Source organism: Protopterus annectens, chromosome 15.part0 (genome assembly GCF_019279795.1).
Source record: "Protopterus annectens isolate FY-2018-M chromosome 15.part0, PAN1.0, whole genome shotgun sequence".
Lineage (NCBI taxonomy): Eukaryota > Metazoa > Chordata > Ceratodontiformes > Protopteridae > Protopterus > Protopterus annectens.
The window spans coordinates 810,591,643-810,663,731 of NC_056749.1; positions in this window are offsets into that span (position 1 = coordinate 810,591,643).

Sequence of the window (72,089 nt, forward strand, 5' to 3'; positions counted from 1 at the left end):
GCTTTATTGCGATAACAACTCCACAAACGGAGCTAAAACTTTCCACACAATTAGAAGTGTACACGGTTGAGCGCTTTCATCTGCTTAACAGCAAATTTCATCAGAACCAAAAAGCACTGAATACATGCCCTTATATACCTATATGGGCGCCAAAATTAATTGATTAATTGATTGTTCTTGTAATCAAAACATTATCCTTGCATCAAGCACTTCAAAATGCATTTCTAGTGGTGACTAAAAATTCTCTATTACACTATTTTACACTATAGCCGTAATATAACAGTTTTAAGAAATGTAAAACATTTAAAACATTTAAAAAGTTTACATAAGTGCATATAAATGTTGTTGACCTGTTAAAAATTATACAAAATATTGCAAGTTATACAAATAAAAAATTTTGCTAATTTTGATTTGTTTTACTTATAAATAAAGAATGTGCTATAAATTTTTTCCACTAGTGGATCCAAAATGTACATACTAAAACCTTAATACAACTTTAAAATACAAAAATATTTTGCAAAAATATTTTTTCAATGATGAACCATAATATGAAAAATCATGCTCACCATATTTGCTAAGTACATCAATAACTAGAAACAGCTAATGTTAACTGTCCAAAATAAGAAAAGGTTTAATGCTAATATGGTCATTAAGTCCAGGTTTTGTAGTTGCATCACATAACATTTGCCATTTGCTTTCGAGGAGAGATAAATAGCATTTCCAGTTGCCCCCTGTGGCTGATTGATCTATGAGGTCGATGATGCTGAACAGAAAGGAATGCTCACTACCATGATCCAAAACATGTCTGCTGAGTGCATTATTGGGATCTAATTTCCTAATTCTATATGTGTGTTCATAGATCCTAGTCTTTAATCTCCTTTCTGTTTTGCCTATGTAATATGCATCACACCTCACACACGTAGCCACATAAACTATTCTTGAGGTATTGCAATTGCCTCCCTTACTGTGCAAGCTGTTGCAAGTAATATTTTTCAATTTCACAACTCTAGCATCATTGATAAATCTACACTGCTTGCAAGTCCCACATTTCCTAGTGTGTCTGTTCCGAACCTCTTCTCCGTGGTTCGGCTTGGTCTTTTCCAACCTCCTTTTGATGTTGAATGAAGTTTTGTAAACAAAGTTGGGTGCTTTGCCTACTGCTGTACCAACATCTTCAGAAATGTTAAACAGTTGCCAATGCTTCAAAAATATCTCCTTGAGCGTATTGACGTATGGACTATAAGTGAGAACACAGATACATCCTGCTATTGCTCTCTTCTTCCTTTGTAATGTAAAGGGCTTACCTAATAAAGCTGGATATTTGTTGCCCCATTCATTCTTGACAAAAGTCTGTATGGGTTTAATCAAACTATCAGGATAACCTCGATGAATGAACATCTCATAAATGTTGTTCAATTCTCTTTCCATGGTCTCCCTCGTCGAGGACATCCGAGCTGCCCGTATGCACTGGCCTTTAAAAATATTCTTGAATATATAGGAAGGATGACAACTGTTGTAATGTAGATAGTCATTCGAAAATGTTTCTTTCCTGTATATTTTTGATTGAAATCCGGTGTCGGTGGTGTTAATGTACGTGTCCAAGTATGCTATACCCTGAGTTTCCACTTTGTAGGTAAATTTCAAGAATTCAGTTGTATTATTTAAATATTCGATGAATTCTGGAATCGCTTCAACCGGCCCATTCCATAGGACAAATAAATCGTCCAAAAATCGAGTGTAGTACGATATGTATTTATAAAAGGAACTGGTAAATACATACAAAGATTCCCACTCGAGCATGACCATGTTGGCGAAAACTGGGGCACAAGAGGCCCCCATGGCAACTCCTCTACTTTGTCTGAATAGTTCCCCTTGAAATTGCAAATAATTGTGGTCAAGAACTAACCTCATCATATCTACTAGCAAGTTGATCTTCTCGAAACTCAACCCAGAGTATCTTTTTAAGCTGTCAAAAAAATAATCCAACCCCTTATCCCTAGGGATACAGGAAAAAAGGTCGATAACATCAATAGTCAAGAAGGTTAGTCCTTTTTGCCAAATCATAGGGGTTAAGTTACTCAAAAAATTCCAAGAGTCTTTGGTGAGATGTTCAACATTGTTATATACATGCTTCGTCCACGAGTCAATGGTGACCCCTATGTTATATGTTTTGGACTTGGAACCGGAAATAATAGGTCTAAAAGGGGGTTTGTTTACATTTTTGTGTATTTTTGGTATCCCAATGATGGTGGCCATCTTGGGAAATTCCGTCCGTATAAATTCATAGGTTTCGTTTGAGATCCTGTTGTCAAGTAAAAATTCTTCAATCACAAGATCAATACGTTTGTACCCAATGTGAACCTGGTTTAAAGATACTTCTTCATAATTGCCAGATTCATGCAGTATGTTCAAAATTTCTTGATTGTAATCTGAAGTGTTAAATAACATGATCCCACCCCCTTTATCCGGTTTCATGATCCTTAGGTCCCTATTACTGATAACAGTGTTCAAACACTCCCTTTCTGTCACTGATAAATTGTCTTGCCAAGAAATGGGGGTGTCCAGGCCATTTTTCTTGGTTTGATGGAATAACCAGTATATGTCTTTAGCAACCAGTTTCTCAAATTGTGCTACAATGGGGTTATATCCAGGGACATAAGTACTTTTCTTTTTTAGTATGGGACTGGTATCTTGACTGACCTCTTCACATGCCTCGTGATCATCTGCATTGGTGTCACTAAATTGAATGGCCAAGTTCATCCTTCTACAAAATAATTTAGTCTCCTTGATAGTATCGAAAATATTGAACTTAGTAGTGGGAATGAATTTCATGCCTTTGCAAAATAAGGTGCAGAATTCTTCAGAAATGGGTGTGTCAGTATAGTTGTACACCTGCAGTCCCTTGTACGAATATATAATACCTGAATTGTTAGCAAGTATATTGGTAGTACATGGACATTTATCTGTGACGTTGGTCAGGGGGCTGTGTGGTTCAAGCCTTCCTGCACCTGACTGGGAACTGAGTCCTATTGTCTCCTTCTGTATGTTTTGGGTGCAGGGTGGAACCGCCCCCCCTGAAAATTTTGTTCTTCCTCTAGTCTCCATGTATCATTCCTTTCCTTTCTATAATTCTCATGCCCCTTTGCATATCTATTCCCATTATTCCTATATTGGGGCCATACATAAGCTCTTCTCTGTTGGTACACCAGTGTGTCTCTATCTATTTTCCCTTTCTTTCTTTGAACAATTGTATTCACCTTGTTTTCCACTACACTAAACTGTTTGTGATATAAATCACACCAATGGTCGAACTGTTCATCCTGTAATATTTCTTCATTTAGTGTTTCTATCACTTTCATGGTATGTACTAGTTTTTCCTCATTGCATTTGATCAATTTCTCAATGTATAAAATACCAAACTGGTCAAACATTTTGTTAAATTCGTGTTTTACATTTTCAGTGTATTCCAGACCCAATGGTAATTTGAAAAACCGCAACCCCTTTGGTATAATACCTAAGTCTATACATTGTGTTAGGTATACTATGTCAATTTTAATACTTTTGGCCTGTAAAAGTTTCTTACCTAAAGTATATATCTTTTGCTTTATGTTGCCTTCCTCAACCCCAATCGGGGTTTTGTTAAAATCACAACAGTTCTCATTCTGAAAAAATACATCCCTATTAATAAAATTGTTAACATCAAACTGTTTAAAACATTTGTTGTTAGAAGCATTATAACATTTTTTCTTATTGTGTACATTTTGTGAGACTTTGGGACTAGATCTAGTTTTTGTATATTTAACAGTACCTTTTTGTGACTCTGGCCGCTGAGCCACAGAAGAATAGGTTTTCACCGCTTCTTTTTGTTTGGGTCTAGCCCCCAATCTATGCGATTCATCCATTAAATGGAATAAACTGAAATCAAAAGTACACTCCGCATCTACGGAGATATTCAAATGGTAGTCCTCATCGCCCATTTCATTTAAATTCAGTCTTTGCGACTGCTTGTGCGCCTCCCCTTCAGCATACAAACCGTTGGTCTGGTGGGGTTGAGCATTAGGTATGTCCGATAAACTAGTACTTTGAGAATTTAAAGTAATTCTCCTCTTACGCATTTGCCGGTCGTTCACCTCAGCAAAATCCTCCAATCCGTTGCTGGCTGCAGATATGTCCGGTACTTTGCGAACACTTGTTGCTTGTTCTTTACTAGCTTTTGTAAGCAAAGAGAGCTTGCTTACCAAGTCCAACAGCTTCCCGACGTCTGCTTTTAATGACGTAACCTCCGCCCTTAAGGAAACAAGCTCCTCTCGGTCAGTAGGAGCAGGCGAACCCTCTTGCACTTCAGCCATCACGGAAACAACTGAGAACAAACAAGAATCAAACTGTACTGTGAAAACCACGAAATGGCTGGGTACCAGAAGAATAGCACAACTCCAAATGAACTCCAACAGCTTTATTGCGATAACAACTCCACAAACGGAGCTAAAACTTTCCACACAATTAGAAGTGTACACGGTTGAGCGCTTTCATCTGCTTAACAGCAAATTTCATCAGAACCAAAAAGCACTGAATACATGCCCTTATATACATATTTATGTTCAAGATTCCATGTCAGTCCACCCATATATTTTTCAAACTTACTTCTAGCCTGCTTTCAAATAAATTTCACATCTTATATTTCCAAAAACGTCTAGTTTTGATTACCATTTCAGCGGTGTTAATCTTCTAACTTTGTTTGCTATGCTCTTAACAATTACAGTTGGCATCCACAGATTATTCTTTGACATTTATTTTAACCTTGAAGTGTTTGAATTTTGTTTTTCATAAGCTACTCATATGACCAATAACAATTTATGTTCATGTTTATCCATTTTTCTGAACTGATATATCAACAAAAACATTGACTACATTTCTTGTTTCTGTCCTAGGTTCGTGGTCACTCTTGCTTATACAAACCATTGTCATTTGTACTTCCACTTGTACAGTTTTGTCGCATTTCCTGCTGTTCAGTACTATTCCCACATGGTGCATTCTGTGCACGTACAGTTTTATCACTTCCTCTAGCTTGTATATTCTCTTCTTTTTTCCTACAATTGAACCAAAAATGACACGTGTGTAGATTAACCTTAACAGCTTTGCTAGTATGACCAGTTTTGATACATTGGATACATCTTTTTCTACATAGGTTCATAGGTAGGTACTAGGCTATTTGCCCATCCCATTGATTAATTAACTGAGCCTCTGTCAAGAAGAGCCAATGAAGTGATCCCAGGGGTGTATTTTCTGTTAACCTTTCACTCGTCAAGGTTTCTCTTGAAGAGTGTTAGTGAGGGGCTCTGCCTAATGTAGTTAGGAATTTTGTTCCAAAGCATGGGGAGTCTCTGTGACAGGAATCTATCCCTCTAGCATGTTCTATTTATTGTTGTGGCGAGGTTTAGCTCACTAGAGCGAGTGGCTCACAGTGACCTAGATTTCTTTAGATGGAGCATGCCCATCAGTTCTGAGTTGGACATGGCTTTGTAAGTCAGGCAGAGATCACCTCTGAGTAAGTGATATGCCACTAAGTACAGCCAGAGCATAGGACATATGTTTGAGGCCAGTAATCCTCTTGGTGAGGTACTTTTGTGGACTTTCCAGCTGTTGTAATGTCTTGTAAGGTACATCCCAAATGGGGCATTGTACTCTATGATGGGTCTGATGAGTGATGAGTAGAGAGGCACAATAACCTCTTTATTTCTAGATGCGAACCCTTTATTAATTAGATGGGCTACATAGAAGGATTTCCTAACTACTTTGGCAATATGATTGTCAAAGGAGAGATTACTATCTACCTGAGTCCCCAGATCTCTTATTACCTCTTCTGTATTAAGGAGGCTGCCACCTATGTGGTAATTCATGGGTGTTTTGTTTTTCCCAAATGGGATGACTGCATTTTTTGGCATTTAGCTTGAGACCATGACTTTGACACCAGGTGTCCGTCTCAGTAAGGCCCTTTTGGAGAATGTCCGTGTCAGCCGGAGAGTCAATTATGGCTCCCAGTTAGCAGTCATCGGTGAACTTGGTTAGCCATAGTCCTCCTGTGTTTGCCTGTACATCTGAGAAGTATATGCTGAACAGTAGGGGTCCCAGGACCGAGCCTTGTGGGACACCACTTGTGACTAGTTTAGAGTTGGACCTGGAGCCTGCTATTCTTACCATGTGAGTTCTGTCTGTAAGCCAGTTGGCAATCCATCTCATGACGTAGGGGTTTATGTTCAGGCTGGTGAGTTTTTCTATAATTTCCAAGTGGGGAATGGTATCAAAAGCCTTAGCAAGGTCAAAGTAGGCTGTGTGAACCACCTTCCCCTCATCTATGGCCTTGGTGACTGTCTTGAAGAAGTCAACCAGGTTTAGTAGGCATGATCTGCCCTTAACAAAGCCAAACTGGGTCAGGTCAAGTGTTTGGAGGTTCCCAATGACTTTGTGAATGAGTTTCATGATGATGTGCTCCATAGCCTTGCAGACCAGGCTAGTCAGGCTTATGGGGTGATACTTACCAGGGTCAGTTGTGGCCCCTGTTTTGTGGAGCGGAATAATCGTTGCTGTGCGCCATTCTATTGCACATAGCCTGTGGAGAGGCTGAGGTCGAACAATGTGTTTAGGTGGGGGTTAGTTTGTTCTGTAGTTCGCGCAAGACGCAGTCTGGGACACCATCTGGCTCCATTGACGCTGTGCTTTTGGCTTTTGAAAGGGCTGTTTTCACCTGTGCTTCTGTGATTTCTGGGACACTACACTTTTCTGGTATTGTTGTGGGCCCTTTTGGGAGTGAGAGGGGGGTGAAATTTGCCCTGAATCTATCTGCCAGGATGTTGGCAATATCAGTAGGTTTAGTATATTTTGTGCTATTTTGCACTAGCTCAGAGCATATCTGCGAGTTGCCACTTAGATTCTTGACATAGCTAAAGAAGGCTTTGTTGTTATCTTCTGAATCCTTGGCTATTTTTCTTTCGAAGTTAGCCTTGGATGATTTTATGAGGGACCTTAGTTTCTTACTGATACTAATCAGGGATGTCTTTCCTTCTTGGGATTTGCTTTTTTTTCTGAACTAGTTTCCTCCTTCTGTTGTAAAGCCTGTTTATGGCAGGGGTCCATCATGCACTGATTAAATGTGTAGTTTCCCCAGGGGGAAAAATAAATTGGGTTGACCTTCATATTTTAAGGACCACATTAAACCAGTTACAAACACAAAGTTGGTAGACGTATTACTTTGTTGTTCTGAACTTCCAGCACAATGTCCTCTTCCCATCCCCATTCAATAGCCCTCTGTTATGTTATACTTTTGTTATAATCCCTACCACTTTCACAATCTTTTAACAAACATATTTTAATGTCAAATTCACCTGTGTCAGTTGACTGGATCTGTGAAAATATTTTCTTTTTTAATACAATTATATCTTGTTATAGCATCTTCATTCCATGAATATGTCTTTTTTGGATATGGAGTCAGAATTTTTTTTTTTTAAATGTCTATTTCAAAAGTTATTTATTTATTTTTATTTATTTATTGACATTTGTTAACCGGGTTAGTCCAACTGGGATTTTGTCCCATTTTCAGTGGAGTCCCAAGGAGAAAAGCTCCAGAAAATACAATATATAATTACAGTACAAGAAAAACAAGTATTACAAGCAATAATAGTAAACAATAGAAATAAACAGCTACATGTGAAGAATATAATTAAAAAAGAGAAAATAAATTTAAAAATTATTTTTTTTTAACAAAATTAAATTCTTTGTTGCTGAACAATGGGGGAGAGTCAAGGGTGTCAGTAGGTTCTACTGAGAGTGATGTGAATCTGAGGGGAGGAGAGAGCTAAGTAGGGTCATAGCAGGGACAGGTTCTGTATATCCATGGGGAAGTTTATTCCAAGCTTGGGCCACAGAGTGTTTGTAGAGTTGCTTACCTACAGACCTATTAGGGTGGTAGATATCGAACAATTGCTGATTTGATGTGCGTAGAGATCGAGAAGGGTTGTAGATAGAAACAAGGAGAGATAGAGATGGACAGAAGGAGGGTTTAAAGAGCATAGAGTGCAGTATGTGAAATTGGTAGAGATGTAGTAGTTGTGGGAGCTCCAGCCATTGTAGAGACTTTAAGGCAATACAGTGGTGCGTGTTGTTTGGGAAGTTAGTAATGAATCCGGCTATTTTGTGGTAGGTTTTTTGAAGTTTGTTCAGGGTAGTTGTTTGAATATTTGTGAGAACTGGGGTGGCATAGAGGAGAGAGGGGGGGGGAGGAGAAGTGCTTGTCCAAGGGTGAGTCTAGCCTCAGGAGTGAGGTATTTTCTGTTCTGATATAGGAGACCTAGTTTCTGATGGGTTTTCTTTATGTATTGCTGTATATGTTGATTGAATTTTAGTTCATCGTCAATGATGACCCCTAAGAGTTTAGTGTGGGTTTCAGGTTGGATGGCTGTATTATTACAAGACTTAATGACAAAGGATGATCTATGTTGAGCAAGAGAATGGGTGAGGAAGAGCAAGAGTTTGTTTTTTTGGGATTGAGGATTAGTAAGATTTTTGAAAGCCATTGTTCGGTGGAAAGTAGAGCTTTTTAGTTTAGAGTGTGTAGGTCAGAGATGTTGTCGGCTGTAGAAATAATAGTGGAGTCATCAGCATATTGTATGAGAGATGACTGATTGCAAGAGGTGAAGAGGTCATTGGTGAAGATGTTGAATAAAAGGGGGCCTAAGATAGAACCTTGTGGAACACCAGTAGAGATAGGCAGGAAAGGAAAATAGGAGGAGAGCCATTTGACTGATTGTTGGTGTCCAGATAGATAGCTAGCAAACCAGCTGAGGGTGGAGGAGGAAAAGTGAAAGTTTGCAAGTTTAGATAGAAGTAAAGGATGGGATACTGTATCAAAAGCTTTGGAGAGGTCTAGAAGGAGACAGGAGGTAGGTTTATTATTGTCCAGGGATTCTGCAATGGTGTGAGTGAAGGAGAGTAGAGCAGTAGTTGTGCTATGATAGGGGTGAAAACAATGTTGAGTAGGGGTGAGTAAGTTGTGATTGAGAAGGTGGTTTAGAAGCCGAGTATGGATACATTTTTCTAGTATCCTAGATAGGGGGATAGAATGGCAATAGATTGATAGTTGGTATGGTCATTGGAGATGCCTCCTTTATGGTGAGGGGTAGTGTAGAAAGATTTCCAAAGAGTAGGAACAGTAGATTCTAGCATAGATCTATTAATTAATATAGTCACTGGGTAGGCAATAGAGTCAGTTGCAAATCTGAGGAAGGAGCGATGTAATTTATCAGTAGAGAGAGAGCAGGGTTTAAGTTTGAGCAGTAGAGATTTGATGTAAGAAGTGGGAAGTGGCTGGAAGGAGAAATAAGTGTTATTGGGGGTGGGTGTTTGGTCTGGTAAGGAGTAGGAGTTAGTTTGAGAGGGTAGGAGGTTTTGGATGGAGGAAATGAAGTGGGAATTAAGTAGGGTAGCTGTTTCCTCCGGAGTCGAGTTTGGGTAGGGGGATGGATTAGGGGGGGAAGCCTGGGTAAAGGATGCTATTAAGTGTTGACCAGAATTTACTGGGGTTAGATCTACGTTTATGCTGGCCTGAGCTATAAAATGATTCTTTGTCTATAATTGTCTGTTTTTTGGCAAGATTACATAGTTGTCTCTATTTGAGAAGATGAGGAGGTTGTTTACTTTTGATCCAGGCTGTCCAGACACTGTCTCTTTGTTTCATGAAAGTCTTAGTTTCTTTTGAAAGCCAGGGGCATGATTAGATTTCACTCTGATCATCCTAGAGGGAGCTAGGGAGTCCAGAGTATTCAGGTAAATGCTATTAGAAGTGTCAACGGCATCATTCAGGGGAAGTTGTCTAAGGATGGACCAGTCAATGCTTTGTAGAAGTGAGTTCAACTGTGAAGAGTTAAATGAGGATAGTTTCCGACAATCTCTAAAGAGGTGGGGTTTAGGAGTGTGCTGGTCATATCATGGGATAGAGGTAGGGAGATGGTCACTAAGGGAGTCTGGTAGGGTTTTGGGCTAGTGGTAATGTTGAGGGGAGTTAGTAAGAATCCAATCTATTGTGGAGCTGGAGGTAGAGATTTTGTGGAAATGAGTGGGAGTAGAAATGAGTTGTTGGAAACCATGAAGGTGAATACTGAGTAAGGGAGAGTCAGTAGAAAGTATTGACCAGTCTATACTGACATCACCAAGGATGAGTGTTTCATAAGGTATGTTGAGTTAGAACCAGGATAGTATGTTTTCGAGAATGGGTACATTGTTGCCAGAAGGAATATAGATGGAAACAATAGCAAGCTTTTTGTGAGGATTCATATGAAGATTGAGAATGAGGAGTTCAGCAGGGTGGAAGTTAGGAATAGGTGTGGGGTAAGGTGAAAGGTTAAGGCTGTTAGAGTAGAGGATGGCTACACCACCTCCTTTCTTTGATGTCCTATCAGAGCGGTAGAGGTTGTAACCAGGGGGGAGTATTTCACTGTTTGAGATATGAGGCTTGAGCCATGTTTCTGATAGCGATAGGATGTGAGGGGTGTTGTATGCTATCCAAGAGTGTAGTTCAGTAATTGTATTTGCTAGGCTTTGAATGTTTAGTGAATAAACGGTTAGGTGTTTGCAAGGTATTGGGTAATGGGACTGAGGTTGTATATCTGGTTGGTTGTTGGAAGAGGGTTGTGAGGAGGAAGTAGTTAAGGTACATAAAGGGGGGAGAGGGAGGGGCAAGGTGAAGAGGGGCCAGGGTTGGGGTGGATGTTCCCTGAGGAGAGTAATTGTTTATAGAGAAAAGCACCCAATGTGAAAAGTAGATAGTATTTGGGAGGTCTAGATTTAGTCCTATTAGCTGGTTTGAGAATTTGAAATATGTGTCTTTTGTACAGAGTTGTGGTAGTAGAGTTAAATAGGTCTGGAGAGATGGAAAAAGAAGATGAAGTAGGAAAGCTGTAGTGTGAGTGCGAGGTAGGGGAACAAAAGAATGGATTTGAGAGATAGAAGTGATAGGAGGTAGTAACAGAGAGCATAGTGAGAAATGTTGCAGATATAAGTAGATGCAGCATGATGAGTAATTTGCTTAAGGAGGGAAGAGGGGAAATGTAAGAAATAATATAAAATAGGTGAATATAAGTGTGATTTGATGTTGGATTGTGAGAGAGGTAATAGACAGGAAGTGGAATTGTAGTGGATGGCTGGGCAGGAAGGGGAAGGATGGTTAAGTATAAAGGAAACTGTACAGGGGGTGGGTGGGAATGAGGGTAGGGTAGTGGAGCGAAGTGAGCCTGAGTGTAGCGAGAGCGAACGGAGCGGGGTTAAACCCAAAAGGAAAGTCTGAGAAAAAAAACAATCAATGAAATAGAAAGAAAGGGAGAATAAAGTGTGTAGGGTTCTAGCTAAAAGCAGAGGTAGTGGGCCTGAGATTAGGACAACAGGAGGTAGGAAGCAAGGCACAAGTCTAGAAATGTAAGGAAGAGCAGGGTAGGACAAGGTATAGGGAGTTATTAGAATATCTTACTGTGGTAGACAGGAAAACAAGCAGATTAAAGGAGGAATGGGTAAAGAGAAAAGAGTAGCTCAGAAAGGAGGTATGATTAACAGTGGAGAGGGAGCAGGCAGATTAGAGGAGAAATGGGTATGGAGAAAAAAATAGTACAGAAAGGAGGTAAGGTTAACAATGGAGAGGAGTAGGGCAGAGAGGGGGGAAGGAAGACTGAGGGATGTTCATGTAAGAGTTGGAGGAAGAGGTAGATGAGAGGGAATGGTCAGCAGGTGGGCTGCAGCCAACACAGGGGTAGGCCAGAAATTATAGGCAGCAAATATAATCTTCAGGTGAGCAGTACATACTTAGATAAATTCCTCTAAGGAAGGAAACAGACTGCAGATGTTTGGCAGAAGGTGGTTTTTCCAGAGAGTTTGGGCCTGAAGTAGAGTCAGGGAAACACAGGTAGCAATTAGGTAAACTTAGATAAATTCCTCTAAGGAAGGAAACAGACTGCAGATGTTTGGCAGAAGGCAGTTTTCCAGAGAGTTTGGGCCTGAAGTAGAGTCAGGGAAACACAGGTAGCAATTAGGTAAACTTAGATAAATTCCTCTAAGGAAGGAAACAGACTGCAGATGTTTGGCAGAAGGTGGTTTTCCAGAGAGTTTGGGCCTGAAGTAGAGTCAGGGAAACACAGGTAGCAATTAGGTAAACTTAGATAAATTCCTCTAAGGAAGGAAACAGACTGTATATGTTTGGCAGAAGGTGGTTCTCCAGAGAGTTTTGGACTGAAGTAGAGTCAGGGAAACACAGGTAGCAATTAGGTAAACTTAGATAAATTCCTCTAAGGAAGGAAACAGACTGCAGATATTTGGGAGAAGGTGGTTTTCCTGAGAGTTTGGGCCTGAAGTAGAGTCAGGGAAACACAGGTAGCAATTAGGTAAACTTAGATAAATTCCTCTAAGGAAGGAAACAGACTGCAGATGTTTGGCAGAAGGTGGTTTTCCAGAGAGTTTGGGCCTGAAGTAGAGTCAGGGAAACACAGGTAGCAATTAGGTAAACTTAGATAAATTCCTCTAAGGAAGGAAACAGACTGTATATGTTTGGCAGAAGGTGGTTCTCCAGAGAGTTTTGGACTGAAGTAGAGTCAGGGAAACACAGGTAGCAATTAGGTAAACTTAGATAAATTCCTCTAAGGAAGGAAACAGACTGCAGATATTTGGGAGAAGGTGGTTTTCCTGAGAGTTTGGGCCTGAAGTAGAGTCAGGGAAACACAGGTAGCAATTAGGTAAACTTAGATAAATTTCTCTAAGGAAGGAAACAGACTCTAGATGTTTGGCAGAAGGGGGTTTTCCAGAGAGTTTGGGCCTGAAGTAGAGTCAGAGAAACACAGATAGCAATTAGGTAAACCTGTGGAAGGCTTGGCGACACCTTATGATCGCTCATTGGAGGGGGAGAGAGAGAGTAAAAGATGATTGTCATCAGATGTCTTAAAAATATTTCTTTGTAAGATGCATACACGAGCATATATCCATAACCCCAACCCCCAAAGTCACAAGTGTATTGTCTCATAAAAAGTACATGTCCAGAATGTTCCCACATTTCCTTCTTCGTTTTACCATGGGATGTCTTCTTCTACCAAATCCAGTGACCTGCTCATAACTATCAGCATTTTTCTTGCCCAAAACAGAAGCATAAGTGCCTTTGTTTTGATGTACTGACTTTTCTACATCCAAAGGTTTATCTTCCTCTTCAAAAACTCTGTCAGCTAAGTCATCTGATGACAATGCTGCTCTACTTTCAAGTGCTTCTTGTTGCAGTAACTCCAACAATGACTATTTAGCATTCCTCCTAGTGATGGCTCAGTAGTGTAAACATTCTAATGCACATGTTCCCATGAAGCAGCTAAATGCTCCTCATTTGTAAGGTTCAAACAACCATCCAAATGAATGAGGTCAGAGGTCACATTCCCAATGCTGTTCTTGCTTCTCTGGCACATTTTCTCCGTTTTTATCTTTATTTTCAGCAACTGCAGTTAAAGCCTTCTTTCTACTCCGCATGTGTCTTCATAGCTTCTTCTTCCCCGCATCCATCCCTCTAGGAAAGTGCATTACTTTTACCTTACTCTAAAAGAGTCGGGGAAGTTCAAAAACACCATAGCCAAATTTCTTCTAATACTATAAATTCCACCTGGGGTCTCACTTTAAAAGATGTCAGTAGCCCACAGTCAACAAACGCTAAATTAATTAAATAAATAAATTGCATGAACTATGTCAGCTTTTATGTGTAATACCTATAACCCATAGTCTAGTGTGTTTAGGCTACCCTGTCTACTCATTTAGAAAAAAATAAATAAATTAATATACTTACTGCTCTGCAAGTAGATGCTAGCTATCAAGGTCATGATGCAGTTCTATTCCAAGAAGGTAGACTAATAGCTTATGGGTCAAGGACTTTGGTTGGTGGCCTGACACATTATGTTTAAACAGAGAAGGAGATGTTAGCCAAGGTATTTTGTTGTCAGAGATGTCATGACTACGTCTAATGTTGCAATGCTACAATGTAGTTGAGTTATGACATCATAACAGACCATTTAAGAGACCTACTCCTGCTAGTTTAGGTTTGTATCCTGAGAAAGCTGATCTATTTCACTCTTAAAAGTCTTAAATTGTATTTGTAGCTATAATTCCAATTGGAGTGTTTTGCCAGGCGCCTGCTAACCTTGGAAGGCATTACTCTTGATAATATTCAAGATATTATTTAGTGCCATACTATACTGCACTAAAAAGAAGACTAAAAAACATATTTCTAGTGGTCCCATGGTTCAGAGGAATGAAGCCTTTACTGTGGCCCAGATGGCCCAGGTTTGATGACCAGCACAGGTGGGGTATGGAGGAAGTACAAGAGCGAGGGACTAATGTTGGGTCACCCATCCTGGGGGGCAAGGGGAGGTAGTCCAGCTCTAAGCTCATCCAGAAGAAAAGAGTTAAAAGCCTGGTAAAAGCAGAGTCCTTCGCTAGTGTCAGGTTGTGCACTGTGCATGTATATGCAGGTGTTTGCTATAGGACTGTTAGTAGTTTTGTGTTCTTCTTCTAGTCATTAAGAAAATGTATTTATCTAATATGTTGAATATGATGCAAAATTATAATGAATTGAGGCTTTGCTTATAGTAGTCATGTTGATGCTGTTGGGCACTAGGGGTCATGAGTCCTTCCATCTGCTGTTGTTGGTTTCTTTCATACATACTTCTGTATTACTGACATCATTCCCAGAAGCTATATTTTACAATACCTCACTCCCTTTTCCGCACTCTGATCCCCATTCTGAGGGTAACCCATCTGACAGAGACATCATTAATTGTGCTGTATATCCTAGTCATAGACATAGCTGTGCTGTACGTCTTAACACAAGACAACACAACAGTGATGATGTGAAGCTTACTATGAGGTCAGTTTAGAAGTAAAAACATGATTTGTGCTGAGGCAGGTGATTGTTACATTTAGAGATGGTCATATTTGCCATGCTTGTCATAAGTATGTGAAATGTTCCCATCCACCCCCAAATATCCTACATTTAACTTCTAGCTGTCTTGTCTCCACCCCCACATCATCCATCACACTACACACATACACTCCTCACAACCACCCCTCCTCTATTTTAACACATACCCCTTTCCCCTTACAGTTATTATCCACTCCCCTATTCCTCCTTTTTACCCCTTCTCCTACATACTATTCATTCCTCTCCTACCTTGTTTATTGTAACTTTAATCCCCTCCTCCACCTACCACCCTAGCCATGGTCAGTAATTTGATACTAACATCACTTCTCCTTCTACTCTCTACTCTTACATCTTACCAGACCAACATTCATTATCTCAAATCAATGCCTACCTCCTCCTGTAGTTATTACTGTCATTTAAACATAGCATTTAGTACCATATCTCCATCATTACACAACACTTCCATCTCACATCTTTCCATTACAAAATACTCCAGCTGACTCCCTCTCATAGCATTAGACTTTAACATACATACATTCCAAAAAAAAAATATTTTCCTCCAAAACCCATTTTAAAACCTACCATCCTCCTACAAGCAGGTGATATCCACCCTAACTCAGGGCCTACCCTACCAAACTCCACCTCAGCCCAAATAATCCATTCTCCTACTCAACTAACACCCCCTCACAAAATGCACCCCCTTCTCCCTCCTTTTCTACCCCCCCCCCATTCTTCCAAACACTTATCCATAATGGCTATCAACACTCAAAGCCTTCTTAATAAAATCACTGACCTTCATGCTTGCATCTCCCAATATTCCCCCACTTACTTGTACTATCAGAAACCTGGCTCAAACCCTACATTCCAAACTCTGATATCTTGCCCCCTGGTTATAACATCTATCCACTAGATAGGAACACTAAAAAGGTGGAGGCGTGGCAATTCTTTATTCTCAACACCGCTCACTTGCTCCCATCCCTGTAAACCTGTCTGATTTTTCACCCAGCAGAAGTCCTAATACTAAACTACCACCTTAATAACTACAAAAAGCTTACCATTGCTGCTGTTTATATTCCTCTTGGCAAGAACATCCATATTCTCAAAGACATATTTTCCTGGGTTTCTCTAAGTCTACCCTATGAAACTATACTACTAGGAGATGTTAATATAGATTGGAAGTATCTTGAGACCCTTTCCCCTGTCCAAAGCATCAATTTGTTCGGCTTCACCCAACTTATCTCCAACCCCACAAGACTCAACAAACATTCCAGTTGAGACACAATTGACTGGATCTTGTGCAACAATCCCCCACTTTATCACAACCCCACTACAGTTCCTGATGCCCTTAGTGGCCGCTTATCCATCAGTATACAGAGATACTCATCCCAACAACAAAAATCAAATATGTACAAACTCTGTCAAAAACTCACAGACTTCAATCCCTCCACTCTCAATGACAGTCTTTCCGCTATTAACTGGTCTTTCTTGCACTCACTTCCTCTTGAAGATCCAGTACTCGAATTTAACCACATCTTCCTAAACACCCTAGACTCGATTGTGCCCCCCCACACATAAAATAAGAATAAAATCAAATTACGCCCCCTGGCTTAGTAAAGACACTCATAAACTAATGCATAAAAGAGACAATGTCTGGAAAACTTAGCAAAAAAGTAAATCCACCTCCCACCTCCAACTATTTAAAGAACTCAGGAACCATACCAAGAACCAAATATACAATGATAAAAAGATCTACTATACTAAGACACTAACCACTGCTCATTCAAACCCTAAAGACTTCTGGAGAAGTATTAGCTCTATCCTCCATCCTGGTAAACCTCAAACTCCCAATCTCCACCCTAATATCCCTGACCAAGAGATCACCTCTCTCCTCAACCAATTTTTCATAGACTCCATCACTAAATTAACTACAATGAACCTAAATCCCTGCTCAAAAACACCACCCTTATCTGTAAACAACAGCACAATGTTCTCTCTCGACCCTGTTTCTACTTCCTACATAAAGACTCTGCTTCTCAAACTAAAACCCTGTTCTCCCTCTGCCGACATGCTTCCTCCTCACTTTTTCAAACTCCATCACCTATCCAGTCTCAATTCTTATTAATCACTGTATTAAAGAAGCTAATGTACCTAAAATCTAGAAAGCCTCCTAGATTATCCCCCTTCACAAAGGTGGTAACGCTAATGAACCCTCTAATTATAGGCCTACTGCTATACTTTCCCCACTATCTAAGATTCTAGAAAAATGCATTCACAACCAAATGCTTAACTTCCTCCTTCAAAACAACCTCCTCACACCCACCCAACATGGTTTCCGACCTCACCACAACACCTCTACAGCCCTTTTATCTTTCACCCATACCATTGCTGAAGCTAGGAACAGCAATAATCTAGTCTCATGTCTGTTCCTTGACTTATCTAAGGCATTTGACACAGTATCACACCCTAAACTTTTGACTAAATTGGCTAACCTTAATCTATCCAGTTTAACTCTCTCATGGTTTTCAGGTTATCTTACAAACAGGCTACAATCTGTTAGATGGCAATCGTCTTGCTCTTCTTTCTTACCTATACACACAGATGTACCCCAGGGCTCAATACTTGGACCCCTTCTCTCCAGCATCTTTATTAATGACCTTCACTCCTCCACTCCCCTTCTAGTCTCATACAGTACGCTGATGACTCCACTCTGAGTACATCCTCCAACTCAATCTTACAGCTTCAGAAACTCACTCAACAATCTTTCCTTCTTGTTGAAAAACGGCTGAATGATAATCAGCTGATCTAAAACCCCCCAAAAACTAAGTTACCCCTCTGTCTCCCTAAAAACAAGGACCACCTTAAGACTACCTTCTCTATATATTCACTAAATAATACTCTCATAAATGTAGATACTCATACAAAACTACTTGGAATGACTACCGATGACCAACTAAAATTTGATTTTCACATACACCAAGCAATTAAGAAAACTAAGCAAAAATTTGGCATACTTTACTGCAACTCAGAATTCCTCTCTGCTGAATCTAGACACACCCTAGCCCAAGCCTATCTCCTTCCTAGCCTCCTCTATGGATCACCAGACCTCACCAACCTTAAATCCCGCCTAATCTCCAAGCTAGAACAAACCTATAATAAAATTGGCAAATTTTCAGCCAACTTTTCTAATCCTTCCCACCATTGCATAGCGCTCCATAAGCTACAGTGGCTTGAACTCTCCCACCATCTAAAACTATCCCAACTACATTTAACTCATCTCATACTTAATAATCCCACTGCCTGTCCTTCTCTCACCAATCTAGTTACCTGCTACCCCCCTTGTCCCCTCCGCAGTTCATAGAAACTTCTAGAAACATGTACACCCAAAATGAATATTGGTAATCCCCTTTATAAATCATCCATAATGAAAATCTGGAACAACCTCCCCTTGAACTTGAAAAACATCACACAAGCAAACAGCTTCAAAAAAGAACTAAAACACTTCTCCCAGAAAAATTGGATCTGTCCCTGTGAGGATCCTACCTGATCTTTCTCTGCCTTGGCCAAATTTATTTAATCTCAAAAATGTTCCTGACTGCAAATTCCCTACTCATCTTTGTACTTGTTCTCAAATCATATGTACTTTCTACATTTCTTTCTGTGATATCTCTTATATGTTTACAATTATGCAGTATTTTTAATTAATTCCCTCATTTGTGACATTATATATATAAAAATCCTTGTTGGAGCTTTTCTCCTCGAGACTCCATTGAAAATGGGCTTGTGCTCAGTTAGACTAACCCGGTTAACAAATGTGAAATAAATAAATAAATGTAGTGTTTGGACCTATAGGACACCAATGCATCCAGTTAGACTAACCCGGTTAGCAAATGTGAAATAAATAAATAAATGTAGTGTTTGGACCTATAGGACACCAATGCATATGTTCACAAGTCCAAGTAGTCAAGAGTCTTCCTTTACTTAGAAGAAGAATGCCTGGCACGTGTGTCATGCAAAGGGCACATTGGTGAAGGATGACTCTTTTATGTACCTTAGTGTGTGCCACCTTCACAAATGTTCCATACATCTTACACAAACATTGCAAGATTTTAATGCATGAGTGATAGTTATACAATCTGTAAACATAAGAGTGAAGGCACATACACTTGCCGCATGCAATGTGGTATCCCCCAGTACCTGTTCTCACTATGACACTGCTAAGTAGGTAGTCCTTACTAGAGCTGCTGCTGCTGCAGAGACAGTACAGGTCACTGCTAAAGTACATACTGACTGGTCACATGACTTATTGTACAGGGGAGTCACATACACACTACAGGAACCAGGCACTTTACATGCCATGCACATGTGTTTGCAGGTGTGTGAAACGGGCACCAGCATACTGTCCATGGGACAAACCACCTGAGATGGAGATGAAAAAGAGTAGAAGGGCTCTGGTACTAGTCTGTTAGGCTAACATTTTCATGTGTGGCACCATCTGATGCTCCAGTAGTAGATCAGTGTTCTATGATATGGGTCGTTAATAGTGTAACAGGGCACATTTGATATCAAAGTTCTTCAAAACTTCCTTTAGATACTTTAAAGCTGTGAATCTGCTTATCTTCTTACACTGCCTATTTTTATTCTACTTTGTGGTGTGAAATTCCCACTGGAGGCCAACTCAGAGGCATAGATGAGGTTTAAACCTATTGGACTAACATGGTGGGTGCGTGCAGGATGTCTTTCCATGTGCCTGCATGATGCAGATTGGATTTGTCATCTGAAAAAATTCTGGTAACATAACATTGTCTGAGTGAATCATGTGCAATACAGACTGTACCATCATGGCTGAATAAGCCTGCAATCAGTCTGCTGGTGCTTCTGAGTGTATGGCACTATCAGATTAGGTTCATAGTTCATAGGTTCATACTAGGCTATCTGCCCAAGGGCATTTATAAGCCTAGCCCATAGTTATGTGGCTTTCGCCACCCCTTTAGTTTGAATAAAAACTATGCCTATCATTTTTCTGTGCCTCTGTCAAGCAGTGACACTGAAGTAATCCCTGGGGTATATCTGCGATCTCCCATCCATTGGTCAAGATTCCTCTTGAACAAGACCAGCGAGGTGCTCTGCCTCACATGTACCGGGATTTTGTTCCACAGCATAGGGAGTCTCTGGGTGATGAATCTGTCCCTCCAGCACGTTCTATTTATAACCATGTCAAGGTTTAAGTCTCCCGCCCTTGTGGTTCTGAGGGATCTAGATTTTTTTGAGGTGAAGCATATTCATCAAATCTGGGTTTGACATGGCCTTATATGTCAGGCACAGGTCACCTCTGAGCAAGCGGTATGAGACTGAATAGAGCTGGAGTTCTTTCAGTCGGGCAGCATAAGACATATTTTTGAGACCCTTTATCCTTTTGGTGAGGAACTTTTGGGGCCTTTCAAGCTGCATCAGGTGTTTGGTCAGATACATTCCGAACGGGGCATTGTACTCAATCATAGGTCTAATGAGTGATGAGTACAGGGGATGATGACCTCCCTTGATCTAGATGTGAATCCCTTCATGATCAGGTGGGCGATATAGAAGGTTTTCCTAACTACTTTAGCAACATGAGTGTCAAACGAAAGGCTACTGTCAACTTGGGTCCCCAGATCCCTGATGACTTTTTCTGTGCTCAGTGGATTGCCATCTATATGGTAGCTAGGGGTAACCTTGTTTTTCCCAAAGGGTATGACTATGCATATTTTGGCGTTTAACTTCAGGCCATGGCTCTGGCACCAGTTATCCGCTTCTGTGAGGCCCTTCTGGAGGATATCTGTGTCAGATGTGTTTTCGACTATGGCCCAGTTTGCAGTCATCTGCAAACTTTGTCAGCCATAACCCTCCTGTGTTTGCTTGTACTTCAGAAAAGTAGATGCCGAACAAGAGTGGACCCAGGACTGAGCCCTGTGGGACACCACTTGTGACAGGCTTTGAGTCTGACATGGCTCCAGCAACTCTGACCCTGTGGGTTCTGTCGCTTAGCCAGTTTGCAACCCATCTTGTGATGTATGGGTTTACATTCAAGCTGATGAGTTTTTCGATGATACCTGAGTGGGGTATTGTGTGAAGGCCTTTGCCAGGTCGAGGTAGGCTGTATGGACTGCCTTTCCCTCATCAATGGCCTTGGTGACTGTCTCGAAAAAGTCAACCAAGTTTAAGAGGCAGGATCTGCCTTTGACAAAGCCAAACTGGGTTGGATCCAAAGTCTGCAAGTTCCCTATGTCTTTATTTATGAGTTCCATTATGATCCTCTCCATGGCTTTGCAGATAAGGCTTGTCAAGCTAATGGGGCGGTAATTTCCAGGGTCTGTGGAGGCACCGCCCTTATGAAGTGGGACCACAGTCGCCGTGCGCCACTCCTTGGGTACGTATCCTGAGGTGAGGCTAAGATCAAACAGCTGTCCTAACTGTGGGTTTAATTCCTCGTTGAGTTCATGAAGCACACAGCCGGGGACACCATCCGGTCCCATGGATGCTGTGTTTTTTGCCTTAGTGAGGGCAGTTCTCACCTGGGTGTTGGAGATGTTTGGGGGGCTACAATCCTCTGGAATAGATATCTCTCCTTTTGGGGGGGAGGGGGGGGAGAAGTTTTACAGAATAGCCCAATAGCCCTCAAATGACAGCAAGAACAGAGGGCAATAACTGTAACCAGCATATATCCATGCTCATGGTACTAGAATCAAGAACTTGAATGAACTGAAGTGACACCTCAACAATAACAGTGTCATGACTGGCTATGATGTCATCACCACTGTTTCCCATGCCAAAACAATGTGTGTCAGCATGACAGGGCATTGTAGGAAAGTCATCTGCAGCTGTTGCAGAAGCATGTTCATTAGCTTCAGCAGATGATCACCTTGAGGAAAAACAGGTTTGTGGACAACAATGTATTGTAAGGGGCTTGCAAAGTACAGGCATTGCAATACATTGACATACTTCAAATGTAAGTAACAAATCTGTAGAGATGGGAGACATTTATTTACCATACACAGCATAAAATTTTGCAGTGTCATATGTAAAAATGTGTTATTTTTGCAATTTATTTTGTTGATAAGACTGATCACTTAAAGATTTTCTTGATGCTAAAAACTTCTGACATAACATACCGAAACACTGAACCCAAAAACCTTACTACCTAGATTTGTGTATACGCTACTATATTTCCATGCTAAATGCAGCAACAAGGAATTCTTATATCAGGTGGAATATTTTACATTGAAAATTAAGACATATGATGATTTATTAGTGAAGCATAATGTAAGTAAGTAGCTGTATCTCTAAAGATGTATGATACTTTTGATTACCCAGAATGCTCTAGTGGTGTATGTAAATCATTACTGATACCTAAGCTGACATAATTCTGTGGGTGTAGTCATGAGAAAATAAAAATGAGTCAACAGTGAAAGTAAATCAACAAGCATGCATAATACTTTTTGTTTTATTTTCAAACCATTTACAGTCAGGTGTATACTTAGAGATGAAGTTACAGTAACTGTTAAACAGAAATTCATGAAAAGTCTAATGGGATATTTTAAGTAGGCGAGCTGGTTATATTAACCTGAACACATTCCATATTTGGGTGTAGAACATGGTAATATGTGGTAGCTGTGCTACTTGCTGCCTAGGCCTGATGGCAACATGATGTGAATACCAGAACAAGATAAAACTGGTATTCACATTGCACACATGTACACTTTACTACTCTTGTATTACATGCAACATTATAAGAGTACATGTTGTCACATGATGATTCTAACATCTCAATAACACTGAAGTCTACCATAGTCATGTGCATTGCCTATGTCAGCTGACATATGAACATACCTTATGAGTTTGATATTGTCTGCTTTCTCACCATATAGGCAAAACTGACAGGTCGGCAGTTTGTTTGCTCAGCACTAATACACATGACCGAGTTTATCATATTACACTTTATAACTACATGCATGCATACCACAACAGTCCTTCCTATTGTGTCCTGATTTCACAGTGCCAGTTTAAAGGAACTGAGCCTTTGTTGTATGCATATTGACATGTAATGCACTAGTTGTGTCTGTACAACTAGAACTGAATTGCTTGTCAACTGTCACTGCAGTAGCAGGCACAGTGTCTGCATATTTATTTAGCTTGCTGGGAGTGTCAGACCTTTCGTCTTTTAACGTACCTCACATGGACACTGTGTTCATTATCTCTTCCTCTCAACAGTTTCTGTTTCTGTTATTCTGTTTATAGTGTTCTACATCCCATTATCTGGTAGCTTCTAATTCTTCTTGACATGGACCTGTCCCCAGGCCAACAGTCATACATGGCCTTTGGGAGTGCATTGCTTTCTCAAGTCCATCAAATAAGTGTGTTGTGTACTAGAATACAAGGGACCATGAACTTAACATTGATATTTCTGCTATATTTTGTAGAAAGACTGTTAATAACTTTGCATGTGTTGCTGATGGACAGCTGTCAATGACTTTCAGGAATGCTAGCTCTAAAATATAAATGGGTGGATGCAGCTGGACTGTGATAATGTAGACTCCTCACAGAGAAATGCCCCTCAGCTTCAACCTATAGTTACACATTAAGGTAGACAGTGTCTTCTGTTGATGCAGTGTTCTGCAAAAGATGACAGACCTTTCTCGCATGGGATCCCGATCATGGTAACAGATAAAAAGTTTGAGTCGTCATGTGTGTCTAATGAATATTTAGCACAGATTAGAAAAACATGGGGGGGGTTAATCCTCATTTGTTTGTGATTTCAGGGTAGTTTGACAAGGATTTGTTTTGAAGTACTATATGTGCAGATTTCATAAGGCTTAGGTAAATCAATAAACACTGGAGGACTAATATAGTTAACATATAAACAACAGCAGTCATTTGAGGCAAAACATAGATTTTGGCATTCCAAGAAGGGGATTTTTTTTTCTGTTTTATGACAGACAGGATGACAAAATTGACCAGAGCTAATACTGGTGAAGTTGAATCCAGAAAAGTTGGAAGTTGGGTACTTTTAAAAGGTATATAGGGGTGTTGTGCATTGTATATAGGGGCATTGTGTATTGTATATAAACAGTATGTAAAGATGTTGTGTGTTGTATATAGGAGAATTGTGTACTGTATATAGACACTGTGCATTTTATATAGTGGTGTTGCGCATTTTATATAGAGGTATTGTGTATTGTATATAGGAGTGTTGTCTATTGTATATAGGGGTTGTGTATTATGGTATCAGGATGAGGACTGTATATCCTGAGATTTGCAGTCAGATACTTTATGAGGTGTACAGAATGATGTGTGGATTGTCAATGTGTTTCATGCCATTAAAAGGAGTAAAGATCCATGCTATGCCATTTGTGATTTGTTATCATACTCACTAATCCGAGAAGAGTGCCATAAGCAAGCTGTGATGGTAAAACTACAGAGGAAATTTTCTAATTTTTGACTAAGATGGAATACTTTGATGGAATATCAAGGGACTTTAACCAATCTCTACAGACTGGGAAACCTACACTGCCTCATATTTGCAGGAAGAAAGATTCCTGGACTTTACTAATGCAAACACCCTTGACCAGATAGTACACACACCCAGTAGAGCTTCTGACAATGTGGACTTGGAACTCACCAATACCGGACAGCTCTGACCCCCCCCCCCAACACACACACACATTACATTCCATCTAGTGAGTTCAGACCACAAAGCTGTCTCCTTCAAAAAAAAATTAACTAGTTAACCCCAATAAACCCTTGTAAGAGTTATATATTATTCCAAAGCAAACTACCACTATTAAGTGATAGATTGTCAACATTCAGTGCCCCTTGTATCCCACAGTTCACTGCAACATATGCTGAATTGTTGACAAAATCAATGTACAGTCATGTAGATGGCTGCATAGAGGCTGCTGTATCTACCACAAGAAAGACCAAAGCTAACTCATAAACCAAACCACACTAGTGGTATCTTACTCTAAACAGGTTATATAACCAAAGGAACAAAATCATGGCCAAAATAAGGAACAGCAACTCCCATAAAGATAAGAAGTATATGGACATGCTGCACCTCAGAAAATCCAAATCCCATCGAGCTACACACTCAAGAGACTTGAACCTCAGCCCTGAAATAAATAGGACATGCTGGAGGGACAGATCCATAACCCAGAGGCTCCCTTCACTCTGGAATAAAATCCCAGTCCAGGTTAGGCAGAGTCCCTCATTGACTCTCTTCAAGAGGAATCTTGATGAGTGGATGGGAGATCGTAGGTTTACCCCGGGTATCACTTCTGTATCACTGTTAGACAGAGGCACAGTATACTAACCTCGAAAAAGGGCATAGCAAAATTAATTTAAAATGGGTGGCGAAAGCCAAACACACTCTGGCTAGGCTTATAAATGCCCTAGGGCAGATAGCCTAGTATGAACCTATGAACCTATATCATCGAACTAATCAGGAAACTAAGCTAAGTCCAACAAAGCCAATTACATGGTCAAAATAGACTACTAGGCAAAAGATATCCACAAGGGCTTACATAGCTATGTCCAAAATCTCAACAGTAACACACAATAGTGCACTGAACTGGTAAACAATAGTGTCAGTTTCACTAAACAGAGTGACACAGCAAATGTGCTGGCTGACAAAGTCAGCTCAGACTACAGCCCCCACTTCCTCTCACCCATCCCCCAAGTAATTTTTACAAGTATAACCCCCACATCTATTAACAGGGAGCAGGTCCTATCAGTGCTCGCTAAGGTCAAAAACACAATCTCAGTCAGCCCCAACAATATCACTGAATACTTCCTAAATATCCTGAAACGTGACTTATTAGGGCCACTATAGTCACTATTTAACTATAGTCTCAAAAACAGACTTTGCCTTACATGAATAGAGGACTGCAATGGTTATCCCTCTCCACAAATGTGGACCATAAGCAGACCCCTGAAAGTACAGACCAATTAGTCTGACTAGTCTTATTTGCAATGCTATTTATCATGAAAATGATCAACAAAGACAGTGGCAATCTTCAGGCACTGGACCCAACCCAGTTTATCTTTATCAAGAGAATGTCATGCCTGTTAAACCTGGTGGATTTCTTTGAGAAGGCTTTGTTTACTGCCTACCTAGACCTGATTAAAGCATTAATTTCAATACCCCACTTGGGCATTGTTGACAAATTCAACAAACTGGGCACAAACCTCTACATAACATTACCATCTGGCTTACAGACAGGGTCCAAGAACTCAGCATTGCTTAGACCACCTACACAAAAAGATAAGTCAGAAGTGGGGCCCTTTAGGACTCCATGCTTGACCCACTCCTCTTTGGCATCTACTTCTTGGAAGTCTAGGTGAATGTCAAAAGGCCTTTGGCTGACCAAGTTCACAGATGACTAGAAAGTAGGAGCTATCATAGATTTCTCCCACTACACCAACATCTTGCAAGAGGGTCTAACATAGACAAACAACAGGTGCCAGAGGCTTAACATTCAGTGCCAAGAAATGCATCATAGTACCTTTTGGGAAATCAGCCACTCAGGGATATTATGCTATCAATAAAATACCCCAAAGAATTGACCTGGTAGTCAGGGATCTGGAAACATATGTATATAGTAATCTGGCCTTTGACCAACATGTGGCCAAGGTAGTAAGAAAATCATTCTGTCACCCAGCTTATAAGTAAGGGCATAGCATCCTAGGTCAGGAAAATTGTAGTGCCACTTTACTCGACCCTCATCAGTCCCATCGAGTATAATGTCCCTTTCAGTATGTACCTGACTAGACATAAGCAAGAATCGAAATGCCTGCAAAAGTTCCATACCAAATGAATCCAGGGCATAAACACATTGTCATATACTGAGCACCTTAAAACTCTATCTCTGTACTCTTTCTCCTACAGGTTACTGAGATGTGATATATGCCTTGGATTCAGCTCTAATGAACCTTTTGCACATCTGCAAAATGGACAGAGCATCAGAGCCACTACAGCCAAGGATTTCAATTTTTTACAACATAAAAAGGGCATGTTGGTGAGACAGATATGTGTCTCAGAGGATCCCCAGCCACATGAAACAGAGTTCTTCCTTAACCTTATACAAGCATAACCTTAACCAATGGATAGAAACTAGAAATTCATCCTGGGTATGCTAGCCATGTCTTTGATGGACAGAGGGAGACAATATATTACATCCAAATGCACATACCCACTTCCATATAATATTTGAAAACATCCTAAGTAACATACCTCATCCCACTATAAACATCCAAGATATGAGGGGACATATTTGAGTTGTGTGGCCAGGCTTATAAAGGCTCTATTGCATGTTAGTCCTGTAAGCACCTATGCACCTACAATAAATTAGTAATTACTGCACATGTCATGCGCATTGGAGCTGATGACAGATTTTCACCTACCTCTACATCAGAATAGGTTTCAATTCAGTTGTTCCTTTTTAGGCCTTTCACAATATAATTAAAAAAGAAGAAAAAAACGAATTGTTCTTTTACTTCAAACTGTGAACAAATCACCAGTGATATTCATTTTTAGGAGTCTTGCAAGAAAAAGGACAAATATTGCAGGTTTGAAGGCAATATATGACGGAGAAGTTATTACATATACTGTGGTTTATATAAAGAGATACATTACTTCTCGCATTTATTCACTTCTTAGTTTTTTGTTTTATTAATTTTTATTCATACTTGTCACGTACAACAGAACACTGATCTACATGGATATTTTCTCAAGTTCAGCTCGAGCGTTTTGTATGGTTATGTTACTTGCATAAGTGAAACTATAAGCAAATGAAGGCTGCAGGAATAAAATCCTAGGTTACAGGAAACACTTTGTTTACGTTGCCCGTTCGATTCTTAGTTAGAGCGTCTTCTGCGCGGCGACAGGCATGAATGGGCGTTTCTTCGTTGAAGGTTGTGCGTTAGGCCCGGCAAGCCAGCACGTAAAAATCTACTGCCAATCATTAGCGGACCGGAGTTCCGCTGTGGCGACCCCTAACCGGGAAAAGCCGAAAGACACAACAACAACAGGAAACACTTTGATAACTCTGCATAGCCTCAGTCTACTGCATTAACTAAAGCTGCCATGATTCTGAACTTAATTTGTGATTTTAAAATGTCGTGCACGTTTTCATTTTTTTAAATATAATTTTACTTTTTACTATGGATTTTATGTTATAGGAGCACAACGTCTTACTGCATCCTTCCAAGTTAAATGCATTTTGCAGTATCAGTTTGCGTTCAGTGCAAATACTCAAGAACTAAAATAAAATACTTGGTTTGTGAAACGGCAATCACTTAGACACTGAAGAATAAAAGTCATATGCCACAAGGAAATAAATAAATAAATAAAATAGCATACACCACTAATCGAAATCTGGCATTCGTGTTTCTTACAAACAGCATATTGAAAGGATGTATTGCATACAGCTGATATAACATAAATTTAAAATATTTTAAAAAATCTCTGACTATTTGAAGAAGACTTTAAAGTGTCTCTTTATACAGCTTGCCAGTTACTTTTGTTACTCCAAAGGACAATATATCTCACAGTGGTACTATATCTGTAGACACATTGCTGCTAGGTGAGCAGATTGTCTCCTAACATACATAAACAAATATCAAATAAAAATGAAAGTTACCAGAAGAATCCACACAATTCACTACTATCCACTGACAAACTGCAACTATTCTACTATCTATTGAAAAGGACTTTGCTTCACACTCTTAGTTCTACAACGTATATCACAGCCATGCAGTCTGACAAATGCACATAGAAAGACTGGTCATTCAGTTCGCTAAATAAAGGGAGATGTGGAGGCTAGTGATGTAAAGGTCACCACTAAAACGTTTAGGTTCCATCTGACAATTAAAGAATGGCATAAGGGCTAAATCTTAATCTACCATATTTACTAAATCTTCTCAGACATTTCTTAACTCCAAAATGACTAGTTTCTGGTTAGCATCTGAATTAAATGTACAGTTCTGTTATGTTGTTTTATATGCAACTTTTGTGGTGTAAATTAGTAGGGTAAATAGTCATAAAAATGTTAGCTACATTTTATATATTAGTGTTTAATAATATCTTATTATTTAAATGACTGTTATTTTCAGGTAAATATTCTGCATAGTGCAAACACCTGACTGTTATTTTCAGGTAAATATTCTGCATAGTGCAAACACCTCCTTTATTGACTTGTTTGATAAGTAACCAAATAGATTAACATGCTAAACAGACGTTGTAAGAAGTAGAAAGAGTACTGACAATAACAAGAATGTTAACAAATGATAAACAGCTGTAATAGCAAGGTTAATGAGGTACGTCAAGCATCAATACAACAAAGCACGAGACCATTAACATTAACCTTTAACAGCAAGGTCACTGATAAAGGTAAAGACAAGCGTAGCCTGGATATTAAGTAAATAGAAAATATTGATTTATAGTTTTGTGCTGCATGTAAGAGGTTGTGGCAACTGATTTAAGAAAAAAAAAATCTATGGAAAGTTGCTTGGTTTGTTCAAGTGGGAATATTTATGTTCCTAAGGGGGAAATATATCCTCAAAATAACCATAGTAATTGGTTGTTCATCCCTCACTGTTTTATCTGAAAGCATTGTAAGTTTTATTTTTTTTTCACATAATTTATAAACACTAAAGAATATATGCTGACACAGGAACTGTAACGTTTACCTTGATTAGCTACTTCTAAAAAAATGAGAAGATTTGTTCTATTATATGTTCAATATATCAAATAATAGTAACAAATCCAATATCTGTAGCAACTCATACCTGTGGCATTGCCTATAGAAGAATCACTGGTACATTCCACCATTGAAAAGGAGCATAACACTACGTATGTTGTGAAATGTGTTCAGTAAATCATATTACATTAAAAACATATTTATTGCTATTAGACACACTCAGGGTCAGAATTGATTATACTAGGTGTGGTATCATTCATAATCTGGTAAAGTGACCCATGAAGGTATATAATAAAAATATATTTTCACATTGTAGTTCTTGTTTTTGTAATAGTTAATAAAGAAAGTCGGAATGATATATAAACCAGTGGCATACTTCAGTGCACGAATGCAACTTCAGAGATTCATGTTTCTTTAATGTGGTGAATAAAATACAATTAGTTAAAACATTCTTCTGAAAGTAGACCTCTTCTATATTCTATATGCAGTGACTTTAAAAGTATCGTTCTCCAAATAAATATAATTAAAATAAGGTCATGAAACAAATAGTCTTTAAATACATTGTATGGATATGAATGACTTCTGTGTACTGCTAAGGACACTGCTAATTTGTACTATTGTTGTTCTTGCATGTCCCATTGTTGTGTTACCTTAAGTTGTAATATTGACATGATGCATGTATCATTGACGTGGGGGTTGCAAACCATAATAAAATGGACTTTCCTGCTACAAAATATTAATTGGTCCAAAGCAAGGAATTTGTATACAAGAACCTGGACCAAGGCAGGTGAATTTACTACCTTCCAAGCTTAAGTCTCTCTGACATTCTAATATGACAACAGCATTTTCTTCCAACCATCATTTATTTTTCATTGCTAATGACAGCTAAAAAAAAAATAATAATAAAATCAGAGTATAAAAACTGAAGCATAAGGACAGCTAAAAAGTAAACTGACATTTACTTAAATGTTTGCACTCCAGTTTTATTTATTTATTTTTTTGTTTTGTTTTCTTGAAGTTGTGGTTAGTGAGCAAAAAAATAGCAGAACCACCAGAAGTGATTGCGGCAAAAGCAGGTACCAGGAGCTGTACCGTTAAGAAGTACTTTGTGAAGTTATTCTACTCATCTGTCTCAAAGAAGCCAGAGCAGATACAAACCATCAATGACAAAAGATGTATTGATATGTAAGTCTGTGTATGTGAGACTGAGGATGCAGTATTAAAGCTACAATGTCCTCATTCATAAATGAAAACTGCTGCTCTGCTTATTCATAATCGGCACCCTTCAGTTTTTATCCCCTAGTGTCTTACATCTGGGGCAGCCTCTTCCATCATTCAGTCCTAGTTAGAGCTCTGGATTCCACAAGTTTATTTATGTGATTATTCATTGTGGAGCACACATCATGATAACCAGTGCATAATAATCAGTATGCGTTAAGACAGATATACGACCATTTCCTGACTTCATCTCAGACTACAGATGGTACTATTCTGGTGCACATCTCATTATTAGCCACAAACATAAACACCACTGGATTAATATGTTTCACCAAAGAAAGATTTATGTCCATTTAGGATCTGAGATAAATAAGTAGGTGAACCCATTAAAGAACAGTTCAGTCTCAGACTGGAAATCAGTTTTAACCTCTAAACAGTCAATGCAAACTTGGAGGCTGTTTACGTGTCAAATATATGTATACATATATATATATATATATACAGACAGACATATATATATATATATATATATAGATATATATATATATATATATATATATATATATATATATATATATATATATATATATATATATATATATATATCTATATAGATATTTCTTTTTGGTAACTCAGTTGCTATAATGTCCATATGGAGGTATTTTTATACATGATCCCGAACACAATATACAAACACATATGTCATAAATGTGATTTTCAAAGAAAAAAAAATTAACACTGGTAAAAACATTGCACATTATCCAGAACTGTGGACTAAAGGATGGGATTTAGAAAACAGGTGCAGCTAACTGTAAACTTGTTGGTGTTCAGTGTAGCAAGGACCCTGAGAAATGTAGAAGAACAACAGAAATAAAATTATTAATCAATGTAAACAAATATTGTAGTGAGGCATTATAATGATTTTTTCTGCAAATGTCTGCTAAATTAAAGGAAACAAGTAAGAATAAGTATTTACCTACAATAAAATGATATCCGGTTAAATGAGTCATACCAAAGCATTATTCACACCACAGACAGAAACGGAACAACAGTTAGATCATGCTAATTGAAAATGTTTGCTAATTATTTAAGTGCAATCACACCACACACTGCATCCCTGGAGTAAATCCAGAAACTGAAAAATCTGCTGTCAACCAACACAAAGGATGCGATGCTAAATAATATTATAAATCCATCTGCAAGTAATTCTTCACAAGCTGGCCAACTCAGAGATACTGAATAAATCTGCACCACTTACAGAGACACTCAGACAATTTTTCAAAATGTAATTTCCTGAAAACATATCCCAATTTCATTAATTTCCCCCGAAAGATATATGAAAATTATTTTGTCCCTCAACTTATAAGTCAGGGCATGGCATCCATGCCCAAGAAAGTCATAATGCCACTGCACTCAGCCAGTATAACACCTTGCAATGAGTATAATGCCTCTTCAGTATGTACCTAACAAGCCGCTTACATCAACTGGAATGTCCACAAAGGTACCTGACCAAACAAATCCAGGGCATAAACACATTTTCCTATGTGAATCACCTTATACCCCTGTCTCTACACTTGGTCTCCTACAGACTACTCAGAGGTGTCCTATGTTCGGCACTCAAGGCATCAAAGGATCCCACACTGATGGACCTGTGCACATTCACAATCTGAGCAGCATCAGAACTACTAGATCTAAGCATGTAAATTTTGATTACTATGTAAATAGGACATGTCGGAGAGACAGATATATTTCTTAGAGAAAACCCATTCTCTGAAATAGGTTCCCCATCCATGTGAAACAGAGTCCATCTCTAACCCTTTTCAAGTGTAACCTATATCAACGGATGGAATTTTGGAAATTCATCCCAGGTCTTGATGGAATGTCTCTGATGGACACAAGCAGGCAGTAAATCATGTCCAAACTAACATACCCCCTCCACTACCCATAATAATTCCCAAGCTAACACACCTCTCTCTCACTATAAATTCCCAGGATACAGCATATAGTGGGACTCATTTGGCTTGCTTAGCTTAGCTAATAAAGGTCCTACTCATCATTAGCCTAGTATACACATATGAACCTATAAGGGCCCCAATGATCATTAGGCTAGTATACACCTATGAACCTATAAGGGCCCCAGTGGTCATTAGCCAAATATACACCCATGAACCTATGTATGTGGGTGTGAAATGCTTAACTAGTACAGGTATGTAGAATTTAACTACCTACATGTGTCTTACCTCCCTTAAAAAGTGCATTCTTGCTTGCAGTCCCCACATTTACGTTCCACCACTATCCTTATGTAACCCTCCCACTATCAACCTCCATCACTGTGCCCCTTTCGACACTACAAACACTTGTAAAATACTAACTACTATATACATCTGTCACATCTACCTACGTGAGCTTTCCTGTAACCCTTCCATTCCTCTTCTGTTCATCCCAGTTTATTAATGTATTTCACATTATTTTCTTAATGCATTTTCTAGAAAAAGAAAAGTTACTCTACGCACAAAAAGTATAATTATGTGCTCCTCAGTGCATACCCAATCTCCAGACACTCCTGCTCCTGTTCCTTCCATTTGTTTGTTGTGTTTCCCTATTTCACCTCTACTGCCATTCTTCATTACAATGTTTTATCTCTGTTATAGGTGTGAGTAGGGATGTATGTGGGATTTCTATGTCAATACAACTTTTGTGGCACACAGATGGCACAGATATGCACAGCTAGTGTACTCCCTAGCTATGCAAAGACACATCTACTAATGTATGTATGTTGATATAATATAATGCAAGCTTTGCTTCACATCCTGGACAGATTGTCAATATGTAATGCTACATGAATGTATCTTGTATACACTTCATAGGATTTAAGCAGTATGTATAATGTTGTCTCCTCTGTCTGGATGGGCATATTATATATTATCCATTTAGACAAAATACTTATAATTTAATTCATTAATTCTGCAATTATGCACCTGATCAGCTTTAATGTTGCTGAGGTTCCAGACTATATCTTAGCATTCAGTGGAACCAAGACAAATAAATCTTAAATGGGACACCGATCCATCACAGGAGACATGCATACACACACCATCTCTTTCTCTCTCTCACACACACATACATACACATATGTCACACATCACGCACGTATACATAAAGTTAGGCACACCATTGCTGTTTTGGACTATAGTTCACCATTGCTATCTTGGACTGTGGTTCATTACTGCCATTTTATCTGCAACCGAAACGTTTGAGTTAGGAATATTCATCGATCTTAGTTTGCATTCTACTCCATCTTCATTTTGTGGTTGATCTAACTGGTGGCGCAGTGGTGCAGTGGTTTACATTGCCTCTTCACTACAAGAGGTTGTCCGATTCAGTTCTCAGCTGGGCTGCCTTCTGTGTAGAATCTGCATGTCCTCCCTGTATTTGTGTGGTTTTCCTCTGGGTGCTCTGGTTTCTTCCCACATTCCAGAGTTGTGCATCTGGAGCATTTTTTCCCAGGCCTCCACTGAAAATAAGCTCTGTCCGAGTTGCACTTTCCTGGACAATAAATGTTTAATAAATAATTTGTCTGCTTACACTTTACCTTTTCCAGTGTCTTAAGCTGCTAGAACTGAGTCCTTCCTTGAGTCTGCTTCGATAGATGGCACTTGCAGCATAATGTGCGGTAGAATTATTTTTGACTCTTTGGAGTTTTATAGGCTTACAAAATGATAGCGGTTTTGCTGTGACTTAGTTGCTTTTTGTATTCTGAATGCTTGTACATCTTAGACATGCTGAATGCCTTTTCTGTAATGAACACCCACTGGAGGACAATTTTTTCAACATAGCTAACCACTGTAAAACTTCTCAAACATATTGCTCTATTAGAGAATTTTTCTAGAAACTTAGATGTAGCACGTTTTAGAATTTTCATATAACTAACAGTGTTATTGTCATTTTATGAGTTGTAACAAATTTTTGCCAGTTACATTAATCAGAGCTATTGACTTGTCTCTGACGTGAACCTGCACCACGTTGTATTCGCCGCACAGCAGACATCAGAATTTGTCCCTGATCCCAAGTTTACTTCATACACTCTGGATCAATATTTATTTTAATTGAATTGTCTTGCCTGCAGTTTTAAAAAAAAATATTGGCTTGGCACTGCAGGTATGGAGATGGTAATGCAATAGACTCATTGTATTTGCCATTCATACTGATAATATTATTAGCAAAACACTCTACCAAATAAAATTATGTTATAGAAGCTCACACATCCTCACCCCTACAGTTCTTAATGCCTTTGCTAAAAATGTACATATCTCTAAAATTGAATGTGGGTTCACTCTTGTAACCTTGCATTCTAGCTCAAACACACACTAAATGCAAACAACTATAGACAAAACCTGCAGGTTTGTTCTTCCTGCAGAACCCCAAACTTGTAACTGCCAACACATACAGAGTTGTAACTAACTACCTGTGAATGAAAGAGCTACATTTCTACTTAAGTGTTAAATCAACAAGCTGTTAAAAATCAGACTCTGCCCCTATCCAAAAATCACTTAATTTATTTTGAAACCAACTAGAGGAACAACTGTTTAAGGGCAACAGATATTTTTGCTTCCATGACAATGGCTAACCCTTTCAGTTCATTCTATAGCCAAAGCTTTCTTGTAAAAAATACTTTAAAAACCTGACCACTATTGAGTGCTTACTTTAATTCTACATACTGTAAGTAATATGTCACTTGTATTTATAACTGTAAATCACATACAAATGCATTGTCTCTGCTTTGCTATTGTACTGTTTACATTTCTGTGCATTATTTAGTGTCTCCATCATTTTCTGTTTGTATCTTGCATCATAGTGCTTGGGTTATGGCTATGAATGTCTGTCAACTTGTCCAGTTACCCAGTTATCAAACTGAAATAAACAAATTATCCCTGTTTCTCCCATATCTATCTGTAATATTTGGTTATCTAAGTGATAGATTGTGTAACTGTGGCAATAACAACAACCTTGGAAAATATAACAATTGTTGGAGTGTACAGACCACCAAAGTCAAGTGCAGATGACCTACAGGAATTCATACATTTCTTGCATGCAACACAGGAGGGAAAAATAATAATGTTCAGGGACTTAAATTTACCAGGAAAAAGACGGAAATAATATAAGGAAATTATTTACAATGTATGGTCAGGAACAACAATTGCTTCAGATTGTAAAAAAGCTACCAGGGAACAGAACATAGTAGAAATTGTTTGGGTTCCAAAGTAAATGACTGTAAATTCATGTCAAGTTTTTTGACCATTGATGTGGACAGATCACGGGGTTATAAAGGTTAAATTGTTGCAAGATAATTCTGCCAAACTGATATCTAAACTAATGCACAGAAGATTAATACCAGATAGACATATGGAAGCAAAATAGTCACTATGTAAAACTAGCTGCTTTGATGTATTCCATGGAAAAAAATGCAGAAGAAATGTTGCAGGTTTAAAAAGGGAAATTGTTTCAATGCAAAACAAATGTTTATTATGACCTAGGCACATAAGGTCCGGACAACATAGTTCCATAAAAACAAGATACTTGATTAAGACAGGAAAAACATTTAAGAAATGAAAAATAGGTCAAACTATACCTTTCAAGACTGAAATAAACAACCTTGACAGACACATTAAACAGTGAGACAACATCAAGAAAAGATGAAAAAAATTAATTGAGCATAATAGGTAAACTTTTGTTTGGATACATAAGATTTGGTAGGAGTAAAGATATGCAAATTGATAAATTGCTTGTAAATTCTAAAATGCATGCTCAAGCACACCAGGGTATAGATATATTTATAAAATCTTATGCAAAACAATTTGACACCACAAAGCAGGTGATAGATTGTCCTAGTAATACCAGGTAATTTCAGATACTGAAATTAAATTAAATTAGATTACAGTAAACTCTCACTTAACCAGCACCCAAGAGGATTGGTAGATGCTGGATAACCATAGTTTCTGATTGCTTGAGAGTTACTATTAAAAGCAGGCCTGACTGATACTGTGTCCTACACTATTTGTTTGGTTTGACTTGTTTTCAGGTTGGGGAGAGGGTATTTATTCCTATTTTCCTTTCTAAAACTCTAAAACTCTAAAAACATAAGCTATGTTTCTGTGAGGGGGAAATTGAAAGTGCAACACATGAAAACTGTACTGCATTATTTTGATTTTTTTTTTGCCAGTTGCTTGAGAGTACCGGTTGCTTGAGATCCGGTTAACTGAGAGTTTACTGTCAATTTAAAAAGACCTATTTAAACTGTACCCAAGCAAAGCACAGGGAGGAGATGGAGCTAGTAATAATGACCTAAGAACACTTCTGCATGAACTTACAGTGCTATTATATCTGTAATTCACTAGGTCATTTAAGTACTGGGAGATTCCTAAAGATTGGAAACATGCACTTGTTAAACCTGTCTTTAAGGGAAAGGGGAGTAGGACAAGCCCAGAGTCATACAGACCCATAAGTTTACTTTCATGTTGTAGAAAAGTAAAGGAGAAGGTTAGATTTGTTGAATTATTGTCAGAAATGGAAAGGTTGGGACTTGAAATCATTCATCAGCATGCATTTATTGAAAATAGTTGTAAAACCACCTTTGACATGATGTTCGATAACAAATTAATGTTTGTTTGTCTTTTTAGCTTTTCCCGGTTAGGGGTCGCCACAGCAGAACTCCGGTCCGCTAATGATTGGCAGTCGATTTTTATGGTGTCGAGTTGCCAGCCCGAAGCCCAACCTTCAGCGAAGGCACACCCATTTACGCATGGCTTTCGGAGGCCACTCGACCATGGGGAGGACATGCAGGCTCCACACAGAAGGCACTCCAGCCGAGAATCGAACAGGAGAACCTCTTGGTGTGAGGTAACAATGCTACCACTGTACCACCGCGGATTACGTTCGCTAACAAATTAATAACAGTTATAAATTAAAAAATATGCTGTGATATAATCTATATAGATTTACCTTCAGAATTTGATAGGGTCATACACCAAACACTAATCAATAATTTAGAATAGCTAGGTACTGATGAAATCTTGATAAGATAGATAACACACAGCAAGTATCATACGATAAATGGACTGGTGAAATTCTGGGTTAAAGTCAGGGTGTCTCACAGGGCTGTGTCCAAGGCCCATACTTGTTTAGGTTGTACCTTTCAGATATATAATTTTTATCTGTGGTATTCTATGGTCTGTATGCAAATGACTGGAAAATGGGTAAATTAATTACATGTGTTAGACAGGGCATGTCTGCAAAAGAACTTGACAAAATTGACCATTTGGGCGCAGAAGCATAATATGCTAATAAATACATGAAAAACCAAGCATATGAAATTAGGCAGACCTAGACGGAAAGGTGAATATTGAATATAGTACACAGCAGTTGAAACTGTAGATTCATTTAAGGAGCCGGGCATATGTATACATCCAACTTTGAGTTTTTCTAATCATATCATCCAAATGGTCATTGATAGTTATAAACCTATAGGGTATACAACAAGATTTACAAAGTCTAAGAAGTCAGAAATGATGGAATAATTATTTGCCAGTAACCTTGCACTCAAACTAAAGCATGGAATTGCAATTTTGATACTTTATAAGAAAAAAAGAATGAGTAAACTGGAAAGAATATGTCAGTGTTATACCAAGGATGTCCATGGATGTGAACATTTAACTTAGTATGAAAGACTAAAGTATCGCAACTTGTACATTGTCTTGTATAGATACTTAAGAGGAGACCTTCTTCGGGTATATAGGGCATTTAGAGACAACTACGTATGGGAATGTTTGGGGTTGTCAAAAAGTAGCAGAGAATCATCTGCAAAAATATGTAGAAGATAATATAGGAATGAGAGGCATACTAAATGGTTCTCTGAGAGAGTATCTGATGCTGGAATGGACAACCACATTACATTAAGGCAATCACTAGTTTAAATATTTTAAGAACAGCCTGGGCACATATTACGGGAATAAGTGTTTTGGTATATTGGCAGGCTAGAAGGGCATTATTGCCCATGCCTGAAATATTTGTATAATATTTGCATTGAGTAAAGTTGCAAACTTATATGGGTATGATATTTAAGCATAATACCCAATTATTTATTACCATTTCTAGGTCTTTCTGGTCATTACTTTTATTTGCCTTATATTTTTATTTTATTTTATGTTGTTTTGTTTACTTGGAAAGTTCAGCTAGGCACAAGGCCCCTTTTTAGTGGTTGCCAAATGTGAAAAGCTCCATAAACATAAAGTTGAAGAATAGTACATATTATAACATTTATACATTCTATGTAAATACTGAAATATTCTGTGTACATAATAGTAACACATAATTGATGTCATTGTAATACAATAGTGCTCATAAGTGCAATTAACATATACTAAGAACAATGCATTTTGTAGTGTTTAAACAGCGCTACAGTTTCAGTTCTGAGGTAGTTCAACAAAATGTTAAGTGCATCCTTTGTTATTTGGTTATTCGTTATTTATTGGACATTTGTTTACCAGAAAAGTCCGAATGGGCCAAAAAAATGCTAATTTTAAGCAGTGGCCTGCGGAGAAGAGCTAGGTGGGAGAGTATTGAAGAAACGTGAAGCAGAATTTGAAATGGAAGTGTAGTATGCAATACTTCATAGTTTTATTTTTATACAGCAAGAGGTAAGATAATTTTATAGAAACTGTAGTGTTATGCAACAACACATGGCTTTGGTTGACAGAAATGCCAGCTGCAATCTATGTATTTATTTATTCATTTTAATTCATTTATTTTTTTAATCATATCCTGGAGTGCAACAGCAGCATTGGCAAGGTTTCAGGAGGACTTTGTCAGTTTAATACTGAAGTTTTGTGGGTTTTCAGAGAATCTAATAGAGAGTGGGTAGAGCTGCATGCCTTGCAGACATGATCAGAATACAAAGCATCTTCTGCTATGTTAGAATTTTGAAAACTGAGGATATGTTTATCAGTAGAGGAGAGCTGCCAGTTGGTGATGCTCTTTGTAACAAAGAGCTTAGGGTAGAACAGCCTTCAGGGCGATGCCCTACACTGTGGACTACTTGGAGTTGAGAGATAGTGAGGTAGTGGGGTAATTCTCAACAGTTACGGTGCTGAAGGGCAATGGGATGATAAGAAGACTATGCTTTATTGGATGCAAGTTTGAATATCTTATTATAGCAGTGCCCAAGTTTGCTCCTCTGTGTGGCCTAGAGGTTGGTGAAAATTGGTGAGACATGTAGCAGTTTGGGAAGAAGACTGGAGGAGGTAAGGGTTGTCATGTCACCTTCACTGATATAAGGTCTAACTCTGTTTTTGATAACTTGTTGAAAATACATGTCACATTTCAAGTTCTCATAAACAGTGACACCAAGTAGTTTAGTGTTGCGAAGACTTCATTTACTGTGTTATTAGAGGACATTATTTTGAACTTTGTTTTGCAATCATGATGGGACTTAGGGATGCGCATGAAGCTTTTTGTCTTATTTGGATTTATGGTGTTCAGTTTAGACAGAGTGAGTGATTGAAGCTGAGAAAGATTCTAGACAGGGCATATACGAGTAGAATCATCAGCATATTGGATTAGACTGGCATGTTTAACAGCAGTGTACAAGCTGTATTTTATTTACTCTTTTTTTTTATATGTTTATCTTCTTTTATTCTGGTTATAGAGTATTTACAGCTTTAGGCTGTCTGCATGCATGATGCTTCTTTTTTGATCCCATTGGCAGCAAGTTCTTTATTTTTAAATCTTTTTATTGTACATTATTGTTTATACACCTGGGTCATGCCTAATTCCAGTGTTTATAATTTTTCCTCTCACCATATTGCAATAAGCACCTCTATTTTTTGAAATGTTTGATTTTTTGAATTGTCCTTTTTACTGTTGTTTTAGTCAGCTAATTACAAACATTGTACATTGTACACAATAAACAGTAAATAATCACCCCTCCTGTGCCAGATGTCAGTTGTACCTTTTACGTTTGTTGCCATTTATTTTTTTTTTTAGATATGTGAGGCTGCTCCACAAGGTTCCTGTGCTTTCACCTATCTCTTTCCTTTTAATCAGGTTTCCCTTGGGGCCCTGCTTTTCTGTCTGTTTCTCCCATCTCCAACTTTGCCACTCTTCTCATGTTTTCTCTTCCATTATTCACACTTTCTCTTTCTTCCCCTCTGACAGTCTGAAGCATTGATTTTAATATTTCCTCCCCTACTGGACTTTCCGTCATTTTCCATCTCTTTGTTATCACTTTCTAATATACTGCAATCAGCTGCCCCACGAGACTTTTTACTGCTTCTGGTTTTGCTGCTGGTATCCTAGTAAAAATAGTTTGGGTGTTAATTTCACGTTTGTTATTCTTATCATCCTATTCCTTAGAATCTGATTTATTTCCTTTTCAAGTTCTCCTAAAGTATTACACTACCAAAATATATCTCACGTATCTCTTTCTTTTTCACATGACAACATTCCCCTGTCATTGCTGAGAACATTCTTTTTAACTTACTTGGTGCCCAGAAATATATAGAGAGAATCTCCAAGCACCATTTCTGACTTTGCAGGCTTTTGATACATGCCTTGTGTGTCTGAAGATTTCTGACTATTCCTCTTGCTCTGTATTTGTAAGTGATCAATCTTCCCCATCACTCCTCTCCATTTCTCTTTCTGTTATTGCAGCTCAGCTATTTTCTCCCTACCCAGTTATTCCTCTCATATTTCTCTCCTCTATCCTTACATCCATTTGTCTTATTAGATCAATTCCTTCTTGCAGCCAGTCTCTAGTTTCATTATTCTATCTACTTTTATTAGCCCCAGATATTCCTCCTCCAGTCGCTTCCCTTACTCAGTCCCAGGATTTTATATCACCTCCTACTTACTGTTTTTTCCCTCCGTCTAAGCATTACATTTTCCTGTGCTTTATCTATCTTCCTTCCTCCTATTGCTAGTATTTTCTCTCTCTCTCTCTCTCTCTCTCTCTCTCTCTCTCTCTCTCTCTCTCTCTCAGCCTTTCTCTCTGCTCCTCTCTCCACCTGCATTTATTTGGCTCTGTCTATCTTTTATTAAAAGTGTTTTGTACTGCCCTTGTGCAACTCATCTCTAGTTTCCTCCTTTCTACCTCCTATCAACCTATCTGCTATATCTGTTTTCATGTTCTACCCCACATCCTTCTTTAATATCATTTATTTCCAATTTGTCTCAGATTGAATATCCAGTCTTAGTCCCCTCACCATTTGTCATGCCAGGATGTTCCCCAATAGCTCTGAAACTCCCACACCACAGCTGTTGTATAGTAGGGTTACATTATCCCAAGCTACCCTCAGTTCCTGTCCATCCCATATGAAGCCCCCATCATCAGGTTACTTTTTTCAGTATAATAATCCCTGATAAGTTTAAGAAGGCCTGTCCTGTTGGTACATATTTTCAAAATTTACTTCTTTTGATATAAATCCAATTTTCTTGTTGACCAGCCTGGTAATTGTTGTTTTATCTTTTCCACTGTTCCCTAATATGTCAGTGCTTCTCTTTTTTTTTCCCCACTAATTTACCTAACCTTACCCCTAAGTATCTCAGTTGTATGTCCCAGACTTCGTCCATCTCTTCCTCTCTCTGTAGTGTCTATCTTCCCCCTGATAAAACTGCTTTGGTTGTATTTCTATTAACCTTATATCGTGATTTTTTTTCCTGAAACTGCCCAGGAGATCACATAACTTGGGAAGGTCATCTTTGAGATTAGTTAGCACTAGGAGTGCACCATCAGCATGTAAGGTATTTGTTTTTCTCTTTCACTTCCCACATGTAAATCCCTGGATTCCTGCTTGTCTCACTTTTGTAGCCAACAGTTCAATCTATGTAGGACATAGGAGGTGAGACTCATACTCATACCTGTCTGAATTCTACAGTCCCCTGATAACTTTGCTCTGGTCTTTACTTTGTCTGTTGCTCCTTGATAATTCCTCTTATCATATCCATCTGTTTATCTGGCACCCCCATTTCTCTATAACTTCAGACATGTAACCCCAAAGCTGCTGTGTTGAAGGCTTTTCTCATCCAAGACTAGCACTACATCTTCCCCTCTGTTCTGTATCTCCTTCATTATCAACATGGCTTCAATGAAGTTGTCTGCTGTCTTCCTCCCCCATGCAAATGATCATTGACTATGACCTTTGGGAGTATTTTCCTAATCTGTCTGATAACATTGGCACAAAGCACTTCTAGTCATGATTCAGTATTGATATTGGAGACTGCAACTGGGACCATGGGTGTTTACCTTCTTTGTGTATCACTGACATTATAACCTCTTTCCGTGAACCTGTTACAGGTGGCTCATCCATTACTTTGTTGGAAAACTTTACCCACCTCTTTACTATTAGCCCCACCCCTTCTTTAAATCCTATACCTCAATCAGTAGTCCATATGAACCTCTTGCTATCTGACTCCAAGTTCTTTCTGTATCATTCTTACTTAATGGGGAAATCAGTTTTCTCCTTTCTCATTCATCCAGTTTCTTGGATAGTGGACACTTCTGTAACTCTCCAGAACCCTGTCCCCTCTTGCTCTGTACTATATTGTTTCTGTTAGTGTTCTTTAAAGCTTTCCTTGATACCTTACAAGCTATTCTCTGTAATATCCTTTGTTTCTCTCTCTCTCTCGCTCTTTATCTTAAACACCCCTCTCCTCCCTGCTGTCCTAACCTTGACGGCAGTGCCTTAATGATTCCCAGACGATAACTGAAGTATAGCTCTTTTTACCACTATCCTCCTGCTCCAAATTCTCTCATCTTCCCACTTTTGCACAAATTGCCTTCATTACCTTTTCCTTTCTACTTTTGTTTCCTTTTCTTCTTTGTTTCTGTATATCTGAGATTCACTGCATTATTCAATTTCTAACTTCATTCTTCCTCTCTCTGCCATTTACTCTGTATCCCCTTTATCCCATTTTATCTTATCCAAGTCTCTCTTCCTCCATCCTTTCCTTTTTTGCAGTTATTCTTGCACAGTTTTCATTATTCTAGCCTTTTCATAGGATCATAGGAGGTTACTAGGCTAATGGTCCGAGGGGTCTTAAAAGCCCATCCAAGTTCTGCCCTTATTTTCACGATCAACACCTATTGCCCCTGTCCATGAGGGAGACAAGTGGAACACCTAGGGTGAATTTATGGTTACTCATCCAATCGACCAGATTGTGTTTGAAGAGGGCCAATGAGGTGCTCTGTTTGACATGAAATGGGAGTCTGTTCCAAAGGTGTAGTAACCTCTTGGAAACAAATCTATCCCTCCAGCAGATTCTATTAATGTCATATACCAGGTTAAGGTCATTAGAGCAAGTAACCCATGTACCATTTAACTTGTGGATCTGCAGCATTTCCAATAAAGTAGAGTCAGAGACTGCCTTATACGCAAGGCAGAGATTGCCTCTGAGTACTCTGTATGAAACAGAGTAAAGTGACAGTGGTTTCAGCTGATCCATATAGGACAAATGCTGAACACCTTAAATTCTCCTTGTGAGGAACCTTTGTGATCCCTTCAATTGCTGCAGGTGCCTGGAAAGGTACATACCAAAAGGAGCATTGTACTCAGTTATTAGCCTGATGAGGAAAGAGTACAGAGAGGTTATAACTTCTTTTATTTCTGGAGGCAATGCCCTTTCATACAAGATGAGCAATCCAGAATGCCTTTCTTATTACTGTGGAGACATAGTGATCAAAGGTAAGGTTGCTGTCAACTTGTGTACCCAGGTCTCTCAGCACTTGAGTGCATGTTTAGGGTGTTTCTATTGATGTGGTAGTTAGAAGGAATATTGCTCTTTCTGAAAGGGATGATAACACATTTTTTTTGCATTGAGTTTAAGGCTGTGACTTTGGCACCAATCATTTGTTTCCATAAGACTCTCCTGTAGGATGTTGACATCATTTGGGGATTCTATGACTGCTCCTAGTTTGCAGTCATCAGCAAACTTTGTCAGCCACAGACCTTTAGTTTTTGCTTGTACTTCAGAGAAATAGATTTTGAACAGTAACAGTCCCAGGACTGATCCCTGTGGCACACCACTGGTTATGGGTCTGCTGTTGGAGGTAAATTCCCCCATTCTGACTGCATGGGTTCTATTGGTGAGCCATTTAGTGACCCACCTAATAATATAAGGATTGATACCTAGCTGGATGAGTTTGTAAATAATGCCTGAGTGGGAAATAATGTCAAAAGCCTTGGCCAAGTCCAGTCAGCCTATATGCACAGTTTTCCCCTTGTACAGGGGTCTGCTGACTGTCTTGAAGAAGTCCACCAGGTTTAACAGGCATGATCTCCCTTTGGCAAATCCAAACTGAGTAGGGTCAAGTGTTTGGAGATTACCTATATCTTTGTTGATAAGGTCCATGATGATTCACTACATGGCCTTGCAGATAAGGCTAGTCAGGCTAATAGGTCTATAGTTCCTGGGGTCAGTGGAAGCACCACCTTTGTGCAAGGGGATAATGGTGGCTGTTTTGCATTCTTCTGGGATGAAGCCAGTCCTTAGGCTATGATTGAAAAAGAGTACCCAATGGTGTTGCTAATTCTTGTTGGAGTCCATGTAAGATGCAGCCTTGAATGTTATCCGGTCCCATAGATACTGTGTTTTGGGCCTTAGATAGGGATCATAGGATCATAGGAGATTACTAGGCTATCGACCCAGAAGTCATTTTAAGCCTGGACATTTCATCCCAATGTAATACCATAGAAATGCTAATTAATACCAAAGATTGCATTTAGTGATGACTGCCCATGTCCAGCAGGGTTGTGGCCTCTATCCCTGGTAAAAGTTTATGGTGTTCAATTCACTCGTCTAGGCTCCTCTTGAATAGTGTCATAGAGGTGCTCTGTTTCACATGAATTGTTAGCCTGTTCCAAAGGTGCAGCAGTTGCTGGAAGATAAATCTGTCCCTCCAGCATGTCCTATTTAACTTGCAGGCCATATTTAGGTCCCTGGAATGAGTAGATCTAGTCCCATTTGATTTATGCTTATGCAGCAAGTTCATTAGGTTTGCGTCTTGAATTACTCAGTAGGCCAGGCATAAGTCTCCCCTAAGAAGTTTATACAATACGGAGTATAGTGACAGAGACTTTAATCGGTCTGTATAAGGCACATACTGGAGCCCTGTGATGCCCGTGCCCTGGCCAGCAATCAAGGAACCTCAATCCTCACCACTAACACCAAGGAGGATGTCTCCTAGAAGAGGAAAGGATAATTAATACACACAGTAAAGTACAATTTCCCTTAAGTGCACACAGAGATCACAGTCAGTCTGGGGACCTGGTGAGCAAGGGAGCAACCAGCCCCAGACTGACTGTGATCTCTGTGTGCACTTAAGGGAAATTGTACTTTACTGTGTGTATTAGTTATCCTTTCCTCTTCTAGGAGAAGACCTCCCTGGTGTTAGTATTGAGGATTGAGGCTCCTTGATTGCTGGGACAGGTGATTGGAATATCCTATCACATATTGGTGGCAGTGGTTGGGATATCCCATCACATATTGGTTTGCAGTGGTGGGATCCACATCACATATTGATTAGTTAGCAAACACTAATTGGCTTGTAGTGGTGCGGGTAGAGTGAATTCCTGTAGCTTATGTACAGTGATCTCTAAAAGTGTTTTGTACTCTAAAATAGCCATGCAGTATATACTCAGAGTTCAGATCACAATTGTTTTATTTCTTTTGTTAGCTTAGTGTTAGCCAGGGTGAGCAGGCAGCAGAGGAGTATGGAAAGCTGACAAGGAGCCAGCTGGCGGAGATGTGCCAGGCTAGGGGACTGGTGCATGGAAACCTGACTAAGGCAGACCTGATTGCAGCCTTGGTTACAGCTGCATCAGAAAACAGCAGCCTGGAGGACAATCAGACTGATAGTAGAGATACAATATCCTCAGAGAATGGACAGCTCAACCTTTCTGCAGTGGACTTAAAAATCCAGCTGGAGCTAAAGAGACTTGAGTTGGAGGCCCGGCGTATGGAACTAAAAGCAGCTGAGAAAATGAGGAGTCTACAAGCTGAGGAAAATGAACAGCAGAGGAGGCATGAGAGGGAAATGCTGACTCTTCACCAAAGTCATGGAGGCAATGGGGAAGGGAGTAACCGTACCCCAGAAGCACAAAAGGTCAGTAAATTTCTTCCACAGTTTAAAGAGGGGGATAATTTTGATAGCTTCATTCATATGTTTGAGCAGGTATGTAAACAATATGAAGTTGACCAAGGGCTCTGGGTACAGTTCCTGGCCCCCTTACTCCATGGTAAAGCTGTAACTTCTTTAGAAAAAATGAATGACACTAACTGTTTTGATTATACTGCTGTAAAAAGACACGTTGGAATATTTTAAGCTAACACCTGAAATGTATAGGAAAAAGTTTCGTGAGCATAGACGCAATGCAGATGAAAATGTATGTGAATATGTTGTTGAACTGAGCACTTATTTTCATAGCTGGGTGAATGGATGTCAGGTCACCACTTTTGAAGGGCTGGCAGACCTTTTAGTAAGGGAACAAGCCCTTAGCACTTTGCCTGAGGACATGAGGATCTGGTTAACTGATAGACAGCGTGCTACTTCAGAGGAGTTGGGGAAGAAGGGAGACCTATACCTAGCAAGCAGGGCAGCCCTGCACAGGAAAGGGACCCCCAGTACTGCTCATGGGACTAAGGGAACCCATGGTGGGCAGCAGAAACTGCCCCAACAGAATACGCCAGGGGAAGCCACTAGTTCAGGTATACATCCAGGAGCGAGAGTTAAATGTTTTGAATGCAACCAGTGAGGCCATGTGGCATACAGATGTCCATGGAGGCAAGGTGGAGAACCAAAGGTGAGGAAGCCAGTAAGTGGGAAAGACAAAATGCCAACAGTGGGTTGTCTTGAGAAAACAGGGGTATGGAACTACCATCTTGCAGATGTCCTGAGAGGGAAGGATTTGGATGAGGCAGTACTATGTACTCATGCAGTTACATGCAGTGAGGCTAGGAGACAAGCATGTGGGTCTGGTAGCCTAGGGAAGACCCAGACAGACTGCATACTTGCAGCCAGGACTGCTGAGATGGTTACTTCAGGGAGTGAGCTACGCTGTAGCAGTGAGACTGAATGTGAGCCATAGCTGCTTGTGGGTACTTGATGTTCCCTTGGACAGGGTAACTGCAAAGGTAGAGGTGAGTAGTAGTACCCAGGCTGACAGTGAGGGACTGCTGTCAGAGGATGCCAGACTTCCTGTGGAAGGGGAGCTGGGACTAGAGACAGGCTCAGCTCTCAGACCCTACATTGCAAGGACTGAGGCAGGTAGCTAGGGAGGCACCTGATTCTCAAGGGAAGGGGGAATCTGTATACCGGAACAAAGGGTTACTGTACAGAAAGTGGGCCCCTGAGGCAGGGCTAGAAGGTGAGAGAGTACAGCAGTTGGTAGTGCCTAGAGCTTACCATCTGACGCTTCTAGCCATAGCCCATGATATTCCCTTTGTAGGTCATATGGACATAAAATGTACAAAGAGGCATATTATGCAAAACTTCTATTGGCCTGGAATTTCCAGAGATGTAACAAGGTACTGCAGGACCTGTGAGCAGTGCCAAAAGGTAGGCAGGGCAGGAGACAAGGTGAGAGTTCCTTTGATGCCTTTGCCCGTGATTGAGGAGCCATTTCAGAGGGTAGCTTTGGATATTGTGGGTCCTCTGAGTACCTCAAGTTCCACAGGGAAAAAGTATATCCTAGTGATTGTAGATTATGCTACACGATACCCTGAGGCAGTGGCTTTGTCCTCCATTGAGGATGAGAAGGTGGCAAATACTTTGCTAGAGATTTTCAGCAGGGTAGGTTTCCCAAAAGAAATACTGTCTGACAGAGGTGCCAATTTTATGTCAGACCTGCTGGCTTGTCTGTGGGAGTCCTGTGGGGTGGAGCACATGAAGACCACCCCCTACCATCCCCAGACTAATGGTCTTGCTGAGAGGTTAAACTCTGCAATCAAGTCCATGCTACGGGCATTTGCAGATTAGTTTAAGAGGGATTGGGACAAATATTTTCCCCATCTGTTGTTTGCTTGCAGAGAGGTTCCCCAGGAATTCACAGGTTTTTCACCCTTTGAGTTGCTGTATGGGCATAGGGTGAGGGGACCTCTAGATTTAATTTGAGATGTGTGGGAAGGTGAGTGTGAGTCTCACAAGGAGTCTGTTGTGGCATATGTCCTGAACCTCAGGACAAGGCTCAGGGAACTCATGGGCCTGGCCCAGAAGAACCTGGCAGAAGCCCAACAACAGAAAAAGGTGTGGTATGACAGGAATGCTTGAGCTAGTGAGTATGCTGTAGGGCACCGGGTGATGGTTCTCATTCCTATCAGCCACAACAAGTTGCAAGCAGCTTGGGGGGACCCTAGACGGTGATAAGAAAGGTAAGTGATGTTAACTACATGGTGGAAATGCTAGGCAGATGGTAGGGGCACAAATTGTACCATGTTAACATGATGAAACCTTACCATGATAGGGAAGCCCTTGTGCGGAACATTTGCAGTGGATTGCAGAAGGAGTCTGAGGAAGATCTTGTGACTGATCTCCTCAGTGAGGCTCAGGCTGACACCTCGGTGGAAGGGGTAACAATGTTCCAGCAGCTATCTCTTACCCAGGTTTGAGAAATCTGAACAGTGTTGCAGGAGTTTGGGGGCATGTTCACTGGGAAACCAGGGAGCACCCACCTGGTGCACCACCAGGTGGATACAGGACCCCAAAGGCCTATCAGGCAGGCCCCTTATAGTGTGCCTGAGAGAGTCAAACAGACTCTGAGGGAAGAGGTATAGGAGATGTTGGAACTAGGGGTGATTCAGGAGTCCAACAGTCCCTGGGCCTCCCCAGTGGTACAGGTACCAAAGAAGGATGGCAGCACCAGGTTCTTTGTGGATTACAGGAAATTAAATAGTCACACAGAGGCAGATGCTTAACCCATGCCTAGGGCAGATGATTCCCTAGAGCAGCTGGGTGGGGCTAAGTATCTTACAACCATTGATCTTACCAAGGGTTACTGGCAGGTGCCTTTGACTCCCAGTGCTAGAGAGAAGTCAGCCTTTGTGACTCCTTTTGGCTTGTATGAGTTCACAAAGATGCCCTTTGGGATGAAGAATACCCCAACAACTTTTCAGAGGCTGGTAGATCATATCTTAGCAGGAGGGTTTACCCTTGCTTACATGGATGATATTGCTATATACAGCCATTCCTGGCAAGAGCACCTTCTGCATGTCAGGGAGGTGCTAGGCAGACTACAGAGGGCAGGGTTGACCATCAAGCCGAGCAAATATCAGGTGGGTATGGCAGAGGTCTCCTACCTAGGACATAGAGTGGGGATTGGTAAGATAAGGCCAGAACCTGCCAAAGTGGAAGCCATTCAGTTATGGCCTGCACCTGTTACCAAAAAGCAGGTGAGGGCATTCTTAGGGACAGCAGGGTACTACAGAAAGTTTGTCCCTAGTTATAGTACCATAGCTGCTCCCCTCATAGACCTGACCAGGAAGAACAGGCCAGATAATGTTGTTTGGACCCCAGCATGTGATCAGGCATTTCTATAGCTTAAGGAAGCTTTGGGAGGACCCCCTGTGTTAGCCAGTCCAGACTATAGCAAATAATTTGTTGTGCAGGTGGGTGCTTCAAACTATGATGTGAGGGCTGTACGTAGACAGATTTCTTCAGAGGGAGAAGAGCACCCAGTGGTTTATCTCAGTCGTAGGCTCCAACCCAGGGAGGAATGCGATGCAGCGGTAGAAAAGGAATGTCTAGCCATAGTGTGGGCACTACAAAAACTTCAGCCTTATCTGTATGGAAGAAAATTCACTGTGATGACAGATCACAACCCTCTAACATGGTTAAACAGAGCCAGTCAGCAAAATGCCAAGTTTCTAAGATGGAGCCTGGGGTTGCAAGCATATGATATGTCAGTGCAGCACCGCAGTGGGAGTAGCAATCCCAATGCAGATGGGCTCTCAAGACAGTGAATGGCGTGAGGTACACCCAGATAGACCTGACACTCTCAAGCGATATTTCTCAAAGGGCACTTGAAAAACTTGCTTGAGTTCTCCGGTGGGGAATAGATGTGAAGATTGGAAGAAGATGGATGAAGGCTGCCAGCCTAGTCAAATAGAATTTGATACATTATTCTATTAATTGTATAAATAAATGTGAAATACAGGCTTGTGCTTTTAAATGAAAGAAAACACTGTAAAATGTGAACTTCAAGATTGTTGCAACATTGCCATCTGCTGTAAGGAAAACCAAGCCAAGCATTTTGCATGTGTCTTTTGAAGCTGAAAAGATCTTATGAATCTCTTTGATGTTTACAAGTTGGTTCCAGTGGGTCTGGATGAAGGTTTCATGCCCATTGTTTTAAGGTTAAAGTTAAGGGACAGAATGTACACATGAACGGTGCTTTATTGATCTGGTTTCTGCTAGAGTGTATATGTGAAATGCCTTGTATTGTTGTAGTTTCCTGAGCAGGAGCTAGCTTGCTAAATAATGCAGTTTGTGGCCTTAGAAAACCTAAGTGTCAAAATGATGTAATTTGGGAGGGCCTCAGCAGAGCTGTTGGTTAGTGTTTAAAAACTATTGTTCGGTGAGAGACTGTAAACATTTTGATCTTGGACATCTAACCCAGCATTGCTTGCTCTTTATGTATGTAAGTAAGATAATAGCACTGTTATTTCTCCTAGGAATAGTTAAACTTAGAAGAACGTTAGACTAAGTACGTTAGACTAAGTATTTTGTTTTAAATCAGATCTTTCCTGTGATATTGTTTTAAGTTTCTGTATAATCTCTGAACTCTTAGATATCTCTGTGGTGTAGTAGTATTGTCTTGTGTTTTAATTATTTATTATTAAATATTTTAAAAACCTTTACCTGTGGCTGGTTTATGTAGAGATAATTTAACCTCTAAAGTACATTACATATTTACAGATTTTACTGTCTAAGTCACTCCAAATTAAGCCTTGACTGTTAGTCATACTACCATTGGATTATAATATTGCATACTAATAATTGGACACCCTTTTAAGGGCCTTTTAGTAGCTGATATTATTAATTGGGTGGTGGCAATAATTACTCCCGTATAGTCTGGGTAAAAGGGGCACAGCTGGAGAATCTGTGTCAGCCTTTTCCAGGAGTGTCTGTGAAGTAGTATAAAAACTTATCTCAAAGTGTGTGTGTGTGTGTGTGTGTGTGTGTGCGTGCGTGCGTGTGTGTGTGTGTGTGTGTGTGTGTGTGTGTGTGTGTGTGTGTGTGTGTGTGTGTGTTTGTGTTGTGTCAGCTACCTGGGCAGGGACATGAAGCACTGGTTGGACAGAGAGGGTACTGGTGGTTAGCTTGCCAGCTAGGCTGAGATCTGGACCCTATAGCTGTGCCAGTGGAGAGTCTTATTGGGGACCTGGTGAGCAAGGGAGCAACCAGTCCCAGACTGACTGTGATCTCTGTGTGCACTTAAGGGAAATTGTACTTTACTGTGTGTATTAGTTATCCTTTCCTCTTTTAGGAGTCGCCCTCTCTGATGTCAGTGGTGAGGATTGAAGCTCCTTGATTGCTGGGCCAGGGCACAGGCATCACAAGCCCCTTGATTTATTTATTTATTTTTTTTGTCAGAAACCTCTGAGGCCTCTCTAATTGCTGCAGATGCTTACTAAGGTACATGCCAAACTGGGCATTATACTCAATTATGGGCCAGCTAAGTGCTACGTATAGGGGGCTCATAACTTCTTTTGCTCTTGAGTTGATGCCTTTATTAATCAAGTGTGCTCTGTAGAAAAATGTTCTTACTACAGTAGACACATGGTGGTTGAAGTTGAAGTCACAGTCAGCTTGTGATCCCAGGTCCCTTACCACTTCATGGATACTTACTGTATTGTTGTCGATTTTATAGTGTGAGGAGACATTGTTATGAAGAGAATAATGATGCATTTCTTTGCATTCAGTTTGAGACCATGATTAATGCATCAGTCATTAGACTGCACGAGACCTTCCTGGAGTATACTGACATCATTTGGGGATTCAGTGATTGCACCTAGTTTGCAGTCATCTGCAAACTTGGTCAGCCACAACCCCTTAGTTTTGACCTGAACTTTTGAGAAGTATATAGAAAACAGTAGGGGACCCAGCACTGAACCCTGTGGCACTCCACTGGTAACAGGTCTGCTGGTTGATGTGGAGTCACCTACTGTGATAGTGTGTGTCCGATTTGTGAGACAGTTGGCAATCCATCCTACAAGAAAGGGGTTTACATTCAGTTTGCTAAGATTATCTGTAATACCTGAATGTGGGATTGTGTCAAAAGCCTGTGCCAGGATGAGGGATACTGTGTGCACAGATTTACCTCATCTGTGGCCTTGATCACATTTTTCAAAGAAATCTAACAGCTTTAACAGGCAGGATCTGCCCTTCATGAAGCCAAATTAAGTAGTATCCAGGGTTTGGAGGTCGTTTATGTCTTTACTTATTAGGTCCATAATGATACGATCCATGGCCTTACAGATGAGGCTGGTTAGGCTTATGGGTCTGTAATTTCCCATGTCTGTTGCTAGGCCACCTTTGTGGCGGGGAATAACTGTTGCTATTCTCCATTCCACTAGAGCAAAGCCTGTGGTTAGGCTATGATTGAAAAGGGTACTTAGTTGTGATGCTATTTTATGTTTTTGCCCATTTAAAAGACAGCTTGGGATGTCATCTGGTCCCATAGATGCTGTGGTTTTTGCCTTGTACAAGGCTTTGAGGACCTGCTCTTCAGAAATGTAGGGTGAGGGAATTTGGGGGAAGGTTTGATGTAAGTTAGGAGAGGATAAGGGAATGAAAGTTTCACCATATCTATCCACTAGCAGGTTTGCTATCTCGGTGGGGTCAGTGTGTGTGTGATACCATTGGCCAGAGTTTCTGCACATGCTTGGGTCCTACCCTTTAGGTTACATATGTAGCTGTAAAAGGCCTTATGGTTATCCTTGGCTGTACTTGCTAAGTTTCTCTCAAAGGAGTCCTTGGAGGATTTGACAAGTTGTCTTATTTGGCTGTTGAGGTTGAGGGGAGTACTTTTCCATTGTTTGGGCCTTGCCTTTGTTTTCTTGGACAGTAATGTTTTGCATTTATTGTAAAGTTTGTTGATGCTGGATGTCCAACATGGCAGTTTGTTTTTACTTAGGGCTCTGGCTTTGATTCTTTCTGGTACGGCTGAGTTTATACACTTATGCAAGTGATTGTACAGGACATTAGCGTAAGCATCAGCATAGTTACTACTTCCAGCTGGGGGTGGGGCTTGGAATGCATTTATACCTCCACCTAAGAGTGTATAGTTTGCCTTGGTGATGTTTTAGTCTGATTTCACCCTTTGTGAGTGCTGGTGTTAGTGCCAGCTTGAAGTGACTGATTTGTGGTCTGTTTTAACTGATGAGGATCCATCAGTAGCAGCAGTGAATCTGTTTGACATGTTGGTGAGGACCAGATCCAGAATGTTTGTTCCCATTGTCGAGGTATGGACAATTTGTTCCAAGGAGTTTGAATTAAGAAAGTCAAGGAACGTTTGCACTAGAAAGTTAGGGCTAGCACAGGTTTCCCAGTTGATGGTAGAATAATTTAAATCCCTCATAACTAGTGTGTTTGGTAAAATTTGGATTGTGTCTGACTTTGGTCAAGTAGGCTTCATGGACATTATGACCCATGCAGGGGGATCTATAACTGGCTATGACTTGAATGGGGGTTTTACCTACTGTAACCTGGACCTGGAGTAACTCCATGAAGATGTCCAGTCTAACTAGATGGAAGGTGAATATATCTCTAATATAGATTAAAACACCACCTCCTTTGGTTTTTACACATTTATTTTGTGGTCTAAAGGTGTGGAAGGCATTGTAACCTTGCAAGGCTGGGGTACTGTCTCAGGCCTTGAACCAGGTTTCTGTGACTGCAAAGACTCTACATCTTCTAGTGATAGAAATGCTTCAAGGGACTGTAGTTTTGGGTTTAAACTCCTAACATTTAGCAGCATGCCCCATATTTTGTTCTGATCAGTTAATTTCATGTTGGTAATGTTGTTTTTGAGACCTTACCTAAAAAAGGCACTATGGGGGAGGTAAGAGCCTTTTCCAGCAGCCGGAAGCCTAGAAGTGCCAGGTGCAAACCATCTCTGGCAAAGCAGCAAGGTTTGTTGACCATGGCTTCCAGGCTGACAGGAACTGGATCCCCTTTGAATGACACCAAAAACTGAGCCAATTGTTGAAATCAATCATTGTTTGTTTATACTTTGGCATCATTCTAGGTGAGGGTAGTATGCTGCTCAAGGCTAGGGAAATACCTACCTGGGAAACATAGTCAAAGACCTCAACCATGTCTGTCTTCATATAGTTCAGTGAAGTACATCTCAAGTCATTCACAGCAACATGAACTATGACAGAGTCATAATGGTATTTGTTGCTGAGAGACCTGAGTGCATGCATGATCTGACAAATGCTGGCACTGGACAGGCAGCTGACCATGACTTTCACCTTGTCCAAACTGGACTGGTGAGTGGAACGGTTTACTTTTAGAAAGGCAATTCACAGTGGTGCAAATGCGCATATGAGCGACTCGCAACCACAAAAGTGAAACCGCCGACAGTCTATAATGTTCGAAAAACACCAAATCGAAAAGCAGATTCACTGTTTTTCAAACATTAATATCGAACGCAAAAAAAAAATGTGTAAAGCAGGGGGGCATGCCCCCCTGCACCCCCCATGTGGGACCCCCCCCACATTACTATTGTAACTCCGAGATCACACTACAGTGGGGAAAGGGACCATTTTCTGATACCCACTATCGTGCAATCCGCCCCACAATGTCAAATGTGCAATGAGCAAATGTCACTGTGCATTCACTCATAGCACATTCAAACCTTTTTTCTTTCGGCGTTTGCAAAATTTGCAAACAGCCTTTCGAACAATTACCGTTTGCCCAACTGTGTATTGCCTTTATAAAGGTAAACCAAGTGGAACATCCATGTGTCTCACTATTGATTCTCCAGTGACAAGAAAATTTGATTTTTAAGTGTTACACCTTACTGGCTTGGTTGGTGAGACACTGGTGTTTGTATGTGTCATGTGTGCTGTGAGGACTGTGTTAGTTGTAACAGTTTTGTGTTTTGGAGGTCTGTGGTGTTTCACTAAGTTTTTCGAGAGAACCTTCACATATGTAGATTTACATATTTGATGCATACTATGTGTATGAGTATTGGTATGTGTATGAGTAGTGGTACTATGAGAATATGTAGTGGTGGGTGAGTTGACAACCTTCTCCGTGTTATTTGCATGTTTTCCCTGTGTTCGCGTGGGTTTCCTCCCACATTCCAAAGACATGCATCTGGAGCATTTCTCCCCGGGCCTCCGCTGAAAACAGGCTCTGTGGAACCTAGTCGGACTTTCCCGGTCAACAAATGTTAAATAAATAAAAATAAATAAACTGTTCTGAGTGAGACAGAGCGTGGATTCTAATTTCTTGGTGTAAATACATTTCCCTCACTCTGTACTAAAGTGTGTTATTTTTACAACCTGCTCTCTAGAGATACAAGTTGGGGGACAGGTGAAAGGAATGTCATGGGGTATGTGTGGTGTGGACAGGGGAGTGAAGTTTTCACAGAACCCGTCAGCTAACAGGTCAGCAATGTCTACAGGCTCAATATATCTGGTATCATTAACAACCAGTTCGGCACAAATCTGGGTCTTACCTTTTAGGCTATGGATGTAACTAAAGAATGCCTTACGGTTGTCCTTAGTTGAGGATGCTAATTTGGATTTATAGTTTGCTTTGGAGGACTTCACAAGATGTCTTATTTGCTTGTTTAAGCTGAGAAGAGAGTGTTTCTAGTTTCCAGTCCTCTTCTCTTCCTAGCAGGTATATTGAGTTTACAATCAAAATGTGGAGATACAGTTCAACAAAAACAGTTGATCAAATGTGTGTTCTACCATCACCCGTAATGTCGAACTGAAAATATATGACTTCATATTACTGAAAGTGAGTACACATTCACTAATATGGAGTCGACGTTCTGAACTAAGATTGCTATACAGTGTGGATCAGGAAATGTTTCCTTTACCTCACTGTAGTGTGATCTCAGAGTTAGTATATATAATATGTAGGGGACAACCCCCCCACATGGGTGGTGCAGGGGAGCTTGCTCCCCTGCAAAAACATTAATGGTAACACGGACATTCGGCATCGGAATGTGCGGTCTTCGAATGTTGATTGCCTTGGTTACCATTTCCGACATTTTTGGTAATTCAGTATTACCAAAGTCGGATAAACAAGTGCGTAATTTTGTTAAAAACTGTTTTCAGTTTCAGCATTTTGGTAGTAAACCAGTATGTTGGGAATCTCCAGTAGATTTCAACTCTTCCACTATGTTCTTCTATTGTTGCAGGATATGATATTGTTATTGGTTTTATTATAGTTTTAACTACCATTTGAATATGTTCCAATTTTACATAGCACTTAACTAGTCGGGCTTGGGTTTTATATCTACATAAAAAAATTAACTTTCCTGCTCCCTTGTTTTCTCTCTCTCTTGCATCCCAAATATCCAACCATCCCATTTGCTGTATGTAGTTCCTAAAGTATCCTTCTTCATTATTTACTTTCCTACTCTACAGTTCCTTATCAGCGTGACCTCTGCCTGTAGTTATGGTCCAATCCTCTATCAGCAAACTAATACCCTCCTGGAATCTGCAAAGCTCTGTTCGAATCCCTCTCAGGTCCTTTGTCTATATACAGTTACTATGCTATATCTGTTGCCAGTTGCAGTGCCCTTTACTCTTGCATATCTTTGTTTCATGTCTTCTAGCTTCTCCTCTATTTCTGATGGCCACCTTTTTTTTTTTTTGTTGTTGTTTTTTGTAATATAAGCACACCTCGTTGCTTTTTCTTCCCCAAAGCTGAATTTGCTACCATAATATATCCCACTCCCATGGGCTTTCTACTTCCTCTTCTTTTAAGTGTGTTTCCTGAATTGCCAATATCTGGATGTTTGTTTGTCTCATGTGTCCCAGTGCTCTCTCTTTTTTGTTTTTGCAAGCATACTATTCACATACATTCCGGTGGTGCAGCGGTAGCATTGTTGCCTCACAGCAAGAGGTTCTCCCATTCGATTCTCAGCTGATGTGCGGGGAGTGCCTTCTGTGTGGAGTCTGCATGTCCTCCTCACAGATGGGTGGGCATTTGAAAGACATGCGTAAATGGGCGTGCCTTCATTGAAGGTTGAACGTTAAGCTGGCATCTCTGTGTTCATCAAAATCTACTGCCAATCATTAGTGGACCAAAGTTCACTGTGGCGACCCCTAACCGGGATAAAGCCGAAAGACAACAACAACTATTCACATACATTCCATGAATTAATACTTATCTATCTCCCATTTTCTACTGTCTTTTATGCATGCTATTTCACCACCAGTTACTAACCATCCACTCATCCAATCCTTTCTCCATTAGGGGTTCTCAATTTCTTAGCTTTCTTACTTATTCCCACTTTATCATTTTCCTTTTTTTTCACAGTCAAAGACCTTGTCATTCACCTCCCTCTCAACAACTCCTTTTTTAAAACCTTGAGTAACTATGTGCAACTCAAGCAAGTTTACAGAAATCACTTCCATGCTCAGTCATTGCCGACTCTCTACAGTAAGCAAATTTACACAAATCACTTCCACGCTCAGTCATTGCCATCTCTCTACAGTAAGCAAGTTTACAGAAATCATTTCCATGCTCAGAGATTGCTGTCTCTCTACAGTAAGCAAGTTTACAGAAATCACTTCCATGGTCTGTCATTGTTGACTCTCTACAGTAAGCAAGTTTACACAAATCACTTCCATGCTCAGACATTGCTGTCTCTCTGCAGTAAGCAAGTTTACACAAATCACTTCCATGCTCAGACATTGCATTCTCTCTACAGTAAGCAAGTTTACAGAAATCTTTTCCACATTCAGACATCACCATCTCTCTACAGTAAGCAAGTTTACAGAAATCACTTCCATGCTCAGACATTGCTGTCTCTCTACAGTAAGCAAGTTTTCAAAAATCACTTCCACGCTCAGACATCACCATCTCTCTACAGTAAGCAAGTTTACACAAATCAATTCCACGCTCAGACATTGTCGTCTCTCTACAGTAAGCAAGTTTACACAAATCACTTCCATGCTCAGATATCACCATCTCTTTACAGTAAGCAAGTTTACAAAAATCACTTCCATGCTCAGACATCACCATCTGTCTAGAGTAAGCAAATTTACACAAATCACTTCCACACTCAGACATTGCTGTCTCTCTACAGTAGGCAAGTTTACAGAAATCACTTCCATGCTCAGACATTGCGTTCACTCTACAGTAAGCAAGTTTACAGAAATCTCTTCCATGCTCAGACATCACCATCTGTCTACAGTAAGCAAGTTTACAGAAATCACTTCCACGCTCAGTCATTGCCGTCTCTCTACAATAAGCAAGTTTTCAAAAATCACTTCCACGCTCAGACATCACCATCTCTCTACAGTAAGCAAGTTTACACAAATTAATTCCACGCTCAGACATTGTCGTCTCTCTACATTAAGCAAGTTTACACAAATCACTTCCATGCTCAGATATCACCATCTCTTTACAGTAAGCAAGTTTACAGAAATCACTTCCACACTCAGACATTGCTGTCTCTCTACAGTAAGCAAGTTTACAGAAATCACTTCCATGCTCAGACATTGCTGTCTCTCTACAATAAGCAAGTTTACAAAAATCACTTCCACGCTCAGACATCACCATCTCTCTACAGTAAGCAAGTTTACACAAATCAATTCCACGCTCAGACATTGTCGTCTCTCTACATTAAGCAAGTTTACACAAATCACTTCCATGCTCAGATATCACCATCTCTTTACAGTAAGCAAGTTTACACAAATCACTTCCACACTCAGAGATTGCTGCCTCTCTACAGTAAGCAAGTTTACAGAAATCACTTCCATGCTCAGACATTGCTGTCTCTCTACAGTAAGCAAGTTTACAGAAATCACTTCCATGCTCAGACATCACCATCTCTCTACAGTAAGCACGTTTACAGAAGTCATTTCCATGCTCAGTCATTGTTGTCTCTCTACAGTAAGCAACTTTACACAAATCACTTCCATGCTCAGACATCACCATCTCTCTACAGTAAGCAAGTTTACAGAAATCACTTCCATGCTCAGACATCACCATCTCTCTACAGTAAGCAAGTTTATACAAATCACTTCCATGCTCAGACATTGCCTTCACTCTACAGTAAGCAAGTTTACAGAAATCACTTCCACGCTCAGACATCACCATCTCTCTACAGTAAGCAAGTTTACACAATCACTTCCATGCTCAGTCATTGCTGTCTCTCTACAGTAAGCAAGTTTACACAAATCACTTCCACGCTCAGGCATTGTCATCTCTCTACATTTCCCTCACTCTGTACTACAGTGTGTTATTATTACAACCTGCTCTCTAGAGATACAAGGTCAGGGACAGGTGAAAGGAATGTCACGGGTTATGTGTGGTGGGGACAGGGGAGTGAAGTTTTCACAGAACCTGTAAGCTAACAGGTCAGCAATGTCTACAGGCTCAATATATGTGGTATCATTAACTACCAGTTCGGCACAAATCTGGGTCTTACCTTTTAGGCTATGGATGCAACTAAAGAATGCCTTACAGTTGTCCTTAGTTGAGGATGCTAATTTGGATTCATAGTTTGCTTTGGAGGACTTCACAAGATGCCTTATTTGCTTGTTTAAGCTGAGGAGAGAGTGTTTCTAGTTTCCAGTCCTCTTCTCTTCCTAGCAGGTATATTGAGTTTACAATCAAAATGTGGAGATACAGTTCAACAAAAACAGTTGATCTAATGTGTGTTCTACCATCGCCCGTAATGTCGAACTTAAAATATATGACTTCATATTACTGAAAGTGAGTACACATTCACTAGTATGGAATCGACATTCTGAACTAAGATTGCTGTACAGTGTGGATCAGGAAATGTTTCCTTTTCCACTCTCCTTGAGTGTGATCTCAAAGTTGGTATATATAATATGTAGGGGGCAACCCCCCACATGGGTGGTGCAGGGGGGTTTGCTCCCCTGCAAAAACATTAATGGTAACACGGACATTCGGCATTGGAATGTGTGGTGTTCGAATGTTGATTGCCTTGGTTACCATTTCCGACATGTTTGGTAATTCAGTATTACCAAAGTCAGATAAACAAGTGCGTAATTTTGTTAAAAACTGCTTTCAGTTTCAGCATTTTGGTAGTAAACCAGTATGTTGGGAATTTCCAATAGATGTCTACTCTTCCACTCTGTTCTTCTATTGTTGCAGGATATGATATTGTTATTGGTTTTATTATAGTTTTAACTACCATTTGAGTATGTTCCAATTTTACATAGCACTTAACTAGTTGGGCCTGGGTTTTATATCTACATAAAAAAATGTAACTTTCCTGCTTCCTTGTTTTGTCTCTCTTGCATCCCAAATATCCAACCATCCCATTTGATGTATGTAGTTCCTAAAGTATCCTTCTTCATTATTTACTTTCCTACTCTACAGTTCCTTATCAACCTGACCTCTGTCTGTAGTTATGTTCCAGTCCCCTATCAGCAAACTAATACCCTCCTGGAATCTGCAAAGCTCTGTTCGAATCCCTCTCAGGTCCTTTGTCTATATACAGTTACTATGCTATATCTGTTGCCAGTTGCAGTGCCCTTTACTCCTGCATATCTTTGTTTCGTGTCTTCTAGCTTCTCCTCTATTTCTGATGGCCACCCTTTTTTTTTTTTTGTAATATAAGCACACCTCTTTGCTTTTTCTTCCCCAAAGTTGAATTTGCTACCACAATATATCCCGCTCCCCTGGGCTTTCTACTTCCTCTTCTTTTAAGTGTATTTCCTGAATTGCCAGTATCTGGGTGTTTGTCTCATGTGTCCCAGTGCTCTCTCTTGTTTGTTTTTACAACCATACTATCACATACATTCCATGAATTAATACTTATCTCACTATCTCCCATTTTCTACTGCCTTTCATCCATTCTATTTCACCCCCAGTTACTAACCATCCACTCATCCATTCCTTTCTTCATTAGGGGTTCTCAATTTCTTAGCTTTCTTACTTATTCCCACTTTATCATTTTCCTTTTTTTCACAGTCAAAGACCTTGTCATTCACCTCCCTCTCAACAACTTCTTTTTAAAACCTTGAGTAACTACGTGCAACTCAAGCAAGTTTACGGAAATCACTTCCACACTCAGTCATCACCATCTCTCTGCAGTAAGCAAGTTTACACAAATCACTTCCATGCTCAGACATTGCTGTCTCTCTACAGTATGATTAGTTCTTTAAGACTTTCATCTGCCATCCCTTTGTTTCCTCTGCTTGTCTTTGTTTCTGCCAAACTTCTGTGCTACTACTTTATTTATCCCGCTTTATGTTCCTACCTTCTATTTTTACCTTCAGTTTGCAATAACATTGCCCCTTTTTTCTTTTTTTTTAAGAGCCTGCACTATTAGTTGTTCCCCTATTTCTCCCCTTAAAGCTTCTGCATTCTAATGCATACCTTCTATTAATGTTGACTCTCTCCTTCCCTTATATATTTCTTGTACCTTCTGTGATGCCCGCTCCCTGGCCCAGCAATCAAGGAGCCTCAATCCTCACTACTAACACCAAGGAGGGCATCTCATAAGAGGGGAAAGGATAACAAATACACACAGTAAAGTACAATTTCCCTTAAGTGCACACAGAGATGACAGTCAGTCTGGGGATGGTTGCTACCTTGCTCCCCACGTCCCCAATAAGTCTCCCCAGTGGCACAGATATAGGGTCCAGATTTCAGCCTAGCTGGCAAGCTAACCTCCAGTACCCTCTCTGTTCAGCCAGTGCTTCATGTCCCTGCCCAAGTAGCTGACACATACACACACTTTGAGATAAATATTTATACAACTTCACAGACACTCCTGGAAAAGGCTGACACAGATTCTCCAGCTGTGCCCCTTTACCCAGACTATATGGTAGCAATTACTGCCACCACCAGCTAATAATTATCAGCTACCCAAAGGCCCTTAAAAGGGTGTCCAATTATTACTGTGCAATATTATTACCCAATTGGTAAGTGTGACTAAACAGTCTAAGGCTAATTAGAGTGGCCTTGTACAATAAACTCTATAAATATGCAATGTACTCTAGAGCTTGACTTGTCTCTATACAAACCAGCCACAGTTGAAAAGGGTTTAAAAATATTTAATAATAAATACTAAAAACACAAGACAACGCTACTACATCACAGTGGTATTCAAGAGTTCAGAGATCACACAGAAACTTAAAATAAATTAGTAGTACAGTTCTGACATAACAGAAGAACACTTAGTCTAATCTTTATAATCTTAGCTATTTCTACACGAAAACATACTTCTAAGATAACTTACTTAAGACAACAGGCAGTGCTGAGGTTGGATATCAAGACAAAAATGCTCAATTTCTGGTTCTCACTGTTTAAATTGAAACTGCAGTTCTGCTAAAACATTACATCATTTGTTTACACTTTCCTGATTCCCAGTCCACACCAAAACTGCATTTGCATTCTTTTACACTTAGAGCAATAAAGGACATTCCACATGTAAATGCTGGTCATTAACTTTAGCCTTAAAACAATAGGCAGGATGCTTACTCCAGACTCATCGACTCCAAATTCTAACTTCAAAGGACATACAAAACATAATTTTAATTTAAAAAAAACATTTGAAATGCTTTGCTTAGTTTTCCTTACAGCAGATGGCAATGTTGCTACAATCTTGAAGTTCACATTTTACAGTGTTTTCTTTCATTTATTTAACATACATGTATTTTATATTTATATTTACAAATGCCAGAATTATGTATTAAATTCTATTTGACTAGGCTGGCAGCCTTCACCCTTCTCTACCAGTCTTCACACCTTCATGGCCCTTATCCTCATTTCTCCTTTCACATCCTGACCTATCTGGTCACACTGGTGCAGACATGGATTATGGAATTTGGGGTTACATGGTTTTATAGGATTACCTGCACCACATAGCTCATTGGTCATCATTTCTTTCAGTATCTATAGTTTGCTTCACCATATGACCCCCTTATACTATTTTTTCATGTACTTTTTTTCTTTGCTTTACCAATTAAATCCTAGCTCTCCTTCTCTGTTTTTACCAACACAAGTAAATATTTTATATAGTTATATTGTATGGCAGCCCCTGTACTATCAGGATAATGGTGCATTCCTTCTCCCTTGGTACATCCCTACTTCCTACACTGTAGGATCTGACCAGTTCAGCAGTGCCATTGGGGTATTACCTATGCTTGAAACTCTTGTATATTTCCCCATGTAGTCCAAAAAAGTTAAGTCACATTTTATATAAAAGTTTATCTTTATTATTAATTAAACACTGTTTAATTTACACTGCTTTCACATATACAGTCATTTCATTCATTTAAGTATCACAGTGGCCCCCATCATTTCCACTGGCAGAATAATCATATCTCTATTTCATAACCAGTTCACGCTCAGCTTCATCTGGTGGCTTATCTGCAACAGAGCTTCTACTCCTCCTCTCTCCATGTGTGGAAAAAGTTTGTGTAATGTGGAGGGAAAAAGGAGCCACCTTCATCCTATGTGTAAGTTCCTAGCATCAGACTCTAACCCAGAGTATCTGACAAACAAGATAACCTGCTAAATGCCTGTATTAAAGGTCTGTACATCCCAATACTTTTACAGTTTGTCTGTGTCAGATTACTGTCCGCCTCCATGGCACGATCTACACTATTAAAGTCGTGTACATCCCAATACTTTTACAGTTTGTCTGTGTCAGATTACTGTCCTCCTCCATGGCATGATCTACACTTTGCCTCATTTCCTTTTCCATTTCATTTCTCTACTTATTCAAACCTGCTCCTCATCTGTTCTTACTGATGTTCAATTGCTCTGTTTCTCCCCTGTCTTAGAGATTTTTCCCTTTTTCCTCAGTTTTTTATGTTTCTTTAACAGAGGGCAATGCTCTTTCACCCTCTCAATGTGATTATCTGGTGGCCCTTTGTTTCAGTCTGTTCAGTGGCTCCTTCGGTGTCTTAAAAACTGGAGGTCATCTGAGTTTCATAGGCTTCTTTTAGAACTGATACACTTCCTCGGGGTCTGTAAAAGTTTATATTAATCCCTGCAGGAACATTCTGAAGACTGTTGGATAAAGCAGTCTCCTCCTTATGCCCTTCTATTTGCATTATTTTATCACAGCAACAAAGCCATTTCTTTTTCTATGAGTCTCAAATAAGAATTCCTGATCTGCTGAGAAGTATCTTTCCCTTATGCTCAGTCTTTTGCCTGAGAGCCAAACTTGTGCCAAAATCCTCTTCTTTGGGGCATCAGTCTGAAATCTTATGATCACCAGCTGGGACTTCCTTCTCCTTCATTACTTACATGTCACGTGTTCCTGTAATCTCTGTCAGTCAAGAGTATACCAGTCCACTGTGCAGTCGTACCTTATATTGTGTTACAACAGTTCTTCCCTTATGTTTTTCAGTGATTTCCAATTATTTTTATATTGTTTGCCTGGGTCTGTCCTCTGCATCTGCTGCTTTGTGTTCTAAACCCTCTGGTCATACCTCCATGGGTTTTGAACATGCATTCAGCTCCTCATTCTCCAAAATAATGCCTTGTATCACCATTGTATGTTCATTTAAATTTTCAGTTACTTCATTGTTTGCTCATGCTTCAGCAGGTTCGCTTCCACTGAATTGTTCATCTATTTTCATTCCAGCTATAAAGCCTTGAGGTTTAGTTTTTTTGCTACTTTGCTGTAATGGTTCATCATCTTTTTCTGATCTCCTTGCAGAAGCTCCCCTCTTACATTTTGCAGATATCTACTTTCTTAAGCCCTTGTTTTTTTTAATTTTCCCCTTGTGGCACTTATGTATTTTTCTTTCAGTTAACTCACTCTCTTTGCGTAACTCTCAAGTTCTGCTGCCATTCAAATTGATGACATAACCTAAATGCCTATAGAATTTCCAAGATTATATCTAGTATAAGGACCTTAAGTATACAGGAAAACAGGAATATTTGTCTAAACATTCAGTCCAGGAACTAATCAGTTGTTTGTGAGACAAGTCTAGGAAGATTTTTTTTCAGCTGTTCTACTACGAAGGTGGTGAGTACCACCTTATGAAAGAGAAAATATTGAGAAGGGAAGATATGCACCATGGCCATTACCTACAGTGGTGAGTGACCGTAATTAACCCTAATACTACCTATGCTAACATGAGTTTTCAAAATATTCAACCTGCTAAAGAAAGCAAGCTTTAACCAAACATCTATATGTAAATATTTGTGGTTTCAGAAAGTGATTAAAAACAACTCATTATTCTTACACTTTGTTGTATCAAAATATCATATATGTCATTTTACAGAAATGAAGCATGTTATGGTTCATTATCATCTCCATTCTGTGCATTTCACAACACACCTGCTACTGTCATAGAGTAATATATTAACATATGGAATTCAATTAGAATATATAGTTTTTAATGTAAAATTATGTGATATAATAGATGTGTGATGTATGTCTTTAAGGGTGATGATGTCAATGAGTATTGTGTGTCTTGTGAGCCTACCTACCCAGGCCATCTGAAGCAAGGCTTCATATGGGTTAATAACTATTCCTACCACCCATCGTGTGTCTATACAGACAGTATATTTACTTTTAATAGTTCATATACTACTCAGGACACCTGTTATCTTATACTATGTGTGGTAGACAGGTTTGAACATACTGCATGCTTCATATTTTGTGCTATTTGTTAAGACATGTTAAGCCAGTACAGGAAATTACAAGTCCTTTCATTACAAATGTTCATGCATAAGTGTCACTTTTGAATTCCATTTATGTTCCTTTCATGCAGCTGAGTAGGAACACGTATTCTGTCACATTTAAATAATAATCCTTGATTGCAAAAAAGCTAATCTCTGAAGGAAAATAAGGCACAGATAATTAGATGAAGTGATTTAGCATTATGGGCAGAATTCATCTTTTTAGGCTCTGGATGTACACAGTGGTAATCTGCAAAGAGTGGCACTGCATTGGTATGCAAATATAACGAGTGGATGTCATTCATAATTGCTCAGGTGTGTTCATAAACATACCTATTTAAGCTAAAATTGTAAGTACCTGAAGATACGCTTTAAGTGAAGTGAAGCAGGGAGAGCAATTACATGGATAAGATGCTGTGCACATTTGTTTATCAATGTGGTTCATAGAGATAAGCATAAAAGGGCCTCATATGCATACAAAATGCATAATGTACTCCAAATTTACATGAGAAAGTTTAATAGCAAAATATTAGTTTTGGATTACTTGAGTTAAGTGACAAATTAATTAAGACACCAAAGACATTTTAAAGTAAGACAACTTGTTACAAATATTGCAACTTACTAAGAACAGTAGAAAGTAAAGTAAGATTATTGAGTTCATTTCATTCATATGACGGGGGTAACATTTGTAATGGGAATTAATTACAGCAGTAGTGGAAATTATTTGTGATCACTGAGAAAATCCTTTACTTTGGTGCCTTTTAGCGATTGTGCATACATGGTAGAAATGCAGTGATTGAAGTACTGAAATGACAAGGCTGTTTTGTTGGCAGGATATGTGTCTTTACTGGGAGATTCCTGAGTGTCACTGACAATATTATGATTACAAGAATGTGGCAGAGGCAAATGAAGGGATGAATTTGTATTGTCATTGTATTTATTATTGTGCAAAAATTACTTCAGCACAACATGATTCGGCTGCTCTCTGCATGCTTACATAATAATGGGGTTTATGTCACATGATGTTTTTTGCAGTGTGACAGGTTTTATTTGACTGATGATTATATGCAGCATTTTTTGTGTATGAGTGTGGCATTTTATGAATCAGCAAGAGAAACAGCTAACATAAATTATGAATTGAAACATGGATGCAATAGACACAGTTATTTTTTTACAGCAAATGTGCAGACAGTATGTAAATTTAAATATGAATCACAAGTAGGCTTGATTAGCATACACTTAGTTATATCATTTGTCATTCACATCTCATTATGAGTTAACTAACTTAGGCTTATTCTTGGCCATACAAGGTTAATGTAAATGGCCTCTATGAAGTGTGGGTTAGCTACGCTCATTTGCGGACAGCAAGGATAGATGAAACGCATTCACATAATGACTGAGAATACTAGCCTATTTGTTCACCCTTGCATAATCATATCACAGACTATGTGACAGTATTAAGATATAGAGGCCATACAGAGGCCTTTTATGGTGAAACAGGTTTAACTCTTCCAGCTTCTCACAGTACTCAAGCAATTGGTAAACAATCCAAAGACCTCTAGATCTGTTTAAACAAAGCTCTAGATCTTTTTCAAACAAATCTACCTTGCTCTCTTGAAGTTATGCTCTACCTTGCTCTCTTGAAGTTATGCTGTTGTCTGACTATCAGCCATGTGCATTAATTTGCCAAGTGCATATTGAACACGCACATCATACCTTTCCCTTTGATATTCTCCAACAGGCAACAAGCTGTCAAGTGGAAAAAAAGCCACCTCCTCCTTCCTCAACACCCCCACAGGTGTCCCACAGGGTTCTATATTAGGCCCCCTCCTCTTCCATATATTCATTAATGATTTTTTCTGCTCAGTCCCTTATGCTAACATTATTCAATATGCAGATGATTCTACAATCATCTGTGCTGCCTCATCCATCCTGATTCTCTTAAAGCTGACTCAAGATGCCTTCTCTACCACAGAACAGTGGATGAAAGACAACCATCTAGCACTCAATGCAGCTAAAACAAAACTTATGATATTTACCCCCCCTAAAACCAATACCTTTGATAGAAAACTATTCTCCATCACCTGCCAAAATAATACACATCTTGAACTGGTAACTGAAACCAAACTACCAGGAGTCCAAATCGATGACAAGCTTAAATTTGATTCCCATCTACTACTAAACATAAAAAAACCCCACCAAAAACTTGGCATGCTCTACAGACACAATCGATACCTCACTTCAGCTACTAAGCTCACTCTCTTTACTACATTCTCTTACCCTCCCTTCTTTATGATGCCCCTCTTTTAACAAACCTACAATCATCTCTCAAAACAAAACTGTCCTCTTGCTATTATAAAATAGCCAGATTTGCCACTAGCAACAAATCATCAACCCATCACTGTGCACCTCTCCACAAACTAAACTGGCTAGAGCTTCCCAACTACCTCTCCTACACTCAGCTCACCTATGCACACAAACTCATTTTCTGGCCATCCCTCTGTCTCTCCCTCTCCACTACCTTTAAAATGTACCACACACAAAGACATCTCAGATCTACCAGTCAAAACCTAATAGAAGTCTACAGACCCCTTTGCCCCCCAGGACAAAACCTCCTGTCCTTTTCCCTAGCACGCCTATGGAACTCCCTCCCTCCCTCCATTCGTATCATCACTAGCCTCCCGTCCTTTAAAAAATCACTCCACTCCCACCTAACATCCACATGGGAATGCTCCTGCTCCCACCCCTCATAACCTATTCACCACCTCCTACAGTCTTCCATCTCTTAAATTCCAGATAGCAAATTCATATTTGCGTCTAGTAAACAACTTCTTATTTGCATCTAGTAAATTCTAAGCCTATTGCATCTAACTACTTATTTTTAATCCTACTAGAGCAATGTTCTCCTTCTAAAAAAAAAATATATATATTTTTGATTGTAACCTCAGTATTTTTTGTTCTGAATTTTAACCAGAAATTGTTAAAATGTAAATCACTGTAATCTTTGTGTAATCTGTGTTTGGAGCTTTTCTCCCCAGGACTCCATTGAAAACGGGTTATTTTGGCCCATTGGACTATCCTGGTTAACCAACTGCAAATAAAATAAAAAATTAAAAAAAAGTCTTGCAGGTGCTTCATGGAAAGATTTTTTTTGAAAATGCTCTGTGAGATTTATAATCTAATTCCATTAATACTTTTACAGTGTTTTGAGTTGTTTGCTGAGTAAAACCCTCAAGCACTATTTTAGAAGTTTTTGAAGTTTTGAAGACTTCATTTAACCCTAAATTTGCATTTGCTTTATTTTTTATTTTTGTAACTATATGATTTGTTTGGGAGTTGTAGCAATTTTGATTCTGTCCACATTAGATGAGTAGAAAATTAATAAAAGGAACTACAGCTAATGTCTTGTGCAGAGTGGTGCAGACCTTTCTTCACCAGATCAGCTGTAGGGAGATCAGTTGCCTGCCTAGGAACATTAGAAAATATGAAGGCTTGTGTATAGAAGTGGCTGGGTCCATGATTCAGAGCACCATAAATGTGATATTTGGGCATCGACTTACATGACCCTTTGTAGACAGTACATAACACTAGGCTGCCAGTAGATTTTGTTGCTATATTAATGTAGGTCAGCATGTCACAGTTGTACTCAGCAAGACAGAATATGCACTGAATGTAATGTTTCAGCTCATTTAGGCAGTCTGCGGCACGGCATTAAAAGCTACACAGTCCACATGTGGTTGGTGAGATTTCCATATTTGTTTTACCTTTGCATTGTATGTATTGGACTTATTCTTAATACTTTATATTGCTACAGACTGAACCAGTCACAGATTTATAAAGGAAAAACCAGCAGAAGAAATGGAAGAAGCAAAAGAAGAGACATGCTTCAGAGAAGAAAGTGGGAGACCATATAAAGAGATTATGAGTACATGCAACCAAACATTATTAAAGTGGGACATCATATAAAGAGATTATGAGTGCACGCAACCAAACATTATTAAAGTGGGACACCATATAAAGAGGTTATGAGTACATGCAACCAAACATTATTAAAGTGGGATACCATATAAAGAGGTTATGAGTACACACAACCAAACATTATTAAAGTGGGATACCATATAAAGAGGTTATGACTACATGCAACCAAACATTATTAAAGTGGGACACCATATAAAGAGGTTATGAGTACACGCAACCAAACATTATTAAAGTGGGACACCATATAAAGAGGTTATGAGTACATGCAACCAAACATTATTAAAGTGGGACACCATATAAAGAGGTTATGAGTACATGCAACCAAACATTATTAAAGTGGGACACCATATAAAGAGGTTATGAGTACATGCAACCAAACATTATTAAAGTGGGACACCATATAAAGAGGTTATGAGTACATGCAACCAAACATTATTAAAGTGGGACACCATATAAAGAGGTTATGAGTACATGCAACCAAGCATTATTAAAGTGGGACACCATATAAAGAGGTTATGAGTACATGCAACCAAACATTATTAAAGTGGGACACCATATAAAGAGGTTATGAGTACATGCAACCAAACATTATTAAAGTGGGACACCATATAAAGAGGTTATGAGTACATGCAACCGAGCATTATCTGGAGATGAGCAGGAAGGAACAGCAAATAAAGAGGAAGGAGCAGCTGCAATTACCTTCTATTGGACTGGTCAGATGTATGCTGTGTATCTAGAATTCAGGTCAAGATGGACTACTATGGACCTGGTAAGCTTGCTGGCACAATTTGCATTTGACGGACACCCAAAAGGACACAAAGTATCGGTGGCTGACCTGTAATCCAGCCAGGTGCATTTAATGTAGCGCCTTATGTACAAGAGGTGGTGTGAGGATAACTTGAGATGAAAAAAACAAATTGCATTTTATATGTCTTTTCTTAAGCTTCTGGAAGGAAAGTGCATCTGGGTTTAAAGGAATTTAACTAGACTGAAACTACTGAGAACATACAATTGCACAGATTTACTGTTCAGTCTATAAGCACTGGAAGCTAACTAGAAAATAAGTCCTAGCAAATCTTTATTTTTACAGAGAGTTGATTGTTTGCTTTGACACTCGAACGCTAGTTGATCTAGATTGCAGTTTGTTCCCTAAGTGATTAATTCTAGTAACAGGTTTCATAGTATTGTGTTCTTAAGACAACAAAAGGAGAAGGGCACTATTAAGCAGGTATACAAGCTGTCAACAAGTTTTCAATATTTGATTTGTTTTCTACATGGAATTACGAATGCAGACAATTTAACTGTCGATTAGGTTTACATA